Below are 72,089 nucleotides of genomic sequence, written 5' to 3'. Positions count from 1 at the left end.
CTTTAAACATCACAAAAGCTTGTAATACTGCATTAAGCTCTACCTTTTGAGCTGATTGTTTGGGTACTAAAAATGTAAAAGTTTGATCAGGAGTAACTACTGCAGCTGTACCACTGTTTGACCCATCAGTGAATATATTTGGAGCATTCATGATAGGGGTTTTCTTGTCATTTTTGGAAAAACTACAGGATGCTTAGACCAAAAAGACAACAAAGGATTAGATGGTAAGTGATTATCAAATGAAACACTAGATTTACACATGATTATTGCCCAAGTATTTAACTCATTAGCTAACTCATCAATTTGATCCATAGTATATGGAGTAATAATTTTATTGGGAGAAATCCCAAACACTCCCTTTGCTGCTTTTATTCCTTTGAGTATTAATTGTCCTACAGCCTCAGGATATCTAGTAAGAATAGTGTTAGGAGAATAAGATAAATGTATCCAGAATAATGGACCTTCTTGCCAAAATACTCCTGTAGGAATATTTTTTGTTGGTAGTACAATAAATAATAAAGGCAAACTTATATCAATTCTATCCAAATGCATATTTTCCATATATATCTCAATGATTTTTAATGCTTTTCTTGCTTCAGGCGTTAACATGCGGGGTGAATTTGGATCTGATGGACCTTTTAGAATATCAAATAAAGGTCCCAACTCTCCTGTTGGTATGCCTAGATAAGGCTTTTTCCAATTTATGTCTCCCAATAACCTTTGAAAGTCATTAAGTGATTTGAGTTGATCCACTCATATTTCAATTTTTGGTGGACGGACCATGGTTGAGGATAATAGAACTCCTAAATAATTAATTGGAAAATTTAATTGTACTTTATCTATTGCTATCTCTAGATTATAATTTTTTAATAAGTTTGTAAGTGTGGCATAACATTCTAGCAATGTGTTTTTATCTTTATGTGCCAATAACACATCATCCATATAGTGAAATATTTGTAGTTCAGGATTTTGATTTCTAAGTGGCTGGATTATTTTGTTAACATAAATTTGACACATAGTTGGACTATTAGCCATCCCTTGAGGGAGTACTTTCCATTCATATCTCTGATCAGGACCTTCATGATTTAGTGCAGGGATAGTAAATGAAAAATGTGGACTATCCTTGGGATGAATTGGAATTGAAAAAAAAAAACAATCTTTAATATCTATAGCTAAAACATACTAGGTTTTTGGTAAAGCAGACAATTGGGGAATCCCTGATTGAGCAGGCCCCATAATAACCATCTCATTATTAATGGCTCTTAAATCTTGCAATAATCTCCATTTACCAGATTTCTTTTTAATGACAAAAATGGGAGTATTATGGGGAGATACGGAAGGTTGTATATGTCCCTCTGCTAATTGTTGTTTGACCAGATCATGGGCTACTTGTATCTTTTCTTTAGTCAAGGGCCACTGAGGAACCCACACTGGTCTTTTTGATTTCCAAGTAATTTTGATTGTCTGAGTGGCCCTTTATGAAAACCCAATACATATCTATTTATTTCTTGATCTCTTTGAATTGGTGCTGTCATACCTTGTTCTTGTTCTCTTAATCTTTTTTCTTTCCTAAAGCCTTGTCTAGCCCTAGTAGTGGGTGCATTAGGATTGATGTTATTTGTTAATGTCAATCCTAATTGATCTAGGACATCTCGTCCCCATAAATTTATAGGAAGATGGTCCAATACATATGGCTGTATAGTTCCTTCACATCCTTCAGGATCCTTCCAATCTAATACCATTGCACTTCTATGGGGATTAGTTGCCACTCCTAGGCCTCGAAGTGTTTGAGTGGCTTGTTGTAATGGCCAATGTCTTGGCCATTCTTGATGAGATATGATGCTAAGGTCAGCACCTGTGTCCAGTAGCCCATTAAAGTCATGTCCTTGAATATTTAATTTTAGCATGGGGCGAGAATCTAAATTTAAAGACAGCATAGCCCAATCTACACCTGTGGAGCCTAATCCCTTGGAACCTCTTTCTACATTACAACTGGAAAATTTATCATGCAGGCTGGGTATTATTAATAACTGTGCTATTCTATCTCCTGGTGAAATTACTGATATACCTCTTGGAGAACTAGCTATAATTTTTATTTCACCCTCATAATCGGGATCAATTACCCCAGGACTTATCATAAGTCCTTTTAGTGTAGAAGAACTGCGTCCCAATAATAAGCCTACTGTTCCTTGGGGAAGAGGTCCTTTTTACTCCTGTGGGAATGATTTGAATTCCCATCTCTGGAGTTAGTACTGCTCTGGCAGAGGCGCAGATGTCCAACCCTGCGCTCCCTCTAGTTTGTCTGATGTGGGATTTAATGGATAATGCGTCCTGGGCACTACCTTGATGGTGCTGCTGGGTTCCTCCATGGTGCTGCTGGGTTCCTCCATTGCCCCGTATATTTGTGGTTTTGGGCCCCGGGGCATTGGGCCCTTCAGTCTGTTTTTTGGCAATGGAGCCTGATGCCTTTCTCCATGATATCGTGGGTAAACACTTGGTCCTTGTCCGTTTTTTGATAACAGAATACCCTCTATGGTGGTTTGAGAACGGCATTCATTAGCCCAATGTTTCCCTCTATGGCATCGTGGGCAAATACCCGGTATTCTATTCCTTTGATACCTAGCTTTGTTAAACCCTCCTCCTATGGGGCAACTCCTTTTAAAATGTCCTGTTTGATTACAATTATAGCATGTTTTTGGCCTGGCATCTAAAGCCTGTTGTACTGCTGCTAAGACTTGCCCTTGTTCATTAATGTCTCTACATAATTTAATATATGTGTTTAAATCTTCATGTCTCCAGGGTCTAATGACCTCTCTGCAGCAACGATTTGCTTGGTCATAAGCCAGTTGTTTTATAAATGGCATTGCCTCTTCTGTATCTTCAAATATTCTAGAAGCTGTCTGAATAAGCCTATCTACAAATTCAGCTTAAGGTTCATTAGTTCCTTGTATTACCTTAGATACTTGACCTTGTAAATCTCCATGCCCCTGTAAAGTTTCCCATGCCCTAACTGCATCTACAGCAATTTGTGCGTATACACCAGGATCATATTCAATTTGTTGTCTTTGACCCTCATAAGGTCCCTTTCCTAATAACATATCTAGATTTCTTTGAGGGTAACTGGCTGCTACATTTTGCCTAGCTGTCTCCATGCAAAATTCCTCATTGGCAACCTTCCATAACAAATATTGTCCTCTATTTAGCACAGATCAACACATGTTAGCCCAATCTGCTGGTGTCATGTCCAAGTTGGTAATAGATTTGATCATACTTATGGTAAAGGGTGCTTGTGGACCATAGGTTGTTACAGCCTCCTTTAATTGCTTTACTGTTTTGAAATCTAAAGCACGGTGAATTTGTTGCCCTCCTGCCTGCTCAAGTACAGGGCATGCTAATCTTTGGGGTCCTGCCTCAGGATTCCGTCCATCAAGTACGGGAGTTGAGGGCCGCTCAGCTGTAGATGGAGCTGTTGGTTGAATTACGCCCTCTGGTGATAGAACGGAGTTAGTAGCAGCCTCCTGTTGTAATTCTCCACCTGATGGCTGTTTTTCCTCTAATCTTTCTTTCTTCAAATTTTCCTCTGTCTGACTAGCTGGAGAGACCTTCTCTTTTGCTTGACCTAACATGTTTTCTACCATAGTCTGGACCTCTAACAATTTACTTAACAGTCTTTTGGTTTGTTTTTTACTAGATTCTAATCTACTATAAAGGTAACGCAACCCAATAAGATAGCATAAAACAAAGCCAAAACAGAATGAAACAAAAATGGAACAGAGAATGGTTGTATCAATTTTCTCTTTCTCAGGGCCGAATAACTTCAAACCTTGAGCCAACCATTTTTCCCAGTTTGCCTGAGAAAATTCTAGGGCTAGGGAGCTTGAAACAAAAACAAAATAAATCAAAACAAGAACACATTGTTTTTTTGAAATGGTCACCCATTCTGTCGCCTTCTCTCAGGGGCGAGCAATTTTACTCACCTCCAAGCTTCAGGCGTTCCCCGCACGGGCCACCAATTGCTGCAGTCTGGCTGGGCACAGAATCATGAGCCACTCAAGCAGGAACAAAACTTTATTTTTGAAAATGCCACCAATACCCCATACACGTCCGGGAAGAAACCAGTCCACCCACGTGGTGGTGTTCTACTGGAACCCCAGAACAACTTCCTGCCCCGGAATTCCCTCCTACTGTACTTCCCCAACCAATGGGAACTCTCCAGGAGTCCCGTGGCAGGCCGAGGTGAACAGCAGGAGTCCAATATCCATATGAATGCAAATCTTAACATAATCATAGCATCTCAATGGCTAGCTGGCATCACCTTACAACCAAAAGTGCCAAGCATCATATTACTTGGCTGTGGCTCTTAGCATGGTGGGGCTCACCTGAAATCTCAGTGACTCAGGAGGCTGAAGCAGGAGGATTGCAAGTTCAAGGCCAATCTGGGCACTTTAACTGGCTCAAGTCTCCAAATAAAATGAGGAGAGAGGGCTGTGTGACTCAGTGTTAGAGCTTTTGCCTTGTAGGCATGAGGCCCTGGATTCAGTCCCCAATACTGCAAAATACAAAAAAATAAAAGAACAAACAAACAAACAAATAAATAAATGAAAGATAACATCAAACCCATTAGTGAGTTCTGATTAGTGAGTATCAGGAGTTGCTAGGTCAGATTTCTCATCTTAGAGTTACAGTTAGATCCTGTAATTTTGGATTAGGCTTGGAGACAGTTGTTAAGACAGGAGTAGGCAAACTGAATGCTTTCCCCATGGCCTCTTGACTCTGTTTTAGTTGGGAATGATAGTTTGTATAATCAACTTTCATACAGCTGAGAAGGATATTGAAACAGCTATTCTCTAATAAAAGGCTCATCCCAGCAGCTTTATTCATAATGGCTAAAAACTGAAAATAGTCTATGTGTTTATACAAATGGATAAACAGACCACTGAGCAATAACAAAGACTGTCTGGGAGATACAACAACATAAATGGATCTTAAAAACCTTTTGCTAAGTGAAAAGAGGCAAACGTTAAAAAGTACAACATACCAGATCATTCTACTTATTTGGAACTTCCAAACAGGCAAAATTCATGATCAGATCAGTGGCTGCTTCTGGGTTGGGGGAATGAACTGAAAAGAGCACAGGAAAACTTGGAGGATGATGAAGTATTTTCTACATTGGTAGGGGTATTTCGAGTTACGAGGGGTGGATGTGTTGTAAGACTGGATCAAATTGTACAAATACTACATTTCATGGTATAACAATTCTCGTTGAAACTTTAACAGTCCAATAGAAAAAGAGCCACTTCATTTAAAAGTAAAGCAAATGGCCAGCAATGAACATGAAATGTGATCAGTATCATTAGGAATCATGAGAAAATAAAGGAGAATGATGATGAGATGGTATTTGGCACCCACCAAATTGGTGATACATTAAAATTTGCCAGTGTTTGACACCTCTTGATCACATAGTCCATTGACACAAGATAGTACACCGAGGCAATCACCCTGGGAAACATTTTGGCTTATCTGGTAATGAAGAAGTCCATTTCCTGTGCCCTGAAATGCCACTCCTAGGAATTCTTCATTAAAAGAAATTCTTGATCATCAGAGATCTTGTGGGATTGTGTTCATAACAGCACTGTTAGTGTTAGGAAGAAGAAGAAGAAGAAAAAAAACCCCTGAAAACCTGAATGTTTATTTATAGGATTATAGATATATAGTATTATAGTCAGACATGTGTTGGATACATTCACAGGAAGTAGAATTCAGTGAATTTCAGCTACATGAATTTCAAAGATGAATCTCAAGGTATCTGTACATACATCTTGAAACCATATAAAACTAAACTATATGGTGTTTAGAGGAACAAACATATGGTAACGCAACAGTGAGAAGAAAGGGATTAACACAATTCTAAAACATGGAACTTGATGAACACAAAATCAGAAAAGGCACACAATGCCAAGTTATTCTCTGTTTTAGTTTTTTAATCTTGATATATGCTCAAATAAATTCTTTATGTCCTCCTCGTATTTAACATAAAATTTAGTAAAAAAAAAGTGAACAAAAAGAATACAGAAGAGTAGATCAAAGAATGTGAGGTAAGCTCATATATATATAATTTTTAAAATGTACTGATAAAATCTTTATAAAACTTAATTATAAATCTGCCTTTTATTAATGTAGAAATTCCTCTTTTAGAATAAGTTCACCATATAATAAAGGCAGAACTGAAAGACTGTTAGTGAGTAATGTTGTTTATAAAATAATGGACCCGGATAAACGTCAAGGTATCATAAAAAGTATTACTTATTCCCAGCTCATAATTAACTCAATGCCCTGTGGAGGCAAGATGCTCTAGTATAAAGGTTTTTGGCATTTCTATAAAGATGTTCATTTGATCTACTATTTCTCCACAGTTGATTATGTGTAAGTAGAATTCATCTTCCTGGAATAATATTTCAAAGTCATCAGAAGCACACACAAAATGACTTTCCATGGGGGTAGAGGGGACAGCACATGAGGTCCCATTTTTGACAACCTAATATTCAAATTCAAAATGTTATTCTGTTCCTACTGAATACTAATGCATCCTCAGTGCATGCTTATGTTTAAACCTGCAAGCACTATTTGGAGGACTGCCTTTGAATCTCAATAATAGGTTGCCTATGAAAGCAGGTAAATTCCATTCTGACTTCCTGGTCTTTTGCAAGACCAAAGCCTTAATATGTAGATTCTACCTAGACTTAGGATTCCATGCCTCACTGAATTGCCAAATATTGACCCAAAAGGAAGAGAAAAATCATACTGTGTTCTGGTTCATCTGACACTGTTCATAAAAACACATAGTGCAGTCTCGGGAACACCTAGCCCCACAAGCCTGGGAGAGCTGCTGCCTCACTCTGGGTCTGCCAGGCAATGGTGGGCAGAACATGGGAGGTGCAGGCTGGGAGGGGAGAAGCAGCCTGCCTTGGGAAATGGCCTCAGGTTTCTGTTCTAACCTCTGCCTATTGGATAGATGTCTTTGATATTCCTATTACAATTCAAAAGCAATTTACATGAAAGCTGCTTTCAGAGTCATTCAGGATGTTTAAATACAGTATTTATCTTTTAGTAATAGGGATTCTGCTACTTCCTGTATCTTCATCTAAATAAATTCAGAGTAGCTCTCCCTAGATTTGAAATGAAGGCTTCTTTCACCCATTCCTGATCCTATCAAGTCAAGAGGGAAAGAATAAAAGCAGAACCGTGAGCCAAACCTCTTTCCCCATGATGACATCCCACCCTAGCTGCTTTGAGGCATGTTCGGAACCCCCACTCTCTTTGCTCAGCACACCCTACAAATCTTACAGTGATTTTTGAAACCATTGGATGCTTTTATTCCTTAAAATCTTAAAAATCTCATCTTGATTATGTGGTGGCCACACTATTGCAGTGGTCTCAAGTTATGCTGGAATATTTGCTATCAACAGCACATAAATAAATTTCCTTGGAACTGATCAGAAAAGGCTAGGAACCATGTCACTTAAGGTAATATCATCATCAATATAGAAACATTACGGAGGGGTAGAGGGGAGTGAAGGAAGGGGGAGGACAGCAGAATGAAGGAGGGGAAATTTGTTTTTACCAAGAATCCAAAGTAGATTTAGAAGATTTTCCCTTTCTAAAAGGTACTTCCATGTGATTAATACCAAAAGTATTGAGACAATAATGCAGGTAAACATGATAACAGGATGGGGAGCAAACACACAGCCTCCAAGGAGGCTTCACTGAGCACAGCTGGGTGTAACTCTGCTGTTGCTGCAGCTTCCAATTAGGCCAAGATTATTTTTCAGTGCCATCAAATTGCAGAGCATATCAAAGTATAGCAAAGAAGCCATAATGCACATCACAGGAGTTCTGCCTCTGAAGAAATCTGTTTATTTATTGAGAAAGTGACAGCACTGCAGGAAAACAAAAGGGAGACAGAGAAAAAAGGATTGGTATTATGGCCCCAGCCAGACCAACTCTCTCTGAAACAAAGCCTGAGAGTTCCCTATAGTGCATAAAGCTGGGGATTACAGTGGAACAGGGGCTGCAAACCGAGGTGGAAAGTTTGCGGACTTGGGCAGCAGAGGGATGAAACTTGATCAGAGGCATAGCTTATAAAAACGTTTATCGCTTTCCATCCAAATCGCAAGCTACAAACACAGCATGCCTGACCACGGAGACTGTGTTAATTAATGATCTCACAGTTCAGGAGTAGAAAGCCTGTTACAAGAAGTGACTTTGTTAAGATTCTAGAGCTTTCATTACAGAAACTAAAAATTTCTTGTGGAAATTATAGCACATACAATAAGAGAAGAACAATAATGTAATAGCTTAAATGTCAGGCTTCCATTTTTAGCTCCAGCCCCTAATTAGCTGGATCAGGAAATAGGATTTCATGAGGTAAAAGGGAGAGATTCTTTAGATTTGGAAGGAAATAACCAGTAATGGACCAGGTTCTCTGAGTTCAGATGGAGGTTTAAAATCTCCACCAAAAGGCCTGCCCCAAATGTCTGAAATCAGGAAAACCTTCGAAGAGTCTTAAAAACCATCCAACACACTTTATTTTATAAACCAGAAAAAAGAACGCTGAAGGGATTAACTGAGAGCTTAGCCTTTGGGACTTTGACTTTGATTTTCTTACTTCAAGTCCTTCAATTCTACTCTTTTAGCCCATTCCAATGCAGCAAAGCAAAGAATCTTGAGTTTACAGCCAGCTCCACTTGCTAGTGGTAGTCTTACTCAAGTTACTTCATCTCTCTTTCAGTTATTTTTTTTTCAAATCTGTAAAATGATTATACCTAAATGCACAGAGTTCTAATGAGGATTAAATGAGTAAATGTAGGGGAAGTGTTTATTAGGTGCATAGTGTTTTGCTAGAAAACATAATCTTTAATTATGGGAGCACAAAAGAAGAAAATTGCAGGAAAGTAAATTATGATTACAAACAATGCTTTCAATTTAAAAAGTAGTAGCAGAGCCTTCTCCATTAATAATGCCAATGCATAAAAATGTGAGCATACTTTAATTCTTCACAGTTGCATGGAAATCAGAAATTCTTTTCCTGTCAAAAAACCATAGACATTTATTAATAATATTTACCAAAAGTTTAAGGTCAGGGTTTGGGGGAAGGAAAGGGAAATTAATTGGCAATGTTCTGTGACATCGAAGATTGCAGTTAATTGAAGCAACAGGGGAACTTGATTCTGGGAATATGCTGGCTTTCTACAAAGATCCATAGTTGGCTAAGGATTGTCTTGGCTTTTGTTTAGAGATTACTGATGAAGGTATTTGTTAAGAAAGGGGCACACTTCAGTAGAGGTCATGAAACCTGTCAGAATGAATAGACTTCACCTATGTTAATTAGATTGACTGTGGTCATCATTTCACAACGTATGTGTACATCAAAACATCATTTGTCCTGGGTGTGGTGGCATGCCTGTCATTTCAGTGGCCAGGGAGGCTGAGCCAGGCCCTAAGCAACTGAGTGAGACCCTGTCTTAAAAACAAAAAGATGCCACCTGCTTCACTCTTCCTGCTAAGGATTGCTTTAGCTATTCTGGGTCTCTTATTTTTTCAGATGAATTTCATGACTGCTCTTTCTATTTCTATGAGGAATGTCATTGGGATTTTGATCAGAATTGCATTAAATCTGTATACTGTTTTTGGTAGTGTGGTCATTTTGATAATATTAATTCTGCCTATCCAAGAGCAAGGTAGATCTTTCCATCTTCTAAGGTCTTCTTTGATTTCTTTAGGGTTCTGTAATTTTCATTATCTAGATCTTTCACTTCTTTTGTTGATTCCCAAGTTTCTTTTCTTTTTTTTTAGGCTATTGTAAATGGGGTAGTTTTCCTTGTTTCCCTTTCTGAGTATCTGTCACTGATATACAGAAATGCATTTGATTTGTGGGTGTTGATTTATATCCTGCTACTTTACTGAATTAATTTACTAGTTCTAGAAGTTTTCTGGTAGAACTTTTAGGGTCCTCTAGGTATAGAATCATATCATCAGCAAATAGTGCCAATTTGAGTTCTTCTTTTCTTATGTGTATTCCTTTAATTTATTTCATCTAATTGCTCTGGCCATGTTTAAGAACAATGTTAAATAGAAGTGGTGAAAGAGGGCATCTCTGTCTTGTTCCAGTTTTTAGAGGGAATGCCTTCAATTTTTCTCCATTTCAGAATGATGGCTATTATGAAGACAAACAATAAGTGTTGGTGAGGATGTGGTGAAAAAGTTACACTCATAAACTGCTGGTGGGACTGCAAATTGGTGCAGCCAATATGGAAAGCAGTATGTAGATTTCTTCGAAAACTGGGAATGGAGCCAACATTTGACCCAGCTATCCCTCTCCTCGGTCTATACCCGAAGGACTTAAAAACAGCAAACTACAGGGACACAGCCACATCAACGTTTATAGCAGCACAATTCGCAATATCTAAACTGTGGAACGAACCTAGATACCCTTCAGTAGATGAATGGATAAAAAAATGTCCTATATACACAATGGAATATTATTCAGCAATAAAAGAGAATAAAATCACGGCATTTGCCGTTAAATGAACAGAGTTAGAGAAGATATGCTAAGTGAAGTTAGTCAATCCCAAAAAACAAATGCTGAATGTTTTCTCTGATATAAGGAGACTGATTCATAGTGGGGTAGGGAGAGGGAGAATGGGAGGAATAGACAAACTATATAGGGCAGAGGGGTTGGAGGGGAGGGGAGGAGGCATGGGGTTAAAAATGATGGTGGAATGTGATGGACATCATTATCCAAAGTACATGTTTGAAGACACGAATTGGTGTGAATATACTTTGTATACAACCAGAGATATGAAAAATTATGCTCTATATATGTAATAAGAATTGTAATGCATTCTTCTGTCATATATAAATAAAAAATTAATAAAAAAAGCTAGGATGTGGCTCAGTAGTAAAATATTTCTGTTTAAATTTTCACAACTACCACCTCCCTATATTGGAGCTTATTAAAACCTACTAAAATAATTTTGGAACTGTTAATGTTTAGTATATTTTGTTAGAATTCAGTACTACAGCAACTATTTATGTACAAGTCACTTATAAATCCAAAAAATAAAAAAACCCAAATAAGAATCTATGGCCTCCTTGAACCCGATTTTCTTGCTTTCCATCAACTATTAAATTGTCTTCCAACATATTCCTCTGCCTGGGAGTACAGACTTTGCAATGCTGTTATGGCATGACATAATCGCTCCTTGTGTCTTTCAAGAACAACTTCTTGGCCCTTTGCTTCTCAGCCAGTCTTGTCTTCTTCACACTGTCAGTCTGTGATCACCTAGCAAGCTATCTGAGCAGGTGCCTAGGACACCCAGCAAGGCAAGCCCCTCCCAACCCACCTACCTCCAAAATGAGAAAAATTCCACTCAATGAGTTTATGAATAACTTTATAATCAGATAAACTAGGAAAACTATTTTAATTTCAGCTTTTATGTGGGCATTGTGTTACTTTGAAAACAAAATATTTTCTAATCTTTATGCCTCATGCCTCCATCTAATTCATCACTGGCTAGGAAAAAGGAAAATGTTATTTGGAATTATACTTGAGAGGGGACACTCTTGGTACTTCCAATGGTCCAGCCATTCCGAAGGACTTATAATCCCCCAATGGAATATTCTCTCAATTTCCTTCCTCCCTCCCTCCCTCCCTCCCATCCTTCCTTCCTTCTTTCCTTCTCTCTCTCATTCTTTTTCATGCAACACGCTTAGCTTAAACACCCTCCTCCTAATTCTTCATCTAGAAAACTCCAACTCATTACAAACTAGGAATTACTCCTTAAATTCTGCCAGTGCTGCTTGCTGTCGGGTTAATAGTGCCTCATTAATGAAGTTATTGCTTCTCAATCAGAATTGTGCTCTTTACAGACCTGATTCTGATTTCATAGCTGGTCCCTGCAAATGTCTCTTTTGCCCCTTGGCATGATGTTTACCTTTGTCGGTAGAGGGTACTAGAGGGACATTGCAGGAGGAAGAGGCTTTTTTTTTTTTTTTTTTTTTTTGTTCTCTGTGTCTTTCTCCTACTTCTGGAGCATTTAGATGGAATGCTCCAGAAGTAGGAGAAACACACCCATGGGTGACTTCCTGGCAAGTTTTGTTCAGGGTATCCAGCTGCACTTCAGGGAACTTTGCCATCCAGTGGGCCTATAGTCTTACCTTCTCCACTGAGGAATGAATCTCAGCCTTGGATGGAGGGATTTCTCTCAAATTTCTTCTTGGCTTTGGGGCTCTACCGCAGCCCTAGGTGTACTGAATGCTTCCTAGATTGTGCTAGTCTTAGATTGTTTTTATACTTCCAAAATCTTATGGCTCCTTCCTCCCATGAATCAGTTAATCATTCTTTGAATCAAACATTTCCTGTTCAAATTGCTGTGTGGCTCCTGCCTCCCTCCTGGACCCTGACTAATGCAGGTATCTTGTCCCCCATTTGGCTCTAATTAAACTGTACTTGTAACTGCCAGTTTGTGCCTTGTGTCCCTGTTAAGTTTGGCAAATTTCTGCTGATCTCTCTCCTTTTCTCCTCCAGGTTGCTCTCCTTCCTGCCTCATGTTGTTTTCCACAAATATGGGCCGTTCTGGTGTCCATCAATAAGTTTTCATGGCTGATTCCCAGTGGGAACCTTGACAGAAAACCAGAGAGAGGGAGGGACGTGATGCCAGGACACCATTGTTCATTTTATGAAAAAGACCTTGGCTGAGGATCCTTTATTTTTCTCTCTCAAAGAAACATTTCCATACCAACTTCTTCCAGGTATAACAACCACATTCCCTGGTCCTTTCCCTTTGTGCCTAGGAGAGAAAATAGCTCCTCTGTTGTTGTGCATAGGGTTACTGCACTACTCTTTGAGGGCCCTTTCCAATTCAGGTGTGTAAATACACCCTCCAGTGCCTATGATGAATATTTTTTCTTCCTTTGATTTTGATCTATACAATGCATGGTCATCCACTCATTTGATTAAAAAAGACTTGTCTACTATGTTCCAGACAATATTCTAGATACCTGCTATTTTGGGAGAAAGAGTGACAGAAAAAGAGACAGATGGGGTGGTGTAGGGAGAGAGTGAGGGGCGGGGGAAGAAGGAAGAGGAGAAGGAGGAGGAGGAGGAGGAGGGGAGGAGAGAGGAGAATTGACATTTTTGACATAGTTGAGTGTCTGAGCAGACCACTGCTATTTTGAATGGATGAATATAACTTTTTAATTCGATTACAAATTAAAAGTGTTTTCTAGATGAGTGGACAAAAGATGACTAGTAACATATAATAAAGAAGTTACATTCCTAAAACCAGGGGCTGCAGACCTCATAAAAGGGAGTGGCAGCAATAAGAACTGTATTTATTTCAATGTAAAGCCACATTTTCATTGAATGAATATAAATAAACAATGTTTTACTTGAAAAAGTAAAATATTAAAAAATAAACACAGGAAGGCTTTGCAGCTTTTCCATCAGGATCAAATCACTGTTTACACCATCATTCTGGCCTTCTGCTCAAGCTCTTTCCCACATACAAATATCCTGGCTGGCTTAAAAAAATGATATTTTATGGAAAACAGTCACATTTTTTGAAGAGACAGATGGATAAGCTAAATGTCTTATTAGTAATACATCTCAAAGTTCTGAGCCATCTTTTCACATCTTATTAAAATTTTCATCAAACAGTATCCATGCCAGGATACCAGAAGAATCTATTATATCTTTTCTTCAACTTCTTATTTAATGAAAAACAAAGTCATAACTGCGGTGAGCAAGCAGATTTCACACTTAGGCCATCTCTGAGGAGGATCTCTGGAGGGCCACAGCTTGCCATCTGAGGCAGAGGATGGTTGATTGATATCAATATCAAGGAAATAAAACCAGGTTATTTCTGGATGCCAACACAGGTTTTTCCCTGCTCTTTCTCCAGGTATTCTAAATTAGAATAAATTGCACATATTCAAGGGAGCCAATGAAATTGATAATAATGATTCTTAGGTTCCAACATCTTAATGTTAAAATGTGTGTAGACTCATTTAGTGCTCACTCTGGAATACCAAGACCACTCTCACTTCTGAGAGCAGTTGCAAGTTCAAGGGTCCCCAAGGTCACCTTCAGAGTCAGTAATTCCCTGAAATGTTTCACAGTACTCATTGAAAATGGTTAAATTTGTAGTTACAATTGATTACAGTGAAAAAAATATGATTAAAATCAGGCGAGGGAAGAGGTGCACGAGGTAGCATCCAGGAAGCTTCAAGACACGGAGTTTCCCAGTGGAGTCAGGACAGTGTTCACTTTCCCAGCCATGATCATAACAATACGCATGGAGTGCAGTAGACCCCTTACCTCCGAGAGTGTGCTCCAAGACCCTCAATGGATGCTTAGAATTATGGATAGTACCCCCACCCCATACACTATGTTTTTTTCCTATACACACATACCTATGACAAAGTCCAATTCATAAATTAGGTACAGTAAGAAATTAACAACAATAATAAAAATAGAACAATTACCATGTACTATAATAAAAGTTACTGATAATTTGTGAGTTATTTATTTCTAGAACTTTCCATTCAATATTTTTGATTATTGTTGACTTCAGGAAATTGCAGAAAGTGAAATCACAGATAATGGGGGCTTCTGTATTGCCAACCAGGAAAGCTCACCTAAGCCTTGGTGTTCAGAGTTTTTATTGATGCTTAGTCACAAAAACAAGTTTGGCTGTCTATGTGGCTGGCCTCAGTCTCCAGCCCCTTCAGAGGTCAAACTGATGCTCTGTGACCATAAATCACATCGTTAGACCATCTGCTGGTCCAAGGCCCTTGGTAAGCAAAGACACTCTTATGAGGCCAGAGGATACAAGGACTTAAAATCACCTTCCAGGAGCTCAGGGAGAAGGCCAGACCTGTCTTTAGGTAAGGTTATACATCTGGGGAATTAAGAAGAGCAGAGATGATAATCAAAGTTTTCTTCAATATGATTTTTAAATGTAAAAGAGAAGTCTTAGCATCTCTTTTTTGTTAGCATGATTTCCTTTTAATTTCCAGATTTATGCTGGGTAGAATAGCTCAAAACATCTACATCTACTTTCTGGAAGCAAGACAGAGAGATCCTTAAGCCAGAGGAAAGTTCTAGGATGTTTTTAGATGTCAAGGCCTACCTCTGTTAGTAATCAATTAAACCGGAGTAGTTTTTATGTGTCCTTGGGGAATGGCAGAATGGCTGAGGGATGGAGGAAGGAGTAGACCAGCTAAAGACCATCTACTTCCCACAGTTTTTCTCAATGAATTCTCATTTCCACCAACTGGTGATTTAATTCAATAAGGGCAGAAAAGAGTTAAATAGTAGTCCAGCAAATAGAATTTTTAAAACAACAAAATAGTAAAATAGAGAGTAAATATTAACTTCTAAAATAACAGAAAGCAAAAACATCAACAAAAACAAAACAAACAAACAAAAACCCCAAACCAAAAAAACCCAGGAGAACGTTTAAGATCTTGTAATGGTTAAAAATGTCTGTTCCTTGTTTAAGTAAAAGGTATTAGCAAATGGCCAACAAATATATGAAAAAAAAATGTTCAACATCTCTAGCAATCAGGAAATGCAAAGCAAAACTACACTAAGATTTCATTTCACCCCTATCAGAATGGCAATTATCAAGAACAAACAATAATAAATACTGGAGAAAATGTGGGGGGGAAAAGGAACACTCATTCATTGCTGATGTGACTGCAGAAATAGTACAAAAACTATGAAAAATAGTGGAGACTCCTCAAAAACTGAGAATAGAAACACCATATAACCCAGCTACCCCACTCCTCAGTATTTATCCAGAAGAATTAAAATCAGCATACTACAATGATACAGCCACTTCAGTGTTTTTAGCAGCACAATTCACAATAGCCAAATTATGGAGTCAACCCAGATGCCCATCAGTAGATGAGTGGATCAATAAATTGTGGTATATATACCATGAAGTGTTAGTCATAAGAAAGCATGAAATACTGGCATTTGCCAGAAAATAGATGGAAATGGAGAAAATCATGCTAAAGTGCAATAAGCCAGACTCAGAAAATCAAGAGTGAAATGTTTTCTCTAATGTGTGGGAACTAGAGAAAAATAAGGGAAAGAAGGTGGCAGGAGAGGAGATTGGATATCACAAAGATAAAAGATAAATGAGTGGAGAGTGGAAGAAGAAGGAGAAGGAGAGAGGAAAGAAGGGAAAGGGGATAGAAATAAGGAGTGAAATAAATAACAGCTTGATATATATATATATATATATATATATATATATATATATATATATATGAATTTCACCTGTATAAATATGTAGAGAATACCAACCAAAATAAATAAATAAAGGAGGGAAAGGAAGATCAACAGACGAGAGGAGAGAGAATGAGGGAGGGAGGAGGAAAGGGAAAGGGGAAGAGAAGGGGGATTGAAATAAAATTCCTTGCATGTATTATTTTGTCAAAATGAACTGAAATCTATGTATAATCATAATGCTCTAAAAATAATAAAGTTAAATTTTAGAAATGGTACTAAGAAGATAAGGTAAAAGCTTCTTATGCTCCTTTATATGAATTAAATCTGATAAGCCAATAAAAATTGTGCTATATAAGTCTATAATAGATTATAGGTCTATATAGTTAATCTATAGTAGTGGATTTATATAGTCATATTAGTCTCTGCATTTTTTTAAATGTGTTCTTGACACACAGTCAACCTAATTCTTTAAAACTGGATGTCAACTCCTCTGTTCCTCCCATATATTCTTTCTGTTTTTGTCCTTTTTGTTATGTTTTTTTTCTTTATTCATTTGCTTTCTCTCAAGTAGGGTCATCAAGATGACCGAGCCACTTATTTCTATTATTCAGAAGCCAAGTATATGTTTGAATTTTGTGATAGGATTGTTTTCTTTCATGTTTTATTGTTACCTCTTTTGATCAGAATATTCTCTTTTGTATTAATTAAAGATGGACTTTGTGCAAACACAGTGTTAAGCACTGCTGGGATTACATGAATGGCTAAGATACACAAGGTAGCAAGTCATAATTATAAAATAAGTTATCAACTTATCAGTGATATGAGCCTTCAGATAAAGAACAACTGGTTCACACTGGAGGGTCAGGAAGAGTAGCCAATCCTCAGAAATAATTATTTAGGAGGACTGGAGGGGTATGAATGATTGACATTTCAGGAAAACCATAGTAAACAGAGAGCTCAAGGTGCTGCTCAGTAGCAGTGAGGATATTTGAGAAGAGCGGACTACTTAGGAAGGAAAGTGCTGAGATGGGAAGCCAGCAGGTGGGTGTGAGGCCAGTCAGAACCTTGGATTCCAAGGAAAGCAGAACAGGGAGATTGAGCTGGGAAAGCAGACAGATCCTATTTCCAATCCTGTCTCTGCCCCTATTAGTCTTGGGTTTCTCGTATGTAATATGGAGATAACAATAGTACCTACCTCAGAATGTTTATCTAAACATAAAATAGGAAAACTATCACAGTCTTTAGCACGTACCAAAAGATTAAAAAAAAAAGTTTGTTTCTATTTCCAAGGGGCCTGGGTCTTGTGTCTCTGTAAGGGTTCTTGGTATGGAGTGATATGATGACCACACATTTGGTAAGCAATGCCCACTGCCCACCCCATCTCATTTATGGATCTTTGAAATGCAGTTTAAACTTATTCTAAGAACATGAGTTTGAACCGGTCCCTCCTTACCCAACCACATCATTCCATTACACCCGAGGGCCTCCTGGACCAAGGCCCTACCTCTCCTAAGCTATAGGTTCCCAACAATGTTCCAGTGCTTTCTCATACACATGCTGAGCTTCACAGTACAATGGATAATGAGCATGGGCTTGCAAAACACATTAATTGGAAAAATTATTCTCAGTTGCTCCTTCTCTACCTTCTCAGAACCCCTAGAGGGTGACTGCGTGGGCCAGTGTCAGCCCTGAGGCCCAGTGTGTGGCTGACCTGAGTGCCTTGCTCTTGAGAATGACTTAGACTGACTCAGAGTCATAGTCAGAGGGAAATCTTTAGTGTTCTCTGAGAGTCATTTACTTATTATTCTGTTTTATCCTGAATGCTAGAAGCTGCCAGCCTTTGCTATGGGTACAGATAGACCCCAAGAGTTAGTGAGGTCCAAGCTTTGACCCACGTTGTGTTTCTTTTCCTGCCAGAGGAACACATTTTGGTAAAAATTCCCATTTTCTGAACACATTAAGCCATCTCTCTCTCCTGGCTTTGACCTGACAAAATTTTACAGTCTGGCTATCTGCCTCCATGGGAGCCTGAACTGCTCACAGCTACTTCCTGTACAAACCCTCACTCCTCTTCAGTCCTTCCTTCCCTACCTGTGCCAAGAGTAATTTCACTCTCCTTGACACCTGTTTTCCCCCACCACCTATTTCAATATTGCTCTGCTTGCTTTATACATTATCTGGTGGAGTCTCCCATTTTTTGGCTTTGATGGAGCATGGCATTTTCTTTTTTATTCCTATTTCTGCAGAACACTGAGGTCCTCAAATCTGCTTATTTTTCTTTGATGGCAGGTTCAGCACTTAAAGCTGGAAAATAAATTTACTTTGCTTCTGAGAGCCAAGCTCCAGTCTTTGTGTCTTTTACGTGAAGACTTGCTATTCTTGAAGTCTACTTAAATACATAGCATGTCTTAACGCACGTGTTAAAACAATGGCTGCCTCATCGAGCAGCCAAAAGCAAACCCATGGTTCACTCTTTGATGGTCCAGGTTGACATTCTGCCCTGTTAGTCTTTCAGGGACCTCCTGTGCATAAGGAGAGAGGAAGTGTGATGCATATCTTCTCCAATGCCAGAGTGAGTTGGCTCCCCTCTGTAAGTCCACATGCCTTTGCTGACCTGAGAAAGAGCTGCTGTGATCTGATTTTCCTGCTGGTTTTAGGAAATGCTGGATATTTTTTATGGGATGAACCCTTGGACTCCTTGCCTGGGTATTAGTCCTTCCTAACTTTCCCTTACATTTTCTTTGGCTGCCTCAGTAAGTGGATGGGTTACCTGCACCAATAAACTAAAATAACAGGAGTTTTCTTTGCTATTGTAACCATCAAACAAACAAACAAGAAGCCTTATCATGGATTATTACTGAAATAATGTGACAAATCATCAGTCTTTCAGAATCTGCCTCATCTCTCTTGTTATTCACATGAATTGCCACTAGCAAATTTCATTATTTAAATTTTTCTTTAATTTTAGTAGTTTATAATTTTTAGTTGTTGATAGAGCTTTATTTTTATCTATCTATCTATCTATCTATCTATCTATCTATCTATCTATCTATCTATTGTGCTGAGGATCGAACCCAGCATCTTATACATGCTAGGCAAGAGCTCTACCACTGAGCTATAACTCAGCCCAGTGTATAATTTTTTACTTTGGTCTGCTTTGAAAAATAACAATTACTTACAGTAGATATTTTCTAGCAATCAAGGATTATTCTACCTTAACATATTCAGTCATTTAGTTCCGACCACACTGAACCGTACTGTGACTAAGGGAATTACCTGGGTCCTCTGAGGCTGTTTCAATTCTGTGTAAACACAGTCAGAACATAATTTGGTGGATCTGCTTGTGTGAGCTCTGCTTTGTGACAGTATTTGGTTCTTGTCACAAACATTAGTCTATTTCAAGCTAGTTGAGAATGACTAATAGCAAATAATGAATTATATGACAACTGTGGTCTCATTAAATTCCAGGATGAAGTTGAACCTGAATTTGGTAGGCAGAGATAAAACCCATGACTACAAGAAAGAGCATGATCCACTTAGGAGACTGACTCCTGCATGTGGGGAATAACACTCCATGTTCTGCAAGTAGGTACCATTCTTAGGTAGAGATTCTGATCTTTGTAGAGTTCTCTTTGCATAAGCACAGATAACAAACTGGTTAAAAGTCAGGGCTCTGGAGTCAGATATTCCAGTTGCATGATTTATTAAATGTCAACTCCAGAGGGTTGGTGCAAGGGTTAAGTAAATTAATATATAAAAAAACACTTAGACCAATGCTTGAACATCATAATTACTCAATAAATGTGATCTATTATTGCTAATTATATAGAATATCTCCAAAATTTCTGAGAGCATTTTAATAGTCGAGATATAATTTACATACATGAAGTGCATATCTAAGTGTCTTACTAATCAGTTTTAATAAATGCATGTCAAGACCCAGGACATTTCCATTAGTTTTCTTTCCTTTATTCAGATAACACCTCCTTAGAAGCAGCCAGTGATTTCATTTCTATTACTGTAAGTTAATTGGTGTCTTGTAAAATTTTATATACAGGGAATCATACAGTGTGAATTTTTGTTCTTGACTTCTTACACTGTGCATCAGGAAAGAAGATCTACCAGTATTCCACGACTTTGCTCACCTTTTTTTGTTTATTAATGAGTAGTGTTTCATTACATGAATGTGCAATGTTGATGGTCTTCTTGTCATTCCCAATTTGAGGCTATGATAAGTGAAAGCTACCATGAAAATTCACTTATGGGCATATTTTCTCTTCTCTTGAATACTTACCTAAATGTAGGATTGTTGGGGGGCTGGGGATGTGGCTCAAGCGGTAGCGTGCTCGCGTGGCATGCGTGCGGCCTGGGTTCGATCCTCAGCACCACATACAAACAGAGATGTGGTGTCCGCCGAAAACTAAAAAATAAATATTAAAAATTCTCCTATCTCTCTCTCTCTCTCTCTCTCTCTCTCTCTCTCAAAAATGTAGGATTGTTGGGTAATAGGCAGATGCATGCTTAACTTTTTTTAAAATTTTTTTTATTTTTTTTATTGGTTGTTCAAAACATTACAAAGCTCTTGACATATCATATTTCATACATTAGATTCAATTGGGTTATGATCTCCCATTTTCACCCCAAATACAGATTGCAGAATCACATTGGTTACACATCCACATTTTTACAAAATGCCATATAAGTAACTGTTGTTATCTGCTACCTTTCCTATCCTCTACTATCCCCCCTTCCCTGCCCTCCCATCTTCTCTCTCTACCCCATCTACTGTAATTCATTTATCTCCTTGTTTATTTTCCCATTCCCCTCACAACCTCGTACATGTAATTTTGTATAACAATGTGGGTCTCCCTCCATTTCCATGCAATTTCCCTTTTCTCTCCCTTTCCCTCCCACCTCATGTCTCTGTTTAATGTTAATCTTTTCTTCCTGCTCTTCCTCCCTGCTCTGTTCTTAGTTGCTGTCATTATATCAAATAAGACATTTGGTATTTGTTTTTTAGGGATTGGCTAGCTTCACTAAGCATAATCTGCTCTAGTGCCATCCATTTCCCTGAAAATTCCATGATTTTGTCATTTTTTAGTGCTGCGTAATACTCCATGGTGTATAAATGCCACTTTTTTTTATCCATTCATCTATTGAAGGGCATCTGGGTTGGTTCCACAGTCTAGCAATTGTGAATTGTGCTGCTATGAACATTGATGTGGCAGTATCCCTGAAGTGCGCACTTTTAAGGTCTTCAGGGAATAGTCTGAGAAGGGCAATAGCTGGGTCAAATGGTGGTTCCATTCCCAGCTTTCCCAGGAATCTCCATACTGCTTTCCAAATTGGCTGCACCCGTTTGCAGTCCCACCAGCAATGTACAAGTGTACCCTTTTCCCCACATCCTCGCCAGCACTTGTTGTTGTTTGACTTCATAGTGGCTGCCAATCTTACTGGAGTGAGATGGTATCTTAGGGTGGTTTTGATTTGCATTTCTCTGACTGCTAGAGATGGTGAGCATTTTTTCATGTACTTGTTGATTGCTTGTATGTCCTCCTCTGAGAAGTGTCTGTTCAGGTCCTTGGCCCATTTGTTGATTGGGTAATTTGTTATCTTGTTGTCTAATTTTTTGAGTTCTTTGTATACTCTGGATATTAGGGGTCTATCTGAAGTGTGAGGAGTAAAAATTTGTTCCCATGATGTAGGCTCCCTATTAACCTCTCTTATTGTTTCTCTTGTGGAGAAAAAAACTTTTCAGTTTAAGTAAGTCCCATTTATTGATTCTTGTTATTAACTCTTGTGCTATGGGTGTCCTATTAAGGAATTTGGATCCCGACCCCACAATATGTAGATCGGAGCCAACTTTTTCTTCTATCAGACACAGAGTCTGTGATTTGATATCTAGCTCCTTGATCTACTTTGAGTTAACTTTTGTGCATGGCGAGAGGAGGGGATTCAGTTTCATTTTGTTGCATATGGATTTCCAGTTTTCCCAACACCATAAGTTGAAGATGCTATCCTTCCTCCATTGCATGCTTTTTGCCCCTTTGTCAAATATAGTTTGACATCTGGTATCGCTATACCGCCTGATTCACACTTCCTGCTTAGAATTGCTTTTGCTATTCTGGGTCTTTTATTTTTCCATATGAATTTCATGATTGCTTTATCTATTTCTACAAGAGATGCCATTGGGATTTTGATTGGCATTGCATTAAATCTATAGAGAACTTTTGGTAATATCGCCATTGTGATGATGTTAGTTCTGCCTATCCATGAGCAGGGTATATTTTTCCATCTTCTAAGATCTTCTTCTACTTCTCTTTTTAGGGTTCTGTAGTTTTCATTGTGTATAAATCTTTCACGTCTTTTGTTAGGTTGATTCCCAAGTATTTTATTTTTTTTGAGGATATTGTGAATGGAATGTTTTTCCTCATTTCCGTTTCAGAAGTTTTGTCGCTGATATACAGAAATGCCTTTGATTTATGCGTGTTGATTTTATATCCTGCCACTTTGCTGAATTCATTTATTAGTTCTAGTAGTTTCTTTGTAGACCCTTTTGGGTCTGCTAGGTATAGAATCATGTCACCTGCAAATAGTGATAATTTAAGTTCTTCTTTTCCTATTTTTATGCCTTTAATTTCTTTCGTCTGTCTAATTGCTCTGGCCAGTGTTTCGAGAACTATATTGAATAGAAGTGGTGATAGAGGGCATCCCTGTCTTGTTCCAGATTTTAGAGGGAATGCCTTCCATTTTCTCCATTCAGAATGATGCTAGCCTGAGGCTTAGCATAGATTGCTTTTACAATGTCGAGGTAAGTTCCTGTTATCCCTAGTTTTTCTAATGTTTTGAACATAAAGGGATGCTGTACTTTGTCAAATGCTTTCTCTGCGTCTATCAAGATGATCATATGGTTCTTATCTTTAAGTCTATTGATGTGGTGAATAACATTTATTGATTTCCATATATTGAACCAGCCTTGCATCCCAGGGATGAATCCTACTTGATCATGGTGCACAATTTTTTTGATGTGTTTTTGTATTCGATTTGCCAGAATTTTATTAAGGATTTTTGCATCTAGGTTCATTAGAGATATTGGTCTGTAGTTTTCTTTCTTTGAGGTGTCTTTGTCTGGTTTCGGAATCAGGGTGATGTTGGCCTCATAGAATGAATTTGGCAGAGCTCCCTCTTTTTCTATTTCCTGAAATAACTTGAAAAGTATTGGTATTAATTCTTCTTTAAAGGTTTTGTAAAACTCTGCTGTATACCCATTCGGTCCTGGGCTTTTCTTGGTTGGTAGTCTTTTGATGGCTTCTTTAATTTCATCCATTGATATTGGTCTGTTCAGATTGTGTGTATCCTCCTGACTCAGTCTGGGCAAATCATATGACTTAAGAAATTTATCCATGTCTTCACTATCTTCTATTTTATTGGAATATAGGTTTTCAAAATAATTTCTAATTGTCTTCTGTATTTCTGTAGCATCTGTTGTGATATTGCCTTTTTCATCCCGTATGTTAGTAATTTGAGTTCTCTCTCTTATTCTCTTTGTTAGCATGGCTAAGGGCCTGACGATCTTATTTATTTTTTCGAAGAACCAACTTTTAGTTTTGTTAATTTTTTCAATAGTTTCTTTTGTTTCAATTTCATTGATTTCCGCTCTGATTTTAATTATTTCTTGCCTTCTGCTACATTTGCTGTTGTTTTGCTCTTCCTTTTCTAGGGCTTTGAGATGAAGTGTGAGCTCATTTATTTGTTGGTTTTTCCTTTTTTTGAGGAATGACCTCCAGGCGATGAATTTCCCTCTTAAAACTGCTTTCATTGTGTCCCATAGATTCCGATATGTTGTGTCTGTATTTTCATTTATCTCTAAGAATTTTTTGATTTCCTCCTTTATGTCTTCTGTAACCCATTGATCATTCAGTAACATATTGTTCATTTTCAATGTGATGTAGGATTTTTCCTTCCTTCTTTTATCATTGATTTCCAGTTTCCTTCCATTATGATCAGATAAAACCTATGGTATTATCTCCACCCCTTTATATTTACTGAGGGTTGCCCTATGGCATAATATATGGTCTATTTTTGAGAAGGATCCATGTGCTGCTGAGAAAAAAGTATATCCACTTGATGATGGTTGATATATTCTATATATGTCAGTTAAGTCTAGGTTATTGATTGTGATATTGAGTTCTATAGTTTCTTTATTCAACTTTTGTTTGGAGGATCTGTCCAATGGTGAGAGAGGTGTGTTGAAGTCACCCATAATTATTGTGTTGTGGTCTATTTGATTCTTGAACTTGAGGAGAATTTGTTTTATGAATGTCGCAGCACCATTATTTAGTGCATAAATATTGATAATTGTTATGTCTTGTTGGTGAATGGTTCCTTTTTACAAGTATATAATGTCCTTCCTTATCCCTTTTGATTAACTTAGTCTTGAAGTTGATTTTATTCGATATGAGGATGGCCACCCCTGCTTGCTTACGAGGACCATGTGCGTGGTATATTTTTTCCCATCCTTTCACCTTGAGCCTGTTTATGTCTTTTCCAATCAGATGTGTCTCCTGGAGGCAACATATTGTTGGATTTGTTTTTTTAATCCATGATACCAGCCTATGTCGCTTTATTGGAGAGTTTAAGCCATTAACGTTTAGAGTTACTATTGATATATGGTTTGTACTGCCAGCCATGTTTTATTATTTATGTTTTTTTAAATTTTTTTTTAATTTAGTTTGTTTCTCCATGATTATCTTTCCCCCGCCCTTGTCATTTCTGAGGCACTTCCCACTGATGCTTTTGGTTATTGTTTTTCATTTCTTCCTCGTGTAGTGTTTTTCTCATGACGCTTTGCAATGCTGGTTTTCTGGCTGCAAATTCTTTTATCTTTTGTTTATCATGAAAGATTTTTATTTTGTTGTCGTACCTGAAGCTTAATTTTGCTGGATACAGAATTCTTGGTTGGCATCCATTGTCTTTCAGTGTTTGAAATACGTTGTTCCATGACCCTCTTGCTTTCAGTGTCTGTGATTAAAAATCCGTTGTTAACTTTATTGATTTACCCCTGAATGTAATCTGCCTCCTTTCTCTTGTAGCTTTTAATATTTTCTCTTTGTTCTGTATATTGGATATCTTCATAACAATGTGTCTTGGCATTGGTCTACTGTGATTTTGTGTGGTCAGTGTCCTGTATGCATCTACAATTTGTATATCTGTTTCCTTTTTTATTTCTGGAAAGTTTTCTGCAATTATTTCATTCAGCAGGTTACTCATTCCCTTGGTTTGAATCTCTATACCTTCCTCTATCCCGATGACTCGTAAATTTGGTTTTTTTATGTTATCCCATATCTCTTGGATATGTTTCTCATGATTTTTTACCAGCCTTTCTGAGTTGGCTAGACTCTTTTCAAGATGATATATTTTGTCTTCATTATCTGACGTTCTGGCTTCTACTTGCTCCACTCTGTTAGTGATACTCTCAATTGAGTTTTTAATTTGGTTTATCGTTTCCTTCATTTCCTGAATTATTGTTTGATTTTTTTTTATAATCTCTATCTCCTGATAAAGATGCTTAACTTCTTCTTTTATCTGTTTATGTAATTCATTTTCAATGTGTTCTTTCACTGTTTGGATTTGCTGTCTCGTATCCTCTTTAATGTTCCATTCCATCTGTCTAAGGTGTTCCTTGAGTTCTTTATATGACCATTTTTCTGATGACTCTAGGTCCTCCTGAATATTTAGGCTGTCCTGCATTGTTTTTACTCCTCTTCTTCCTTGCTTTTTTATGCTGCTCATGTTACTTCTTGTTCTGTTTGACTGCTGAGTTACTGTTTACTCTTATAAATTTATTTGATGCTTGGGAGGAAAGATATTAGAAGGGAAGGGAAGAAGTCACTAAAGAGAATGAGAGTAGGCAGGTAGAATTCAAGGAAGGGGGAATAAGAGAATTGAAAAGAAATGAAAAGTAAAAAGAAAAAAATAGAAAATAAAGAAAGAAAGAAAAAAATTTTTTTTAAAAAATAATAATGAGAATAAAAAATTAAAAATTTTTTAATAATAATAATAATAAAACAAAAAAATTAAAAAAAATTAAAAACATTAAAAAAAAGATTTAAAGAACAACAACAAAAAAAATGAAAACGAAAGAAAAAAAAAACCCCAAATTAAGAAAAAAAATAATAAATGCAGTCATAGAGTTAGATTAACTTCTCTTCCAGTAGGTGGAGCTGTGCCCACTGGGCCAAGCTTCTCCTCTCAATAGGTGGGAACCAATCAGTGTGCAGCAGCTCTTCCTCCCAGACTGGGCGGGTCTCCAATCCTGAGTTCCTAGGGCCTTCTCTTGTGTTTCCTCAAGCCAGGCCCCACTCACCTGTGATGCTCACCATGATACTGGCTACACGCCAGGTCTGCTGCTCCTGGGAGCACTGTTTTCATGAACGCCTGGGCACACTCTCCCTGTTTGCCTCCCTCAGACCCTACGTTTGTAGAGCTTGGGGCTGAGAACCCCCAGTGAATTTGCTTGCCCTCTGGTAGCCACGCCCCCGGTAGCTGGTGCAAGGGATCTCAGTTGTCAGCACTGGTGGGAGCTGTAGCCAGGAGTTCCGCGCGGCGAGTCCCGCACCACTTTTGATTCCCTCGGTCTGGCTATCGTGCTTACGGGAGAGCTGGGAGGGGCCCTTAAGCTTTCCCCGCTGTGTGGAGAGGGATGGCTAGGGGATTACACACCTGTTGTCGCTGGTTTCAATGAAGTTATCTTCTCTGCCCGTGACATCAGTTCTCTGCCATGGTGGTATCCCATGCAAATAGTGTCCGTTCATTCCCTTTGCCGGGTGACCAATGCAATGGGTGTGTCCTGACTGTCTCTCCCAAGCCCTGTTTCAATCCTGTGGCCATTGCCTATGAAGGCTCGGTTGGCTTTTACCTCTGTAAGTTCAAAAGTGCCGACCAGTTATTTCTGCGGGATCGTTAGTGCTGAGTCACGAGAAACAGGTGAACTGGAGCTTGAATGCAGCAGATCCGGGCTCCGTGTGTGTTCCGAGAGGCCCAGACTGTTCGCCCCAGATCCGCGTCAGCTCAGCATTGCCTAGTGATCCTGAGCAAACTGCATTTAGACAGTTTACGACTCCCTATGCCCGCGTAGCTGGAGAGGTCAGAGACTTGATCTTTCTGCGCCCGCCGCCATGTTGGATCTCCCATGCTTAACTTTTAAAGAAACTTACAAATGGTTTTATAAAGTGGTTGTACCATTTTATATTCCCATTAGTAATGTGTAAAAATTCTAGTAGCTCCAAATTCTCATCAACATTTGAAATTGTTAGTTTTCAAAATTTCAGTCAGATTGGCACTTATATAATAGTATCTCAATAATATTTTAATTTAATTTATTAAATTTAATTAATTATGATATTAATTTTGATTTCCCTAATAACCAATAATTTTTAGCACTTTTCATGTGTTTATTGGTCATTTGTTATTTTTTGTGAAGGATATTTTCTAATCTTTTGCCCATTTTTTAATTAGTTTTTTCTTTTTCATTATACAGTTACAGGAACTTTTATTTTGTTTTAAGTCCTTTGTCAAATTTATGTATTGTCTGTAGTTTCTCATCATGTATAGCTTCTCTACTTATTTTATTTGATGGATTTTTTTGAGGAGTCAATTTTTTGAATTCTGATGAAGTCTTATTTCAAATCTTTCTTTATGCTTCAGTTTTCAGTGTTTTATTTCTTAGAACACAAGTTTACAAAAATATTTTTCTGAGTTTTCTTTCATTAACTCTATTATTTTATTTTTTTACATTTAGTTACATGATCCAATTTGAGTTGATTTTCTGTGTATGCTGTGAGGTGGGAATTGAGGTTATTTTTATTTGCTTGTTTTGTTTCATTTTCAAAAATCCACTACTCCAGCATATTTGTGGTGATGCTTTTGTTGAACATCATTTGGACATTTGGGGCCTCTGTATTCTACTTGATCTATTTGTCTTTTAGCAAATATGATTTTAATTTAATTTAAATTAAATTAAAATTAACATTAAATTAAAAGTAACACATTGTATTGGATATAGTAGTATGTTAGTCAGATTTTTGTTGCAGTGATAAATAACTTAAAGGAGGAAAAGTTTGTTTTGGCTCATGGTTTCATAGGCAGCATCATCAATGTTGGGGGACTCCATTGCCCTGGGCCTGAGGTGGGGCAGAACATCATGGCAGAAGGGTGTGTTGGGGGAGAGCTGGTTAGTTCATGGAAGCCAGAAAGCAGAGAGGGGGGTTGTGGGAAGAGGATTGGAGAGAAGATAAACCCTTCCAGGGCATAGACCAATGACCTACTTCTTCCAACTAGGTTTCACCTCCTAGTAGTGTATTCAGCCATCAATGGATTAACCCACAGGTGAGGTGAGAACCCTCAGTGTTCAACCACTTTCCAAAAGTCCCTCTGGATATTGCTGACACATGAGACATTGGGAGGCATGCCAGATTCAAGCCATAACAAGTAGCTTTATGGCAAATCTTGGAGAGAGGAAGGATAAATTTTGTAACATTTTTTTCCTTTTGGAGATTGTCTTGGCTATTCTTGGTCTTTTGCATTTCCAAATATTTTAAAATAAATGTTTCATCTAGAATAGTTTTAGATTTACAGAAAAGTTACAAAGATAATAAAAATAATTCTCATAACAACCCATGCTCAGCTTCCCCTATTTTGAACATTTTATATTACTGTGGTACATTGGGCACAACTCATAGAACCAGTAGTGACAGGTTCATATTAATTAAAGCCCATACTTTATTCAGATTTTCTTAGTTTTACCTATTGTCATTTTTTGTCCTAGATACCATTTGCAATGCACTTCATTAGTTGTTATGTGTCCATGGGTTATTCTAGACTGTGATAATTTCTTAGGCTTTTCTTGACCTTGAGGGTGCAGGTTTGGTGTTATGTAGAGTTTCCCTCTGGTGTGGTTTTTCTGATGTTTTGCTCATTACTAGGCTGAATTTATGGGTTTTTGGAAGAAAAACCACAGAGATAAATACCATTTTCATCATATCACATGCAATGTAATGCTCTCTGTGCAACTGAATACTGGTGATGTCCACCTTGATCATCTGGCTGAAATAATATTTGCCTTGGGAAAGTTACTCTTCCCCTCCCCCACCTCTGTATTTCCTTAAATACTGAACCTATATTTAAGCGTTGGATACCTCCCTGTCAGGGAATATTTACAGACATTATTTGGAATACTCTAAACTGGAGATTTGTCTGTTCTCTCCTACTTATTTATGTGTGTACACACACACACCCCACATAGACACACATACACACACACATATGTATGTATTCAAACATTATTTACATAAATTATATGAAAATCTTCTGTATGGGAGTTTTGACTTTCTTCCCCCATTTATTTACTTATTCAATCCTGCATACTTACTTTATTGTGGGAGACCAACCTTACACGTGACTGGGTTACACTCCCCAGCTGAGTGCTGAGGTGCTCAGTCGCAGAAATGTGGCAAAGCTTTCCCCACCCTTCTTGGGTCCGATGGTCGGTGTCTTGTGCATGGGTGTGTCTTGCTTCAGCCCCATGGGTGAAGCTATGCTCATCTGTTCCTTTGTAACATAACCCCTTGCCCTGTTTAGGATAGAATCTTCCATGGAAGTGCCTTGTGTGTGTCCCCTTCTCTTACTGTGCCCTTGGGTGTGGCCTACCCAGGTGTCAGTCAACCTGCTGACAGTGGACATCATGAAGATACTCAGCCCCCTGAAACCTGACCCCTTGCCTCATTTGAATAGCTTCTCCTCAATAAAAGGGGTCAGAGCGTGCTCTCACTCTCTCTCTCTCTCTTTCTGCGGACCCTTAAGGTCAGAGAAACCGTCACAGCGACCCCAAAGAAAAAGGTATTTGTGTCTTGTGTGGTTATTTCTTGCAGCCCAGTTAGCCCAGTTTAACTAGAGTGACCCCTGAGCCTTTTAGTCACGAGAAAAGAAACCCAGCACTTTATACTTAGTGCTATAATCCAATACTATGCTATTAATCCAGGTGCTTGAATTGTCTCAGCATTGATTATCAGGAGCCTTATGGTTTTATTCCTGCATTCCTTTGACAATATTCCTATCATTTTTGAATATTTCCTTAATTTGGAATTAATTCTCTGGATTAATTTTGTGTATTCCCTGCCCCAGCTCTGAAATCAGTCATTTCACTAAGTTTCAACATTTACTTTTATAGAGAATGGCATTAAAAACTGAGATCTAGGCTCCAGTGTGCTCATTGCTACTAGGGTGTAATTGCTTCTCAGCTGATAGAACAAGCCAATACCAAATATAGTTGTGTATCGTAATCTTTCTCTGTGTGTGTGTGTGTGTGTTTCTTAGTATGTTTTCTGCTGCTATAACAGAATAGCTGAGACTGCATAATTTATAATGAACAAAAATGTGTTAAGTCACAAAGAACAATGGATGCTCAAAGACTAATATCAAGGTGCAAGCATCTGGTGAGGGCTTTCTTGCTACCCTTTAACATGATGGAAAGTATCATGTGACAGAAGTGTAAGAAAGAGAGAGCAAGTGCAAGAGGGAGTGAACCTACTCTTAAATAATGAAACTATTCCAACAATAACAGCATTAATCCATGTATGAGGTCAGAGTTCTTATATTCTAATCACTTCTTAAAGGTTCCATCTCTTAATTCTAGTACAATGGCAACTAAATTTCTCCACAAATTTTGGAGGAGACAAATATTCAAACCACACAATATACATATTCAACCATACGTGCCATTGAAGACAATATGTGCAATGAAAAATGGCAGTTCAGTTTCACATAGTTTGAGAGAGAGAACAGACTCTGGGAAATATCCAACAATATTGACCCACTCCCATTTTAAATATGAGAAAAATGCAGATGAGACATGTGAAATAAGAAACCTAAAGTCACAACACAGCAGGTCAGGATCGGGGTGGAACTGAATAGTAGAATCCAAGTTTCCTGACCAAAAGGAAATGCTTTTCTCCACCCTGTGTTGCTTTTCTTTGCCTGAAGCACAATTTAGGCATATCTATTCCCTAGGTCATTAACTTTCAAAGAAAAAAATTCAATCCATGTTTTTACAACATAGAGATTTTTCATAAACAAATGAGAAACATGAGTGCCTGTTTTTAATTTCAAGACATCCTATTCTTTCAGTAATTAACTTTGACCATATTTATATCTTTTACTTTTTATAAGGACTCAGCTTTTCAAAGTGTCTATTATCTAGGCACTTTCTCCTGTTGGGAAAAATAGATGATGTCTCATTAGCTCTGCTGAAAAAGTAAATTGCTATTATCAAATTAAACAATTTAAATATTTAGCCATTGTAATTGGCACATAGCTCTTAAGTCCTTTACACTCAGTCACAAAAAAAAATTTTTTTTGAAAAGTCAAATGCAAAGTAGAAAAATAAAAGTTCATGATAAAGATATAACTGTCAGATACATAACACTCCACCAATCAATAACTAAAATATATTAGTTATTCATTTGGGATAAATTATATGTGTAACCTTAGTGTATGACACAGACATTAATCCTTTCCTGTATCCAACCAAAACAGGAGGTTATGTGGTGTGTTTTATGTTAATTTCTAAAATTCCTTAAGAATCCATACTTATGCTCCCTTTAAACACTTTCCCAATACATTTGGAGGTTAAATATTTAAGAAGAAATCTCTAATGTCGGTTCCCTTATGGAAATTCTGCTTAGGGTGATTTTAAAATCAATATTCATTTTCTAACTTATATGTAAATAACAAGACCGTGCTCTGCATATATTGGAAAGATATTCAAAATTTGTACAGTCTATTTACAAGAAATCTTACTAAATGGTTATGAAGTATACCCATCTAGAGGTTAAAAATTACATTGTTTTTTTTTTGGTTTTCAAGAAAGTTATTTAATAGATAACTTGATATTCTTTATCAGTAGGGCTAGAAATATATCAAAAAAGATATTTTGAATAAGATCAACTTGGTATCAGAAACCAGAAAATACCAGAAGAAAAAATTTTTTTCAAGATACAAACAACTTATAATAAAAGTGGTATTCATAAGTTAAATAATTAAGCCCTTGGTGATGAATGAAGTGTTACTCTCTATTATTATCTAGACACTAATGAATTTTTCCTACACAATTATTATAATTCTTTTTCCATTTCTTTATGGTTTTTATTCTAAAGTTTGATTAAAAAAGGAGTGAAATAACTTATAAACAAGAGAAGGTAAGAATATATCATTTTAAAAACTTAGCACAGCAAAGACAAGGAGACCTCTATAGAAAGTGAATGGGAAAACTTCTGCACAGGTTTTGGCATAAAATAAGTCTTAGGGGAAATCCTAGCTATACCATTACTAGGTGTGTGTCCTTAGAATATTCCTCAATCACTGAAAGTCTCAGGTTTTCATCTGTAAAATAGAGTTCATTGTGGATATTGAATGCTTTACTATGTTTGAGGCACTGTGACTAATCATTTTTGTGTGCTATCTCATTTGTTCTTTTCAACAAGCATATGAATTTGGTTCAATTGCTGTTGCCATTTTATACATAAACTCAGGCATAGAGAGGTAAAAATAATATTTAAAAAAAAATCATAGTTGCAGGTTGAGGAGCAAAATCAGAATCCAGGCACTTGAGTTTGACCCTGACTTTTACCATAATGTATACTGACTACCTCGAAGGTTTTTGTTAGAATTAAAATTTTGAAAATCACTTGAGATACCTAGCACAGGTTATATGTCAAAGAATAAGACAAAGACCACTGCTACTAAAAAGAAACCAATCCAAGTTTATTTATAAGCCAGGGAGAGGAAGCATACCAGTGAAGGGATTAATTGATTAATTGACTATTTAGACGGAATAGACAAAATCAGGGATATTTAAGAGCTAGACAGTGGGAGAAGGTATATGCTTGTGTGTTTCTAGGATTGAAACCCAGTAGTATGGGCAGGAGGGAGTGAGTTCTCAGATCTGAATGTGATTGATTGAAACAAGCCCTGAAGTTCATTGATCATAATTTTTAGATGGAATCAGGAATGGCAACCTGTGGGAGGCTAACATAGCATTAGACCAGTGTTTGCTTCCTCTTCTGATCCGTGTGGCACTGTCGGTCACCCCTTGATCTCGTTGCTTTAAGTAACCCAAGATGGTAGCCCAATTTTGAGGGTAGAGAAAATGCCAATGTGTCTTCACGCATGGGTGTGCCTTCCCACATCCCCCTGGGTCAAGCTACGCTCACCTGTTCCTTTGTGATATTAACCCTTTGCCTTGTTTGGGATAGAAAGTTCCATGGAAATGCCCTTTGTGTGTCCCCTTCTCTTACTCTGCTCTTGGGTGTGGCCTTCCTAGATGTCAGTCAACCTGCTGACTTCAGACATCATGAAGCTAGACTCAGCCTCTTGAAACCTGACCCTTTGCCTCATTTGAATGGCTTCTCCTCAATAAAAGGGGTCAGTAGTGCTCTCTCTCTCTTTCCTTAAAGTCAGAGGAGCCATCATAGCACTCCCAAAGAAAAAGGTTTTTCTGTCTCTTGTGTAGTTATTTCACGCAGCCCAGTTCACCTGGAGTGACTCATGAGTGTTTAAGTCACTGAGAATGTTACAGCAACCCTAAGTCACTCAAAGTGTATGGCTTTTGTGTGTTTTTTTCCTCTTCTTTTTTAAGCTTCAGCTACTTAGAACCAGTTGGAGTGCAGCAGAACTTTCAGTTTTGCTGTCTTCCACACAAGGTCTACTGGAAGTTGAAAATCTCCTTTTATATATAAACTGGTAGTTTTATACCTGCTAGTGATCATGATAATAATTATGACTATGATGTCTGCTGCTGGGTTATAAAGCAATTTTTAAATGATTTTTATTTGCCTAATTTTGTTTTCTGTCTGTGGGACACGATGGCATTCCAGACTGTCAGTGATTTATTGTTAGTTTTCAAGCTCATAATAACACGTTATAGTGTTGACCATGTGTATTCCACAAAGAATAGGACAAGCCAGGATTCAAAAAAATTTTTTGCTGTATAATTTTAAATGATGCAAACTGGATTTTTTTACCAGGCCACTTGAGATCTGGTGTAGAATATGTTTTCTGGAAAGAAATAGTAATTTATGAACCTGTGCTTACAACATAAAGATGATGATTCTTCTATTATAATTGCCACAGCCTCTCAGCCACATTTTAATGAAAAGAAGAGATAGATGAAAATAAAGACTTTATGGAAAACTACAAGAGGAAGGAAGAAAAGAAAACTAAAAGAGGAATTAAGAATGAGAGAGAAAGAAAGAGAAAGATTGCGGGGGGTGTAAAGAAACTGCATGAACTATAAAGCAAAACAACCACAAAATAAATTCTCTAAATTTGTCCTAAATGTCCTATTTTTTAACTGAAAAAAGAAAAATCTGAGAGGTCTGAGGTCATCAACATGCAGAGGCTAAGAATTCTGAATGGTGACTGTACACCACATGGACGAACACACCTGAGACATTATCCCAAGAAACTTATGTGGCAGAAACTGAGTTGTATGCTAATCGAAAGTACCTGCTGATAATTTTCTCTTTCAACATATTTCTCTATGTCCCCAACTGAAAAGTGAATCAGTCCATACCAGCAGTTATGGAACTTTTTGCTCTCAGTTCCCTTTACATTCTTAAAAATTGTTGAGAACCCAAAAAGTATATTTTTGTGTGTGTGTCTCATATCTAGCAATATTTACCATATTGGAAAGTTAAAAAGAATTTATTGATTTCCTAAAATTGAAATAATACACCTACTACACCTTAACATAAATATTTTTATTCCAAGAAATGCATGCTTTCAAAAACAAAACAAATTTAGTGAGCTGGTAGTATTGTTTTGCAAATACTTTTAATATTGGGCATAAAAAAAGACAACTAGATTCTCATAGCTGTTTCTACATTCAATCTGTTGCAATATGTTATTTTGGTTAAAATATATGAAAAAAAAATCCATCCTTACACAGATATATAGTTGGACAAAAGGTGAGGGTTTTGTTGGCTCTTTTGGCTATTGTGAATATTTTTTCTTTACTACTATACCAAGATTGGATAAATGGTCATTTCTTGGAGACTAGTTGCAAGCCTTAGCAAAAGAACAACTCTGTTTCCTGTTATATTGGAATATTAGCTCTTTTTACCAATGAATCATATTGTTAACATCATACATGGGTCATTTATAAATTATTGATTCAATGAATTATATAGATCTCTCAAAATGATGAGCCATTTTATTATATGATGTCAAAAAATATCATATTCATTAGTATCCAATCTATGTCATCAAAAAAGACTAAGGAGTAGTAAATTTATGGTACAAACTTTTCAAAATTCTGATATTTTGCACTTGAAAGTACAATTTTTCACCTTTGACAACAATTGCCACCAGTTATTTTTTTCTGAAGTGAGAATTCACATCACTCGTTAAATATCTCCCAAATCTTAATAAAACAGAACAAAACATAGTTTATCTGCCATTCAGCCTTTCAAGTAAGAGTACTCCCTGGAAGAATCAGCCAGCTTTTGGCAACCCAGGGCCTCCCATGCTGCTTTTCTTCAGGACAGCCACCCTTCTCAGCATAAGTGCTTTACACGTAATCCCATTTCATCACACAAAATGTTTAAGGAAATTTATTCAAGGGGGCAGTTTCAATCAATAGTTTTTACTGCTTCATTGGTGACTACAGGCACCTGATGGTGAAGAAATGTAATAGGGGTCACTATTTTGATTTGGGCAAAGGGCATTTTACCCACCATTGCTTCTGCACAATCACTGCGAACATCAGTACCATGAACAAGACCATCAGCATTTTAGCACTACAATTAAAATAGTTTTGACTCTGTGGACCCATTAAAAGGATCTTGGGTGTACCCATGGTTCTTTCTGATGGACCACACTTTGACAACCAGTAGTCTATTTGTAGAAATGAAATAACTTATCATCCACTAATTGAAATTCACATGGAGAACTTTACATTGCCAAGCACCACTTCCCAATCAACATTAAGCAAAAATGATCCAAGGACATCATCAGCTAGGGACTCTACCAACTGCTATCCATAAATTAAAAGGAATTTGCTTCCTTAGCATGTGATTTATTTGGAAGAAGCTTTTAGTACTAAGTTCTGAAAGAAGCCAAGAAGCATTTTATTACAGTGATCCATTTTAATATTGAGCCTGGTTCAAGCACCAAAGCAGTTTTCAATAAGCTTTCAGAAAACCCATCAAGGTAATTTCTCCTTTACTGTATTCTCTGGGGTCTGGCTTGGAAGGAATACCAACATTCTCTTCTAATGGATAGGAAATACCAATAATGATTTTAAAAACAAACATTCTAAACCTTTCTCAGTCTCTTTAGCCTCAAATGGAATAATTTTCTGGTAATCTCTGTATTTTTATGAATCCACTGTAAAGGGAATTGAGACTCAAACTTGGATAAATCAGTTAACAAGGAACATTAAAATCAGGAGAGCTTTCTCCCGTGAGCGCGATAGCCAGCCCGAGGGAATCAGAGGTGGCGCGGGACCCGCGGCCGGAACTACCGCTCCCACCAGGGCTGACAGCTGAGGTCTCTTGCACCAGCTACCAGGGGCGTGGCTACCGGAGGGCAAGTAAAATTCGCTGAGGATTCTCAGCCCCAAGCTCTACAAACTTAGGGTCTGAGGGAATGGCAAACTGGAAGAGTGTGCCCAGTCGTTCATGAAAACAGGGCTCCCAGGAGCAGCAGACCTGGCGTGTAGCCAGTATTGTGGTGAGCGGCACCCATGAGAGGGGCCTGGCTAGAGGAAAAGTGGGAAGTGACTAGACACAAGAGGAGGCCCTAGGCACACAGGATTGGAGACTTGCCCAGTCTGGGAGGAGCTGCTGCATAGTGATTGGTTCCCGCATATTGACAGGAGAAACTTGGCCTGGTGGGCACAGCACCACCTACTGGAAGAGAAGTTAATCAAACTCAAAGACTGCATTTATTAGTTTTTTTTTTCTTTTCTCTTTTTTTTTGATTTGGGTTTTTCTTTCATTTTCATTTTTCTTTCTTGTTGTTTTTTTAATTTTTTTTTACAATTTTTTTTAAATTTTTTTCTTCTAATTTTAATTTTCATTTTTTAAATTATTTAAAAAAATTTTTTTTTATTTCCTATTTTTTCTTCTTTTGTCTTTTCATTTCTTTTCAATTATCTTATCCCCCCTTCCTTGAATTCTACCTGCTTACTCTCATTCTCTTTAGTGACTTCTTCCCTTCCCATCTAATACTTTTCCTCCCAAGCATCAAATAAATTTATAGGAGTAAACAGTAACTCAGCAGTCAAACAGAACAAGAAGTAACATGAGCAGGTTCAAAAAGCAAGGAAGAAGAGGAGTACAAACAATGCAGGACAGCCTAAATATTCAGGAGGACCTAGAGTCATCAGAAAAATGGTCATATAAAGAACTCAAGGAACACCTTAGACAGATGGAATGGAACCTTAAAGAGGATACAAGACAGCAAATTCAAGCAGTGAAAGAACACATTGAGAATGCATTACATAAACAGATAAAAGAAGAAGTTAAGCATCTTTATCAGGAGATAGAGATTATAAAAAATAATCAAACAATAATTCAGGAAATGAAGGAAACGATAAACCAAATTAAAAACTCAATTGAGAGTATCACTAACAGGGTGGAGCAAGTAGAAGCCAGAACGTCAGATAATGAAGACAAAATATATCATCTTGAAAAGAGTCTAGCCAACTCAGAAAGGCTGGTAAAAAAATCACGAGAAAAACATCCAAGAGTTATGGGATAACATAAAAAAACCAAACTTATGAGTCATTGGGATAGAAGAAGGTACAGAGATTCAAACCAAGGGAATGAGTAACCTGCTGAATGAAATAATTACAGAAAACTTTCCAGAAATAAAAAAGGAAACAGATATACAAATTGAAGATGCATACAGGACACCGAGCACACAAAATCACAGTAGACCAATGCCAAGACATTGTTATGAAGATATCCAATATACAGAACAAAGAGAAAATATGAAAAGCTACAAGAGAAAGGAGACAGATTACGTTCAGGGGTAAACCAATAAGGTTAACAACGGATTTTTATCACAGACACTGAAAGCAAGAAGGTCATGGAACAATGTATTTCAAACACTGAAAGACAATGGATGCCAACCAAGAATTCTGTATCCAGCAAAATTAAGCTTCAGGTATGACAACAAAATAAAAATCTTTCATGATAAACAAAAGATAAAAGAATTTGCAGCCAGAAAACCAGCATTGCAAAGCGTCATGAGAGAAACACTACACGAGGAAGAAATGAAAAAGAATAACCAAAACCATCAGTGGGAAGTGCCTCAGAAATGACAGAGGGCGGGGGGAAAGCAAACATTGGAGAAACTAAATTAAAAAAAATTTTAAAAAAACATAAATAATAAAACATGGCTGGCAGTACAAACCATATATCAATAGTAACTCTAAACGTTAATGGCTTAAACTCTCCAATAAAGCGACATAGGCTGGTATCATGGATTAAAAAAACAAATCCAACAATATGTTGCCTCCAGGAGACACATCTGATTGGAAAAGACATAAACAGGCTCAAGGTGAAAGGTTGGGAAAAAATATACCATGCACACGGTCCTCGTATGGAAGCAGGGGTGGCCATCTTCATATCGAATGAAATCAACTTCAAGATTAAGTTAATCAAAAGGGATAAGGAAGGACATTATATACTGTTAAAAGGAACCATTCACCAACAAGACATAACAATTATCAATATTTATGCACTAAATAATGGTGCTGCGACATTCATAAAACAAATTCTCCTCAAGTTCAAGAATCAAATAGACCACAACACAATAATTATGGGTGACTTCAACACACCTCTCTCACCATTGGACAGATCCTCCAAACAAAAGTTGAATAAAGAAACTATAGAACTCAATATCACAATCAATAACCTAGACTTAACTGACATATATAGAATATATCAACCATCATCAAGTGGATATACTTTTTTCTCAGCAGCACATGGATCCTTCTCAAAAATAGACCATATATTATGCCATAGGGCAACCCTCAGTAAATATAAAGGGGTGGAGATAATACCATAGGTTTTATCTGATCATAATGGAAGGAAACTGGAAATCAATGATAAAAGAAGGAAGGAAAAATCCTACATCACATGGAAAATGAACAATATGTTACTGACTGATCAATGGGTTACAGAAGACATAAAGGAGGAAATCAAAAAATTCTTAGAGATAAATGAAAATACAGACACAACATATCTGAATCTATGGGACACAATGAAAGCAGTTTTAAGAGGGAAATTCATCGCCTGGAGGTCATTCCTCAAAAAAAGGAAAAACCAACAAATAAATGAGCTCACACTTCATCTCAAAGCCCTAGAAAAGGAAGAGCAAAACAACAGCAAATGTAGCAGAAGGCAAGAAATAATTAAAATCAGAGCGGAAATCAATGAAATTGAAACAAAAGAAACTATTGAAAAAATTAACAAAACTAAAAGTTGGTTCTTCGAAAAAATAAATAAGATCGACAGACCCTTAGCCATGCTAACGAAGAGAAGAAGAGAGAGAACTCAAATTACTAACATATGGGATGAAAAAGGCAATATCACAACAGATGCTACAGAAATACAGAAGACAATCAGAAATTATTTTGAAAACCTATAGTCCAATAAAATACAAGATAGTGAAGACATTGATAAATTTCTTAAGTCATATGATTTGCCCAGACTGAGTCAGGAGGATACACACAATTTGAACAGACCAATATCAATGGATGAAATTGAAGAAGCCATCAAAAGACTACCAACCAAGAAAAGCCCAGGACCGGATGGGTATACAGCGGAGTTTTACAAAACCTTTAAAGAAGAATTAATACCAATACTTTTCAAGTTATTTCAGGAAATAGAAAAAGAGGGAGCTCTTCCAAATTCATTCTATGAGGCCAACATCACCCTGATTCCGAAACCAGACAAAGACACCTCAAAGAAAGAAAACTACAGACCAATATCTCTAATGAACCTAGATGCAAAAATCCTTAATAAAATTCTGGTGAATCGGATACAAAGGCACATGAAAAAAATTGTGCACCATGATCAAGTAGGATTCATTCCTGGGATGCAAGGCTGGTTCAATATACGGAAATCAATAAATGTTATTCACCACATCAATAGACTTAAAGATGAGAACCATATGATCATCTCGATAGACGCAGAGAAAGCATTCAACAAAGTACAGCATCCCTTTATGTTCAAAACATTAGAAAAACTAGGGATAACAGGAACTTACCTTGACATTGTAAAAGCTATCTATGCTAAGCCTCAGGCTAGCATCATTCTGAATGGAGAAAAATGGAAGGCATTCCCTCTAAAATCTGGAACAAGACAGGGATGCCCTCTATCACCACTTCTATTCAATATAGTTCTCGAAACACTGGCCAGAGCAATTAGACAGATGAAAGAAATTAAAGGCATAAAAATAGGAAAAGAAGAACTTAAATTATCACTATTTGCAGATGACATGATTCTATACCTAGAAGACCCAAAAGGGCTACAAAGAAACTACTAGAACTAATAAATGAATTCAGCAAAGTGGCAGGATATAAAATCAACACGCATAAATCAAAGGCATTTCTGTATATCAGTGACAAAACTTCTGAAACAGAAATGAGGAAAAACATTCCATTCACAATATCCTCAAAAAAAAAATACTTGGGAATCAACCTAAGAAAAGATGAAAGATTTATACAATGAAAACTATAGAACCCTAAAAAGAGAAGTAGGAGAAGATCTTAGAAGATGGAAAAATATACCCTGTTCATGGATCGGCAGAACTAACATCATCAAAATGGCGATATTACCAAAAGTTCTCTATAGGTTTAATGCAATGCCAATCAAAATCCCAACGGCATTTCTTGTAGAAATTGATAAAGCAATCATGAAATTCATATGGAAAAATAAAAGACCCAGAATAGCAAAAGCAATTCTAAGCAGGAAGTGTGAATCAGGCGGTATAGCGATACCAGATGTCAAACTATATTACAGAGCAATAGTAACAAAAACAGCATGGTACTGGTACCAAAACAGGTGGGTGGACCAATGGTACAGAATAGAGGACACAGAAAGTAATCCACAAAGTTACAACTATCTTATATTTGATAAATGGGCTAAAAGCATGCAATGGAGGAAGGATAGCATCTTCAACAAATGGTGTTGGGAAAACTGGAAATCCATATGCAACAAAATGAAACTGAATCCCTTTCTCTCGCCATGCACAAAAGTTAACTCAAAATGGATCAAGGAGCTTGATATCAAATCAGAGACTCTGCGTCTGATAGAAGAAAAAGTTGGCTCCGATCTACATATTGTGGGGTCGGGCTCCAAATTCCTTAATAGGACACCCATAGCACAAGAGTTAATAACAAGAATCAACAAATGGGACTTACTTAAACTAAAAAGTTTTTTTCTCAGCAAGAGAAACAATAAGAGAGGTAAATAGGGAGCCTACATCCTGGGAACAAATTTTTACTCCTCACGCTTCAGATAGAGCCCTAATATCCAGAGTATACAAAGAACTCAAAAAATAAGACAATAAGATAACAAATAACCCAGTCAACAAATGGGCCAAGGACCTAAACAGACACTTCTCAGAGGAGGACATACAAGCAATCAACAATTACATGAAAAAATGCTCTCCATCTCTAGCAGACAGAGAAATGCAAATCAAAACCACCCTAAGATACCATCTCACTCCAGTAAGATTGGCAGCCACTATGAAGTCAAACAACAAGAAGTGCTGTCGAGGATGTGGGGAAAAGGGTACACTTGTACATTGCTGGTGGGACTGCAAATTGGTTCGGCCAATTTGGAAAGCAGTTTGGAGATTCCTGGGAAAGATGGGAATGGAACCACCATTTGACCCTGCTATTGCCCTTCTCGGACTATTTCCTGAAGACATTAAAAGAGCATTCTACAGGGATACTGCCACATCGATGTTCATAGCAGCACAATTCACAATATCTAGACTGTGGAACCAACCCAGATGCCCTTCAATAGATGAATGGATAAAAAAAAATGTGGCATCTATACACAATGGAGTACTATGCAGCAATAAAAAATGACAAAATCATAGAATTTGCAGGGAAATGGATGGCACTAGAGCAGATTATGCTTAGTGAAGCTAGCCAATCCCTAAAAAACAAATACCAAATGTCTTCTTTGATATAATGAGAGCAACTATGAACAGAGCAGGGAGGAAGAGCAGGAAGAAAAGATTAACATTAAACAGAGACATGAGATGGGAGGGAAAGGGAGAGAAGAGGAAAATTGCATGGAAATGAAGGGAGACCCTCATTGCTATACAAAATTACATATAAGAGGTTGTGAGGGGAATGGGAAAATAAACAAGGAGAGAAATGAATTACAGTAGATGGGGTAGAGAGAGAAGATGGGAGGGGAGGGGAGGGGGGATTGTAGGGGATAGGAAAGGTAGCAGAATACAACAATTACTAATAGGGCATTATGTAAAATTGTGGATGTGTAACTGATGTGATTCTGCAATCTGCATTTGGGGTAAAATTGGGGGTTCATAACCCACTTCAATCTAATGTATGAAATATGATATGTCAAGAGCTTTGTAATGTTGTGAACAACCAATAAAAAAAATCAAGAGAGCTTTGTAGGACAAAATCTTGTTCTCTAATGGCACTCCCCCAAGGAACATAGACCATAATTAAGGAAACTAGCAATATCAAAGGAATACAAACTGTTTTTTAAGTTTTGCAATAGTTCTTACTATCTTTCTCTTTTCTATCAAAAAATAAGGCCATCTGGATACTCTTCCCAATAAAATATCCCTGTTATTTGCTTCTTTCTGCAATGCCTCAATGTTGCTAGGTGTGTCTGCACCACAGGCACACCAAAGTTTAGTATTGACAGTATATATATTGATAATATATATAATAAATTATATATATATGAAATAAACTATATAAAAGGTTTCCCTGCTTGGGAGCTAAAGATTAGAAAAAGATGTGAAGAAAGCTGGAGTGTATTCAGATGATAGAACCACTAGGTATAAACTGACATAAAATTGTTTTACAATACAGATGAGTTTTTAAATGACTAAATCTTGTTTGGAAGTGACTGTTCCCTTAGTTTCCAGAATTATCACCTTCTTTATTCCAAAGAGTCAAGTTGTAGCACTTGCAGCCATTGTGAGGTCTCCAGTGAAAGACCAAACAAGTTCTACAAACCATGAAGAGGAAGAATTCTATAACAACGAGGCCTTGAACACCAGCAAACAAAGACAATTCATATAAGAAAGAATAAAGAGAGTGGGAAGAAAAGAAAAGAGACTCTTACAAAAGTTAGAAATAACCTTTAAAATAAAACATTAACTTATGTCCACTTTCATAAAGCATGGTCTGAGTTAACCAAAGCAGTAAATAATGAGCACATCCTCCTTGGATATCTTATTTATTCATTAGGCTTAATTTCCATCAAAATATTTAACCTGATGAAAGTGTAGAGTTCTTAAATAATGGCTGTGAATTCTTTGATGCACCTTCCGTTGCAAAGTAGGCTGTCTATCAGTGAGCTTGTGACTGCCTCAATCAATGCAGTACAGCTGAGGTGATGTGCTGTTACATCCCAGGCTGCAGCTTCCACTTTGTTCACTGAGAATGTTTACTCTTGGAGAACTGAGCCACTGAACTCTGGATAGCCAGAAAGACCACTCAGAGGCAATCTGCTCAGCAAGTTTCTCTCAAAACTCATTCATCATTGTTAACAGTGACTTATTCTACTTAGGGTACTGTGTGTACAACATAAACTCAGACATCCATCCTAGGAGTTTGAACCAGAGTAGGAAGATTTTTGCAGTGATTTTTTCCCCTGAAGGATAAGAATGCAATGCAAGGTCTGTGGAAATGACACATTAAAGTGATACTTAAAAGACCTTCTAACCATTCCAACAGTGAAGGCCATAATATTTATATGCTTTCTTAAGCCTCCTGAATTTTAAATACCCCATGGCTTTAATTTAGTGCCCAACCTGAAACTGTTCTCTACTCCCAAACCTATCTTAATTTCTTGATTTACTTGGCTATGCAAAAGCAATTATAAGAAAGGTTTTGAAGATCCACTGAAAGTCTAACTTGTGTTCCATCCATATAGGTAGAATTTAAGCAAAAATATCACAACGACCAGCTAAGTTCCACAGGAGCAGGGCTTTGTTTTGTCGGCTATTGGATCCCCTAGTACCTAGAAGAGGGTCTAGCATTTGGTAGATGCTCAGTAAGAATTTATTGAATAAATGTCTGAACATGACAGACTCTGCAGGGTGGGCTACTGCAGAGAAGAGAAGAAATGTCAACAAATTCCACTGCCCTTAGTGTCTATTTTGGTCACTCTCCAATGAAAGTGAGACCAATTGAAATGATTTCCTGTTGGATTGACTGAGCTTTCTAATGTGAAAGGGAAACGCTGTGGGCATGAACTTAGTGTTCTGAACAGGGAGAGGAAGGAGTATACAACATGGAGCAATACAGAGCAAAGGCAGAATCAACTTCAATTTTATCTGATAGCAGGACAGAATTGTGTATCCCATACTCAGTGTTTCCACCATGTAGTAAGACTTCCATCCTTTGAGATAATGACTAAATGGACCCTAGTCCAGCCGAGTAAGAAACAGTACTCAGCAGGAAGCTATTTTTCCCCTTGTATTTGGTGACATTTAAGCAACGTTTTACATGATAGATTTTACCCTGTATCTTGTTTCAGCCTGGTACCAAATGCCCCAGGAGAAAGTTCATGTGAGATTCTTTGTCACAAACAGTTTTCAAATCTGAGCAACAACAGAATTCTCTCACAGCCTTTCTCCTAACTGGTAAAACATGGATCTACATTGTTTACAAACAGAGGCACACCTGGAATTAGGAATCATGTTGCTGCCCCTAGGGATTCTAATGGTGGTGAAGATGATGGCTACCATTTTCATGTTCTATCCATTTAGTTTTCACACCTACCTATTCTGCAGGAAGTGGTTGTTACCATCATCATCTACTATGGCTATTGGCATCATCATGATCCTCATTTTTGAGATCAGGAAGCAAGAGGCAACAGAGGTTAGGTAACTTGCCCAACTTCAAGTATTGTGGAACCAGGACTCAGATTAGGGTTCCTCTTACTGCAGAGTCAGGGTTCTCAAGGCCTAGACTATGTTGCCTCTCTACAGTTGTTTTTTTTTGTTGTTGTTGTTTACCTTGTAAATGTCCTACCTCAAAACTACAAGCATAGTTCATACAACTAATTTCATACTAAGTTCATTTCTACATTAAGAAACGACTGCTTCCCTTTTGAAGGAGGGAGAGCTATCTTCCTCTTTCGTAAGCACAACTCCTACATACCTGGCCCACTTCAGCAGTGCTGTGGCACACTGTCCAGGCAGGTTCACTCTCCAGATGAGCCACTGGTTAGAGATTACAGAAGTCTGTCATTAATCTCAATGTGTTGGCCAAAATGTCCCATCTGGAAGTATGTCAAGAAGCATGTAGCAAACGGTTCTTTTAATGAACACAAAAGCGATTCTGAGCAGCCCTTCATCCCCAAAAGTGCCACAGGGAGGCCGATCACATACACACAAATGGAAGAAAGGTCTTATCAAGTGAGGACCTGGCTGCAGGCTCTGGCCTCCAATCCCTCATGACATGGCAGATGGGAACTCGTGGGTCAGGAGTGAAACAGAGTGGGTTCTGATCTCTCACAGAGTAACTGTGCCACTCACTTTGAACTTGGTCAATGTGGGCGATGTTATTGAATTCCCTCAGATCTTCAGTTCCCATCAGATAAAATGGCAATCATATGATCTACAGGGTTGCCAGATATAGCACATAAACATGTAGGAGACTGAATTAAATTTGAATTTCAGATATGCATTGAATATTTTTAAAAATATAAATATGTCTCAAATATTGCATGTGTCCTGTGTTTTATCTGGCAACTCTACCCCAAAGGGCTATGGTGATGGTTGAGTGATATAACAGATGCAAAGCCAGCCCACTTCCTGGTACAAAAGAGATAGATAACAGATGGCCTCTTCCTTTCTCCTATGGAAGAATCTCATGCCATCAATTATCCCCTCCTGGGCCAGCTTCTTCGTCTCTCCTCTCTAGAGTTATCTTTTCTTTGACTACAAATATTCGAGTCTCCCTTATCCATTACATTTAACATAAAAAATTATAACCTGTTATCTCTGCCAGTTAGCATCCTCTTTCTCTGCAGTCTTCCTTTGCCAAATTGACTGAAAGTGTTTTGTACTCAGCCCCAGTACTTCCTCATGACCCATTCTGCATTTATTCATTGGAGAAGTAATTGAGGAGCACCTACCATTTGCCAGGCAGAGTGCTGGGAACTGGGGTACCACAGTGAGCAGAAACTGACCTGGTCCCTGCTCTCATGATGTTCTGTCTCCTTGAAATCTGACTTTCAACCCAAGATTCTGATGAGGGCACCACATTAAAAGTCACCAATGCTCTTCTAATTCCTCACTTTTCTCCTCTATCACCCTTCTCAACAAATACATGAATTCCTTTACCTTTTCCCTTGAGGGTCTCATGTTTTCCCTCAGCTTTATTTTCTCCTAAACTCTCATCCCCAGCAAATCCCTCTCTGACTTTTCTATGTCAGTAAAGAGCTTTCCCTATCCACACAGTCATTCAAGCCAGAAACCCAGGCCCCTTGGTTCTCCCTCTCCCCACATCCCTCCCATCAGCAGGTCCTTCGACTCTATGAAGAATTATACCCACAAATTGCCCATGTCCTCATCTCCATTGTTGTTACCCCATCTCAGGTCCTTTCACCTCTCACTTAACAATGTAACAAACAGGCTCCTGAGTTCTCTGCTTCACAAACCATCAAGTTGAACTTTCTTTTTTAAAAATATATGTTTTTATTAGTGCACTATAGTTTTACATAATTGTGGGGTTCATTTTGACATATGTATAACTGCATATGACATGATTTGCTCCATTTCAATCCCTAGTACTGTCTTCTTTCCTTCCCTTCTCCCTCTCCCAATCCTCTTTCTATATCCTATCGATCTTCCTTCTACTAACTTATTATTTTAATTGGTATATTATAGTTATATGTAAAAGTGAATTTCATTGTTATATATTCATACATGCACATAGCATTATTTGGTCCATGTAACCAGACTCCTTGCTTCATGCAATAACCAGATTGAACTTTCTTAAAACAAACAAAACCAAAACCAAAACCAAAAAAAAAACCAACCTAATCAGACAATCTCACTTCCATGCCATATAATAAACAAAGAAAGAAAGAAAGAAAGAAAGAAAGAAAGAATAAATTAAAAACAAAAAACAAGCAAACCAACAGATTCCCAAGTCTTCCCATCTACTTAAAATAAAACCCACACTTGTTTCCAGGGCCAAGATGGCCCTTCATTATCTGGGCCTGGTTCACCGGCTGCCTTCACCCCTCCTCCTCCCCACTTCATCAACTTAAACTCTGGAGCCTCTGACAGACACAAACAGGCTGACTGCTGTCCTCCTTCTGTCTCAGTTCAGACCTCACCTGCCTGGGGAGGCCTGCCCTGACCCAGCCAGCCAGCCCATCACTGTCCATCACATCCTGCTTTACATAGCTCTCTCATCACTCATTCATTGATTATTTATGTCTGTCTTCCTTTACTGGAAGGGGAGTTACACAGGAGCAAAAACCTTGTCTTCCTTATTCACCAGGACATCCCTGCTGCCTGGACAGTGTCTGGAAAATGGTAACCTTCAATAGACATTTGTTGATGAATAAATGAATCAGGGAATGTGAAAGAAGCAGGTAAGGAGAAGATATGCTAAGTGAAGTTAGCCAATCCCCCAAAACCAAATGCTGAATGTTTTCTCTGATATAAGGAGGCTGACCCATAGTGGGGTAGGGAGGGGGAGCATGGGAAAAATAGATGAATTCTAGATAGGACAGAGGGGAGCGAGGGAAAGGGAGGAGGCAGGGGATTAGCAAGTGTGGTGGAATGTGATGGACATCATCATCTAAAGTACATGTATGAAGACACAAATTGGGTGTCAACCTACTTTATATACAAACAGAGATATGAAAAATTGTGGTGTATATGTGTAATAAGAACTGTAATGCATTCTGCTGTCATGTATTTAAAAAAATAAAATCAAGGGCTGGGGATGTGGCTCAAGTGGTTGCGCGCTCGCCTGGCATGCGTGCGGCCCGGGTTCGATCCTCAGCACCACATACCAACAAAGATGTTGTGTCCGCCAAGTACTGAAGAATAAATATTAAAAAAAAATTTAAAAAAATAAAATCAATAAATAAAAAAGAAGAGAACAATTTAGGAAAATTGTTTTATAGATAGACTTTTAATGTTTATCAGAATACTTGCTTGCTCGTTGCTGGTGGCCTAATATGCTAGCACCTGTTGGTAACTCTGTTAATGTTCATAGCTGAGCTGAAGAAGACAGTAACAAAATCACAAAGGCATTGTAAAATTTCACACTTTAAAAGCATTTTCCTTCCTCCTCATAAACATCTCAGAGAGGTTGAGTCCCCTGGGCAACCTTCCATATTTGTGCTGTAATAATTTCATATCAAACACAAAGGACAGGGAGACCCAGGGTATGTGTGTGTGTGTATGTGTGTGTGTGTGTGTGTGTGTGTGTGTGTGTGTGTGTGTGTGTATGTGGTGGGAGTGGGGTGGCTTTCTCTCCTTCCCCAGCACACCCCAGGTGCCTGTTCTCTGGTGCCTGAGGCTCTTCCACCAGGGAAGCTGGGACATGTTTGCTCTTCTTGGAGGCTTTGCAGACCGTGGCTCATCATCTTGCTTCCAAACGATGGCATCCAGCAGGGCTTCTGCTTGCTTCCTTTAGCCACTTCTTTTTCACCTGATTTAATACAAGACAGAAATGAAGGAGAGAAAGAGGATGTGGGAGGGAGGAGAGAAGGAGAGGGAGGTCACAAAGAGCTGACTTGGAGCTTCACTTCTCTAGCCATCACAGGCTGCACTAGGTGGTGCTGGTGCTAAAATCACGGACACCCACACATACATACACACCCAGCCTAGTGCCTCTTCGCGGCCATATGGCTGGCAGGACATGAGGTCCTATGGCCACGGCTCCCATGGCAGGGGGAGTGGCAGCTGTGCAAGTCTGTTTGTCAGGGAATGCCACTTCGGATCTCTCAGTGAGGGTAGGCTGCTGTGAGGAGGGCTGGGAGTGCCCTGGCTTCTTGGGGTGCACTGATGGAGGTCCCTGACCCAAATACACAGGGATTTGGGAAAAAACAAAATCAAATCAAGCACAAGACTTGCAGTAACAAGAGTAGCCCTGCCTCAGCCCCTAGTTCTGCTCCCAGAGAGCAAACATTCTGATTTTTCCCCCTTTTATTTATTTATTTTTAGATTCTGGTCTTCATGTTTCTAAAATTATACTAAAATGTCCTGATTTTTGAATTTTAAACATTATCCTATTAACTTCCTACTAGGAAACACAGGACTTAATCCCTTTTAAGAAGAACTATCTCCACACCTCCACACCACTACCACACCTGCCCCATTCACATGAACATACACCATCATAAATAAACACACTGGTGCACAAATACACACGTATCACTCCTTCTCTTCCTGTACTTAAAATTATTTTATAAATTTTTGTTAAATCAGTATTTAGAATTCAAGTATTATGGCTGTATTTCTCTTATTTATAGGTGAACCACACACTGAACTATGAGCATATTTTCTTTTTTTTTTACATTGTTTTTTAAATTTGTTTTACTTAGCTACACAGGACAGTACAGTGACCTTGACATATCATACATTTGAATCAGATGGGATATAATATCTCATTTTTCTGAGTATACCGGTTGCAGAATCACATTGGTCTTGCAGTCACATAAATACACACAGTAATAATAATGTCTGTTTCATTCTACTGTCCTTCCTATCTCCTCAACCCCTCCCCTCCCCTCCCATCACTTCTCTCTACCTGATCTAGGGTAACGCTATTCTTTTTTTTTTCTTCACATCTTCATACATGTATTTTGTATAACAATGAGGGTCTCCTTCCACCATCCATGCAATTCCTTTTCCCTCCCACGCCTCTTCCCTATGTAGAGATAATCTTCTTCCCATGCTCTTCCTCTCTTCCTCATTTTGAGTCACCCCCCCCCTTATATCAGAGAAGACATTTGGCATTTGTATTTTTGGGATTGGCTAACTTCACTTAGCATAATCTGCTCTAGTGCCATCCATTTCCCTGCAAATGCCATGATCTTATTATTTTTATTGCTGAGTAATATTCCATTGTGCATATATGCCAGATTTTTTTTAATCCATTCATCCATTGAAGGGCATCTAGGTTGACTCCACAGTCTAGCTATTGCAAATTGTGCTACTATAAACATTGATGTGGCTGTGTCTCTGTAGTATGCTGTTTTTAGGTCCTTTGGGTATAGTCTGAGAAGGGGAATAGCTGGGTCAAATGGTGGTTCCATTCCCAGCTTTCCAAGGAATCTCCAAACTGTTTTCCAAATTGGTTGCACCATTTGCAGTCCCACCAGCAATGTATGAGTGTATCTTTTCCCCCGCATCCTCGCCAGAACTTGTTGTTGTTGGTCTTCATCATGGCTGTCATTCTTACTGGAGTGAGATGATAATTTAGAGTAATTTTAATTTGCATTTCTCTGATTGCTAGAGATGATGAGCATTTTTTCGTATATTTGTTGACTGATTGTATGAGAAGTGTCTTTTCAGGTCCTTGGCCCATTTGTTGATTGGGTTATTTGTTTTTTTGGCATATAGCTTTCTGAGTTCTTTGTATACCCGAGAGATTAGAGCTCTATCTGATGTGTGAGGTGTAAAAATTTGTTCCCAGGATGTAGGCTCCTCATTCACCTCACATATTATTTCTCTTGCTGAGAAAAAACTTTTTGGTTTGAATTCATCCCATTTGTTGATTCTTGGTTTTAAATCTGGTGCTATAGGTGTCTTATTAAGTAAATTGAGGCCTAACCCCACATGATGGAGATTAGGGCCTACTTTTTCTCCTATTAGATGCAGAGTCTCTGGTTTAATTCCTAGGTCCTTGATCCATTTTTTGAGTTAACTTTGTGCATGGTGAGAGATAGGGATTCAATTTCATTTTGTTGCATAGGGATTTCCAGTTTTTCCTGCACTATTTGTTGAAGATCTTATCCTTTCTCCAGTGCATGCTTTTAACACCTTTGTCTAATATAAGGTAGTTGTAGTTTTGTGGGTTAGTCTCTGTGTTCTCTATCCTGTACCATTGGTCCACCAGCCTGTTTTGGTGCCAATACCATGCTGTTTTTGTTACTATTGCTCTGTAATATAGTTTAAGACCTGGTATAGCAATACCACCTGTTTCACTCTTCCTGCTTAGAATTGCTTTAGATATTCTGGGTCTCTTATTTTTCCAGATGAATTAATAATTGCTTTTTCTATTTCTGTGAGGAATGCCATTGGGATTTTGATTGGAAGTGCATTGAATCTGTAAAGTGCTTTTGGTAATATGGCCATTTTAATAATATTAATTCTGCCTATCTATTTCTCTCTTTAGGGTTCTATAGTTTTCATTGTATAGATCATTCACCTCTTTTGTTAAGTTGATTCCCAAGTATTTTATTTTATTTATTTTTTTTGAGTATATTGTGAATGGGATAGTTTTCCTCATTTCCTTTTCAGAGGATTTGTCACTGATATACAGAAATGCCTTTGATTAATGCATGTTGATTTTATATCTTGTCACTTTGATGAATTCATTTTCTAGTTCTAGAAGTTTCTTTGTAGAGTTTTTTTGGGTCTTCTAGGTATAGAATCATATCTTCGGCAAATAGTGCTAGTTTAAGTTCTTCTTTTCCTATAGTTATTCCTTTAATTTCTTTCGTCTAATTTCTCTGGCCAGTGTTTGAAGAACTATGTTGAATAGAATTGCTGAGAGAGGGCATCCCTGTCTTGTTCCAGATTTTAGAGGGAATGCCTTCAGTTTTTCATCATTTAGAATGATACTGGCCTGAGGCTTAGCATAGATAGCTTTTACAATGTTGAGGTAAGTCCTGTTATCCCTAGTTTTTCTAGTGTTTTAAACATAAAGGCATGCTATATTTTGTCAAATGCTTTTTCTGCATCTATCAAGATGATCATATGGTTCTTATCTTTAAGTCTATTGATGCGGTGAATAACATTTATTGATTTCTGTATGTTGAACCAATCTTGCATCCCAGGGATGAATCCCACTTGATCATGGTGCATGATCTTTTTGACATGCTTTTGTATCCGATTTGACAGAATTTTATTGAGGATTTTTGCATCTACATTCTTAGAGATGTTGGTCTGAAGTTTTCTTTCTATGAAGTGTCTTTGTCTGGTTTTGGAATCAGGGTAATATTGGCCTCGTAGAATGAATTTGGAAGTACTTCCTCTTTTTCTATTTCCTGAAATAGATTGGAGAGTATTGTTGTTAGTTCTTCTTTAAAGGTCTTATAAAACTTGGCTATATATCCATCTGGTCCTGGGCTTTTCTTGGTTGGTAATCTTTTGATGGCTTCTTCTATTTCCTCACTTGATATTGGTCTGTTTAAGTTTTGTGTATCCTCCTGACTCAATCTTGGTAGATCATATGACTTAAGGAATTTATTGATGCCTTCACTATCTTGTATTTCATTGGAGTATAAGGTTTCAAAATAATTTCTAATTATCTCTGTATTTCTGTAGTGTCTGTTATGATATTGCCTTTTTCATCCCATATGCTAGTAATTTGGGTTCTCTCTCTTCTTCTCTTCATTAGCATGGCTAAGTGTCTGTCAATCTTATTTATTTTTTCAAAGAACCAACTTTTAGTTTTGTCAAGTTTTTCAATTGTTTCTTTTGTTTCAATTTCATTGATTTCAGCTCTGATTTTAATTATTTCTTGCCTTCTACTGCATTTGCTGTTGATTTGTTCTTCCTTTTCTAGGGCTTTGAGATGTAGTGTGAGGTCATTTATTTGTTGGCTTTTCCTTCTTTTAAGGAATGAACTCCATGAAATGAATTTTCCTCTTAGTACTGATTTCATAGTGTCCCAGAGATTTCTATATGTTGTGTCTGTGTTTTCATTTACCTCTAAGAATTTTTAAATTTCCTCCTTGATGTCTTCATTGTTCATTCAGTAGCATATTGTTCATTCTCCATGTGATGTAGGAGTCTTTTTTCCTTATTTTATCATTGATTTCCAATTTCATTCCATTATGATCGGATAAAATGCATGGTAATATATCTACTCCTTTGTATTTGCTAAGAGTAGCCCTATGGCATAATATATGGGTCTATTTTTGAGAAGGATCCATGTGCTGCTGAGAAAAAAGTATATCTGCTTGATGTTGGTTGATATATTCTATATATGTCAATTAAGTCTAAGTTATTAATTGTGTTATTGAGTTCTATAGTTTGTTTATTCAACTTTTGTTTGGAAGATCTGTCCAGTGGTGAGAGAGGTGTGTTAAAATCACCCATGATTATTGCATTGTGGTCTATTTGTCTCTTGAACTTGAGAAGAGTTTGCTTGATGAACATAGCTGCACCATTGTTTGGGGCATATATTTTAATGATTGTTATGTCTTGTTGGTGAATGGTTCCCTTTAGCGTATGTAGTGTCCTTCTTTATCCCTTTTGATTAACTTTGGCTTGAAGTCTACTTTATTTGTTATGATTATGGACACCCCTGTTTGCTTCCGAGGTCCATGTAGGTAGTATGATTTTTCCCAACCTTTCACCTTCAGCCTGTGTATGTCTTTTCAGATGAGTCTCCTATAGGCAGCATATTGTTGGATCTTTTTTTTTAAATCCAGGCTGCTAGCCTATGTCTTTTGATTGGTGAGTTTAAGCCATTAATATTTAGGGTTACTATTGAGATATGGTTTGTACTTCTAGCCATGTTTGTTTATTTTTGTTATTTAACTTGATTTGTTTTTCCTCTTTGATTAGTTTTTCCTTCACTGTATTACCTCCCACTGTTGATTTTCATTGTTATGTTTTAATTTCCCCTTCATGTAATGTTTTGCCAATGATGCTTTGAAGTGCCAGTTTTCTAGCTGCAAAGTCTTTTAACTTTTGCTTATTGTGGAAGACTTTTATTTCATCTTCAAACTTGAAGCTTAATTTTGCTGGATACTAAATTCTTGGTTGGAACCCATTATCTTTCAGCTTTTGAAATATGGTGTTCCAGGATCTTCCAGCTTTCAGAATCTGTGTTGAAATATCTGCTGTTAACCTAATTGATTTACACCTAAATGTAATCTGCTTCCTTTCTCTTGTGGCTTTTAAATTTTCTTCTGGGCATTTTCATTATAATGTGTATTGGTGTGGGTCTCTTGTGGTTTTGTACATTCAGCGTCCTGTAGGCTTCTAGGATTTGGATTTTCCATTTCCTTCTTCATGTCTAGAATGTTTTCTAAAATTATTTATTGAAGAGGTAGCTCATTCCTCTGGTTTGGACCTCTATACCTTCCTCTATACCAATAACTCTTAAATTTGATCTCTTTATGTTATCCCATATTTCCTGGATGTTCTGCTCATGGTTTCTTATCAACCTTTCTGAGCTGTCTACAATCTTTTTGAGATGGTATACTTTGTCTTTGTTGTCTGATGTTCTGACTTCTAAGTGTTCTACTCTGCTGGTGATACTGTCATTTGAGTTTTTAATTTGTTTTATTATTTCCTTCATTTCCAGGATTTCTGTTTTTTGTGTTTTTTTTTTGTTTGTTTTTGTTTTTTTGTATAACCTCTATCTCCCTGTAGAGTTGGTCTTTTGCTTCTTGGATTTGTTTATGTAATTCATTGTCAAAGTGGTCTTTCATTGTCTGCATTTGCTGTCTAAAGTCCTCCTTAAGACTCCAGATCATCTGAACCATGTATATCTTGAAATCTTCTTCTGACATTTTTTCTGCTCTTTTTGAGTTGTCCAACATTGTTTGTGGCCCTTTCTTTCCATGTTTTTTTCATGTTGCTCACATTTCTTTCCAGCTCCGTGTGACTGTTGTGTTATTATTTTTCTTCTATAAATTAGTATTGCTCTTGAATAGTTCTGAGACCTCTCCTTTGTGATGGGAGACAAGTCTGTTCAGTTGCCAATCTCGCTGTCTGCTACACCCACCAAAAGCTGATTCGGTAGATTTTTCCAAGATCACACATTTTCTTTGTGAACCCTTCTGAGAATCAACTTTTTATCTATCAAGTTATTGAAAGTTCAAAGATCTGAAGTTTTGTTGAGGATATAGAACAGGGTGACTGAATTGCCAGACCATTCAGAAAAGCAATTTCTCTGGAAATTTCTGGTGCAGAGGAAGTGGCTTTCCAAGAGTCTCAGCAGCTCCACCTGTGGGTGCGTGCCTTAGAGAAACCCTTATCTCATAGACATGGGCTCTAGGCACTCCTGGAGCATAGATTGTAGTAGCAAAAATATGAAACTAACCTCATGACTCATAGGAGAATGGATAAACCAATGACAATTAAACATTATATAGGAGTTAAAAATTATTGAACTTTGCCTTCATGTAGCAACATGGGTAAATCATAAAACCTAACGTTGAGTAGGAAACAAAGTTACACAATAACAAATCTACTGATAATGTTTATTATTTTTAATTGACATATATTTGTACTGATTTATTGGGCATGGTATTATATAATTCAATACAAATGAGAACATTTATTCAAATTTAAAATAAATCAATGTCATTTGTTATTGATGATTTTCTATAGCACTTACAAAGTAATAGAAATAAGGTATACTAGGATAGGAATGATGTACACTAAATTTCAGGATCATGGTTATTTTTAGGAAACAGGAGATTGGAATGGAAAGTGGCAGAAGAGATTTCAAATGTATTTTTATTTATTTTTTTAATGAGGTGAATGTGGTACTATGTCAACATTTGATAGAATTGGGTAGTGGAAGCAGGTATTCATTTTGTTTTCTCTGTACTTTATGTTAGGCATTTTTCATCATTAAAAAACAATCAGAGTGAGGGGGGGAGAGAGAGAGAGAGAGAGAGAGAGAGAGAGAGAAAGAGAGAGAGAGAGAGAGAGAATATGAAAGAAAAAGAAGTTTCTGTTAAAAGTTCCACTCAATTCTTGACGCCTGAATTTAATTTAGGAAATTTCACTCATGGAAGGGCATCTAGTGTTTATTTTTGATAGTTTTGTTGATTTATTTATTTTTTTGTGGACTGAATCTTAAACTAAAGGCTTCTGAAATTGTCAAGGGGCCAGATACTTTCTCTAGAATCAGTGGATAAATTCAGAGGGAGGGACACACACACACACACACACACACACACACACACTACTCTAGGAAGAGGTCCATTGCTTCCATCAGATTCTCAAAATTAGTAGGATAAAATGCCAAGCACTTCATTAGGCCATGACACTGGGTCAGGAATTGGGACAGACACAGAGGGATGACTCCTATCTGAAGAGTGATGATGAGGACATCTGCTAGAATGGTTCACATAGCTGCACATGCTTGGTGCCTTAGTTTTGGCTGTTGACTTGTTTCTTCAGCTTTACTCCTTGTTGAGCTCGTGGGACTGGAGTGACCAAGATGATTTTTCTATTTATTCCTGGTGCCTCGACTGCGAGGCTGCTACAGGTAAGGCAGGCTGAATGTCTTTCTCCGCTCAGCTTCTTTGCCTGCCTTGCTTGAGCTTCCTCATGGCACAGCTGTTTCAAGATGGTGGGCTTCTTACCTTGTAGTTGGCTCCACTCAGAATAAGAGTTCCAAAAGACAGGCAGTAGAGGACTTTATTCTCTTAAGGCCAGAATTCGGAAACTAATGCGACGAAACTTTGGTCATGTTGCATTGGTCAAATCAGTCACAGAGGCTGCCTAAATTCAGGGGGAAGAAGCATGGTCACAGTTGTCTGTGATGGAGTATCTAAGTTTGTGGCTACCTCATCCCTTCCATAGGGCTCATGACTCCTCAAACACTAAGAACCCTTGACTTAGCATACGTTCCATGATAGCCTTGGCAGAAGATGTGCTCAGTCTCTTGAGCCTGGTCCTATGCTTTTTCCATGGGGCAGGGGTGAACACAGGTTCATGACATAACCTTTCACAACTTAGGTCCAAACTCTAACTACATCCCATATTGGCTGTTTTACTCTTGCTGGTTATTCTTTAAGCCTCTACAAAATGAACATAGCCAAGAGCAATTGTGAGGATTGGCTGGAGCATGCTCAGCATTGAAAAAAACACCACTTGTTATTATCCAGTCTCCCTGTTACATACTTTCATGGCAACCCAAGCTTTTCCTTCATAGCAATATCATAATTATGAGTAATACCACTATCCATCAGTTATACTGTTACTCTATGTAGTATCTGTCTCTCCCATCAGATATAAGTTCTTTTAAGGATAAGAATCCTTAAAAAGTTCCTGTTTTGTTTTTCAGTTTATTCTTAATACCCAACAGAGTGCAGACACAGAATACAAGTTGAATGAGAGAATGAACAAATGAATGTTTCCAAGTAGAGTTTCTGGGTGTAAAGAGTTAAGTGTTTTGAAAGTCCAAGAATCAATAAGTGGGATGCCATCAAACTAAAAACTTCTGCACAGCAAACAAAATGATTAAGAGCATAAACAGAGAGCCTACAGAATGGGAGAAAATCTTGGCCAGCTATTACTATCCATGTTATGGTTTAGATGTGGTGTCCCCCCAAAAGCTCACATGTGAGACAATGCAAGAAGGTTTGGAGGATAAATAATTGGGTTGTAGCCTTGAATCAATTCCTAATGGGATTAACTGAATGGTAACTGGTGGCAGTGGGGTGTGGCTGGAGGAAGTAGTTCACTGGGGCGTGGCTATGGGGTATATATTTTGTATCTGGAGAGTGGAGACTCCCTGCTTTCTCTGCTTTCTTATCATCATGTGAGTTGCTTCCCTCTGCCACACTCTTGTGCCATGATGTTCTGCCTCACTTCTAGCCTCAAGGAATGGAGGTGGCTGTCTATGGACTGAGATCTCTGAAACTTTGAGCCCTTAAATAAACTTTTCCTCTTTCACAATTGTGCAGGTTGGGTCTCTCAGTTGCATCAGTGGAAAAGCTGACTGGAACAATCCAGAATCTACAAAGAACTAAGAAAACTTAACATCAAAAAAACAAATAAATAATCAGTAAACGGGGAACAAAAGTAAACAAAAACTTCTCAAAAGAAGAAACACAAATGGCCAACAAATATATGCAAAAAATTATAAACATCTCCAGCAATCAGGGAAATTCAAATCAAAACTACACTAAGATTTCATCCCACTACAGTCAGAATGGCAGTGATCAAGAATATGAATAACAATAAATTCTGTAAATGTTGTGGGGTAAAAGATACACTTGTATATTGTTGATAGGATTGCAGATTAGTACAACCACTTTGGAAATCAGAATGGATATTCCTCAAAAGACTAGGGATGGAACCAGCTCTCCCACACCTGGGTATTTTCCCCAAAGATCTAAAATTGGCACACTCCAGTAACATAGCCACTTCAATGTTCATAGCAGCATAATCCACATTAGATAAATTATGAAATCAACCCAGATGCCTGTCAATAGTTGACTGTATTAAGAAATTGTGGGATATGCACACACACACACACACACACACACACACACACATGCACACAGAGTTATACTCAACCATTAAAAGGAATAAAATATGGTATTTGCCAATAAATGGATGGAAATGGAGAATGTCATGCTAAGTGAAATAAGCCAAACTCAGAAACTCAAAGGTTGAATGTTTTCTCTCATATGTGGAAGCTAGAATAAAATAAAGGAAATGGGGAGGGAAGGATAGGATAAATAAAGAGCCAATCAAATATAAATTAATAGATGAGTAAAAGGAAGTCCAGTAGAGTAGAGGAAGGAGAATGGGAGAGGGGAGGGGGACAGGAAGGAAAGGGGAGGTCAAGGGGGATCGTGAACTGAAATGGATTTCCATGCATGTGAGTTTGTCGGGATAAACCCAACTACTATGTTTAACTATAAAACTTTAATAAAAAAATAAGAAGTAAAGTGTTTTAAAAGCACAACATTTGGAGCTATGAGTTATGGGACTTCTAAGCTTTGTGACAACAGTATTATTTCTTCTATGGGACTTCTGCTAGTTTATTATAGATAAGGTCAAGAAGGATTATTTGGAGAATAAAAGAACCAATTATCCCCTTTGTGAAAAGCCAAAAGTGACAGGGTGAAGAGAGAAAGGTGTGCAGGCAACAGTGGACTGAAGGGTCCCAGACAAAAGGAGGCATGACTTCAATGATGGCATTCAAATAACTCTGGACAGGACCACGTGGACAGTACACCTGCAGGCAGTGGCATACTTTCCACTGTCAGTGAGGCCAAGTGGAAAGAAGTTAGGAAGCAGAGATGAGGTGATGCAAGAGGCAAGTAGGAAGCAAGAGGGAGTTACAGGCTGATCCCTGAAAAGTCAGGCAGGCAAAGTAAGTCTTGTCTTGGTTGAGAGGAAGGAGAGGAAAGTACCAACTGAGCTTCCCGTATATGGTGTGTGGGATTCTAATAGACTAATTACGAGTGAGTCATGGGGATGTTCCTGGGCCCACAGTCTTCAGGGTACTTTTGGATCTCTGAGTAACATCCACACTTGATGTGAACTTATGTCAAAGTGACAATGAGGCTCCTTGCCTGGTTTCATGCACTAGGTTTACAGGAAGCCGACAGAGAGCCAGTGCTGGCTCGGATTCCCCCTGGCCCCCGGGGCTTGGTACCGGCCCTGGTTTCTTGTGTGCACGCCAAAGAGGCCAGCTCCCAAGGCCTTGAAAGATTTGTGGTTTCTGTTTTCATATTCAGCCTATAACAGTCATGTGGGAACGTCCTGACCTGCTTGGGTCTGATAAGGTTCCTGGTTGAAGGCTTAGTATGAGTCGACAAGAACCACTTGTCCCCCTCCGTCCTTGCTCTCGCCTACCAGTAACTTTCCATTCTATCTGCAAGAAATATATAAGTATGAGCTAAGATAATAAAGTCAGTCTCCCCCTGGATGAAGAACCTTGGTGTCCTGTGAACTCTTTTAATCCCGACGTCTCCCGCCGGACTTGGTCCATTTTGCCGGACGCGGCAAGCCAGCCTATGAGGATCACATGCTCAGGCAGGAAGGTGATCAGAATGTCCAAACACCTCCTAGCTTTTGCCACTCAATAGTGCATCTGTCAGATTCATGCCAAGAACAATAAAGACATAGGAAATTTTTGAAAACACCAATAAAACTTCATTTAAAAAAGATAAAATGTTTTCTTTCATCTGACAAGGCAGAGAATAAATCAATCACAGAAAGTAGAAGTTCAAAAGAGGTAAGGCCTTGTAATGACTGCCATTGAAAACTTGAGTCTATATGTCAAATGGCTGCTATTTGTGCATTTAATAGAGGAAGAAAATCTCTCTGTGTGTTTAAACTTCTAATATGCCTCAGTTATTCTTAATATTAAGGATCTTCAGTTAAAAATGCATATGCTTAAATTTTTTTCATGGAAATTGGGTTGCTAAAATAAAACTGTTCCTTCATTTGAATATAATATGTAACTCAAAATACCAACTGATCTGCCTGTGTCATTTGTGCAATTCTGATAGACTTAGTTACAGGTGTCACCAATTCCAATAAGCTTAGTGACAGGTGTCTTGAACACCAACAACATTGTGCCTCATTGTCTTTTTTTTTTTTTTTTGGACAGGAAATTGAACCCAAGGGCACTTTACCAAAGTTTATTTTGATACAGGGTCTCACTGAGTTGCTTAGGGCCTCACAAAGTTTCTGAGGCTGGCTTTGAACTCATGATTTCCTGCCTCCTGAGCCACTGGGATTATAGGCATGTGCCACTGTTCCCAGCTCCTCATTGTCTCTTGATCATACCAAAAGTACCTATCCAGGAACCCCACAAAGGGAGGGAGTAGGAAGGTTTAAGAAAGCTGTGAAGGACATATAGGCCTGCTTTCAAGATGGTGCCAGGGTCTGGGGTTGAGGAAAAAGAGCTTAATGCAGAGATGTGTGATATGTTCTCATCAGTACATCTGCAGCTGAAAGGTTATCTGTGTGATGATAGCATGTGATAAACTCAAGAGCTTTCTTTCTGCCAATTTTTTCCTAAAAATCAAATCACAGAGGGTACAAGATACATCTTTGAAAGATATCTTTACATCTAATTATTATGCAGAGTTACTATCAAAGCAGGTCTTGGGGCAGCATCTACTTTGGGGAACCAACATCCGTTGTCTGGGTAGTCTTGGGATGTCAACCTCACTCACCTCACTTGATCCCAAATCACTGCTCCAATCAATGGGACCAACTCTGGATTTTCTTTCCCACCACCTTTCTCTTTCCTCCTCTCTATTTCTGCCTCGTGCAACCTACCTGTTTCCAACAATACCTGGACCCAGGCAAGGCTCTCTGGCAACCACTCTCAGGAGGCTGAGCTCTCAGCAGTTTTAGGGAGAGCTCATAAAGAGAGTCAAACAGGCCCTGAGCCTGCCACCACAAATAAACCCTCAGCAAGCTGCAGGAGCAACCATGAGGGGCCAAATGAACGCAGGTCTCAAAACTCATGACAGATCCACTTGCACAGGGCTGTGGTCTAAGGATATTTGGAAGGGAGGTATTGGGGAGGTAATTAGGATTATATGATATAATCAGGGTGGGGACCACATGATACCATGAGAGGATTTTTAAGAAGAGGAAGAGAGATCTGAGCTAACTAACATGCTTTCTCTCTCACTTCTTGTGATGCCCTCTTCCATTTTGTGATGCAGCCAGAAGGCCCTCACCAGACACAGAGGAGATAACACCATGCTTTTGGACTTGCCAGCCTCCAGAAATGTGAGCCAAATAAACTTTTATTTATAAAATTACAGGATATAAAATCAACACGCATAAATCAAAGGCATTCCTGTATATCAGCGACAAATCCTCTGAAATGGAAATGAGGACAACCACTCCATTCACAATATCCTAAAAAAAATTAAAATACTTGGGAATCAACCTAACAAAAGAGGTGAAAGACTTATACAATGAAAACTACAGAACCCTAAAGAGAGAGATAGAAGAAGATCTTAGAAGATGGAAAAATATACCCTGTTCATGGATAGGCAGAACTAACATCATCAAAATGGCGATATTACCAAAAGTTCTCTATAGGTTTAATGCAATGCCAATCAAAATCCCAATGGCATTTCTTGTAGAAATAGATAAAGCAATCAAGAAATTCATATGGAAAAATAAAAGACCCAGAATAGCAAAAACAACTCTAAGCAGGAAGTGTGAATCAGGAGGTATAGAGATACCAGACCTCAAACTATACTACAGAGCAATAGTAACAAAAACAGCATGGTACTGGTACCAAAACAGGTGGGTGGACCAATGGTACAGAATAGAGGATATAGAAACCAATCCACAAAACTACAACTATCTTATATTTGATAAAGGGGCTAAAAGCATGCAATGGAGGAAGGATAGCATCTTCAACAAATGGTGCTGGGAAAACTGGAAATCCATATGCAACAAAATGAAGCTGAATCCCTTTCTCTCGCCATGCACAAAAGTTAACTCAAAATGGATCAAGGAGCTTGATATCAAATCAGAGACACGGCGTCTGATAGAAGAAAGAGTTGGCTATGATCTACATACTGTGGGGTCGGGCTCCAAATTCCTCAATAGGACACCCATAGCACAAGAGTTAGTAAGTAGAATCAATAAATGGGACTTACTCAAACTAAAATTTTTTTCTCAGCAAAAGAAACAACAAGAGAGGTAGATAGGGAGCCTACATCCTGGGAACAAATCTTTACTCCTCACACTTCAGATAGAGCCCTAATATCCAGAGTATACAAAGAACTCAAAAAATTAAACAATAAGAAAACAAATAACCCAATCAACAAATGGGCCAAGGACCTGAACAGACACTTCTCAGAGGAGGACATACAATCAATCAACAATTACATGAAAAAATGCTCACCATTTCTAGCAGTCAGAGAAATGCAAATCAAAACCACCCTAAGATACCATCTCACTCCAGTAAGATTGGCAGCCATTATGAAGTTAAACAACAACAAGTGCTGGCGAAGATGTGGGGAAAAGGGTACACTTGTACATTGCTGGTGGGACTGCAAATTGGTACAGCCAATTTGGAAAGCAGTATGGAGATTTCTTGGAAAGCTGGGAATGGAACCACCATTTGACCCAGCTATTCCCCTTCTCGGTCTATTCCCTAAAGACCTAAAAAGAGCATGCTACAGGGACACTGCTACATCTATGTTCATAGCAGCACAATTCACAATAGCAAGACTGTGGAACCAACCTAGATGCCCTTCAACAGACGAATGGATAAAAAAATGTGGCATTTATACACAATGGAGTATTACTCTGCATTAAAAAATGACAAAATCATAGAATTTGCAGGGAAATGGATGGCATTAGAGCAGATTATGCTAAGTGAAGCTAGCCAATCCCTAAAAAACAAATGCCAAACGTTTTCTTTGATATAAGGAGAGGAACTAAGAACAAAGTAGGGACGAAGAGCATGAGAAGAAGATTAACATTAAACAAGGACGAGAGGTTGGAGGGAAAGGGAGAGAGAAGGGAAATTGCATGGAAATGGAAGGAGACCCTCATGGTTATACACAATTACATACGAGAGGAAGTGAGGGGAAAGGGGGAAAAAAACAAGGGGGAGAAATGAATTCCAGTAGATGGGGCAGAGAGAGAAGATAGGAGGGGAGGGGAGGGGAGGGGGGATAGTAGAGGATAGGGAAGGCAGTAGAATACAACAGACACTAGTATGGCACTATGTAAAAACATGAATGTGTAACCGATGTGATGCTGCAATCTGTATACAGGGTAAAAATGGGAGTTCATAACCCACTTGAATCAAAGTGTGAAATATGATATGTCAAGAACTAACTATGTAATGTTTTGAACAACCAACAATAAAAATTAAAAAAAGAAATAAAAAAATAAAACATCCAAAAAAAGATATAATGTCTGAATGACACAATTAATAATCTTGGACAATTATCATGATGATGTGTTTTACATTTACAATCAGAGAATTTTCTTTTCAAGCAAATACCGTCCAATTAAAGATTAGACCATGTACTACATAAAAAAGAGAAAACTATCCCATTCACAATAGATATAAAGAAAATAAAATATTTTGGAATCAATCTAACAAAAGAGGTGAAAGACTTGTACAATGAAAACTACAGAACACTAAAGAAAGAATCTGAAGAAGGCCTTAGAAGATGGAAAGATCTTCCATGCTCCTGGATAGGCAGAATTAATATTGTCAAAATGGCCATACTACCCAAAGCACTATACAGATTTAATGCAATTCCCATTAAAATCCCCATTACATTATTTAGACAAATAGAAAAAGCAATCATGAAATTCATTTGGAAAAATAGAGACCAAGAATAGCCACAGCAATTCTTAGCAAGAAAAGTGAAGTAGGAGACATCACAATACCAGACCTTAAATTATACTTCAGAGTCCTAGAAACAAAAATGGCAGGGTACTGGCACCAAAACAGACATGAAGACCAGTGTTACAGAAGAGAAGACACAGAGACAAATCCACAAAAGTACAGTTATCTCATACCAGACAAAGGCACCAAGAACATACATGGGAGAAAAGACAGCCTCTTCAACAAATGGTGCTGGGGAAACTGGAAATCCATAAGCAGGAAAACAAAATTAAACCCTTCTCACCCTGCACAAAACTCAAATCAAAGTGGATTAAGGACCTAAGCATTAGACTACTAGAAGCAAAAGTAGGCCCAAATCTCTATCATGTAAGCTTAGAAACCAAATTCCCCAACAAGACTCCCAAAGTGCAAGAAGTAAAATCAAGAATCAATAAATGGGATGGTATCAAACTATCACAGCAAAGAAAATAATCAAGTACCTGAAGAGAGCCTACAGAGCCTACAGAATGGGAGAAAATCTTCACCACCTGCACCTCAGATACAGCATAAATCTCCAGGATATATAAAGAACTTAAAAAACATAAAACAAATAACTCAATCAATAAATAGGCTAAGGAACTGAACAGACACTTCACAAAAGTAGAAATATGATCCATCAACAAACATATGAAAAAAATGTTCAATGTCACTAGCAGTTAGAGAATACAATTCAAACCATGCTGAGATTTCATCTCACTCTAGTCAGAATGGCAATTATAAAAAATACAATAATACGTGTTGATGAGAATGCACTCATACATTGCTACAAATTGGTGCAACCACTATGGAAAGCAATATGGAGATTCCTCAGAAAACATGGAATGCAAGTACCATTTGACACAGTTATCCCACCCCTCAGTATATACCCAAAGGACTTAAAATCAGCATACTATAGTGATACAGCTACATCAATGTCCATAGCAGCTCAACTTAGAGTAGCTCATCTACAGTGTCCGTCAGTAGGTGAATAAAGAAAACATGGTATACACAATGGATTACTACAGACCATAAAGAATAAAATGATGACATTTGATGGCATATGGATGGAACTGGAGGCTATCATGCTAAGTGAAATAATCCAATCCCAAAAAATGAAAGGCTGAATGTTCTGATATGTGAATACTGACTGATTCACAATAGCCAGGGGTGGTAGGGTGGGGCGTGTGCAGAGTGGAGGTTCACCATATTGGAGAGGGGGGAATGGGAGGAAGTGAGGGGGAATTGGAAAGACAGTAGAATAAGTTATACATAACCTTTCTATATTCTTGTATGAATACATGACGCATGTAACTCCATATCGTGTACAACCACAAGAATGGGAAGTTATACTCCATGTATGTATGATATGTCAAAATACATTCACTGTCATGTATAACTAAAAAGAATTAAAACGGAGTAGCTAAAAAAGGAAACTTAGTTTATTAGTACTCTGAATAGAAGATATAATTTACTTGAGGTCTTAATTTTAACTTTTTTTTTTTCAAATATGAAACCTAACAGGAGCTGGTTCCAAAGTAAATCTATGAAGAAATGTCTCACAAGAAGGTTTTCAGATCTGTGAATTCAGATGGAACAGTGTTGTTAATGATGAACTGGGCTGTAAAATCAGCTATAAACAATATGAAACTGATATGCCTGATTTCATTGTTCAGTCAAGCAACTGGTAAAGGTGTTCACACAGAGAGAAGAAAAGTGTGATGCAGGATGCTAAGTTGTGCTCTGTAGCAGACTTGCTAAATGAGAAAATGAGAGACTTTCAGGTCCTTGGGGCTTTTTATGTAGTGCAAGGTGTTTCTAAATGTAACAATGTTATTCATTGCCTCATACTTTTTAAACCATTTTATTGAGGCATGATTGACATAAAAACCTACAGATATTCAATGTATACATCTTGGTAAGTTTGGGAACAGGTGTACACTGGCAAAATGATCATCACCATCAAGGCAATAAACATGTCCGTGGCTTCCCCAAGTTTCTTCCTCCCCCCTTTATTATTGTTGGCAGTGGTATTTGTACATGCATATAATAAAAATTTAACATAAGATCCAATCTAGTGAATTCTAAGAATGCATTACAGTTTTGTTAGCTATAGACACCATGCTGCATAATAGATCTACAGAACATATTTATGTTGCAAAATTGAAACTTCCTATTAAAAAGCCATAAGTTTTGCTGACTAATGTCTTAAAAAACGGCTGCTCCTTGAGGAAGCTGCTCTTTGTCCTCAGCTGTGCTGCAAGAGAACATTCATCCCTACCTGATGACTCATAATGTGTCCATCTCTCTCTGCTCACTGTCTGAAGTTTTTCCTCATTCCCCATCACATCATTCTGTGGGTGATTCTGATTCTTCGTATAGCTTGGATGTGAGAATTTAATGAAATAAGGTTTGTGAGGTGCCTGTGGAGTTCAGAGGTGCCATTTTCACTCTGCTCAGAAGATAGAGGTCATGTGGAATGAGTGCCCTTAACTCTCTATTTCACAAGTTCTATTTCACCTGCATTTTCTCCCTTTCCTCTTATGAAACAGAAAGAATTCATGTCTATTATGAAGTATAAAATGTCACTTGATAATTTCTAAAAAGGCAGCTGTTATCATTCATACAGATAAAGGACAAAAATTAATTCATAAGTGGAAATTATGAAGAATAAAGTTTTATCAGTCTTTGTAGTCACAGGTGCCTCCATCAACTCCTGGGGATGCTCTTACCAGCTGCAAGTGGAAGGAGATTTTGATTCAACAAACTTCAGATAAGAAAAAAGTTCTTAACCACTGAACTTTTCTATGTCAAACAGTTACACCACGTCAAAACTCCTCGGAACTTTTGTTGGTCTACTTTACACTGAGTATGTATTAATGGCAAGTAACAGAAACTGGCTTTAGATAATTTAAACAAAAAGGTGAATATACTGCAGGGTGGGGCAGCCCCGCAGAACTGAAATGAACACTGAGGACACTGGCTTGTAGTAAAGAAGAAATGGGGGATGTTAGAAGCTGAACCATGTCCTCTGGAATTCATATGTTGAAGCCCAAAGCCCCTCAAAATGTGACTGTATTTGGAAATGCAGCATTTAAACATGTGATTAAGTTAAAATAAAGATGGAGTCCCAAATCTGATCTGACTAGTGTCCTTATGAAGAAAAGAAATTTGAAACGGAGAGGTGACATTAGGTGTATGCATACTCAGGAAAAAACCTTGTGAGGACACAGCAAGAAGGAGGCCACCTGCCAATCACTTTGATCCTGGACTTCCAGTCTCCAAACCGGGAAAAAGTCAGTTTCTATAGGTTGAGCCATCCAGCCTGCAGTGCTATATTATGGCTTTGTGATGAGTCTGTTATGGTTTTGTTATGACAGCCTTAGCAAACGACTTGAGGTGCTGACTACTGTAGGTGGCTTGAGCTCAGAAAACCACAACTGGAACAAACAAGTATGCTCTCACCACTTCTGTCTGTTTTTATATCAAAGTTCTAGAAGAGAGAATCCTGGGAGCTGAGGTTGAATTTAGGCTACCTGTCGTGCTGTGTGTGAGCTATGTGCATTTGAGCCTATGAGGAGACTGGTCTGGCGTTGTGTGTTCACTGGGCTGTGTGACACAAGAGGGCCTTTCCCCTCGCTCTGCCTGTGATCCCACACAGCACCTGAGATGGGTGCAACTTGCCAAGATGTCCATTCAATCTGCTGACCACAAGACATCACCAAGCAAGACTCCACCTTTCAAAACCCTGTCCCTTGCCTTATTTGGGTGAAATATTCTATCAAATGTTTTCCCTCCAATAAATAGGGTTCCGGGTGCACTTGCTCCTTCTAGCACTGCCCAGCATGGAGCTGACCCTTGGGGTCACAGAGCAGTCCCACCCTCACAACTCACATTCATGTTTTGTGTGGTTTCTTCACCGTTTTCTGAGTTTATTGCTGCAGGCAGCTCCTTTGAACCTAGATCATCTCACATGGTAAAGCAACATAAGCTCTTGGGCCAGCCAGGCCAGCTGGCAGGAGCTACCCACCCTCAACCCCATCAGGTTAGAGTTCATGATGGACACAGCAGGGAACCTTCAGGCTCACAGAGACTGTACACAGTAGGCAGAAAAGTAACCTTCCAGTATCTAGGATCTAGGAGTGGCTAGCAAGGAGGATACCGAAACAATGACCTTCTCTATATTCTGATTCTAATAAATCATGTTTAAATAAATTTATCTGATTTAAACCTTAATATTATTTTTTGATAGAAAATTAAAATCTACTTTGGAATGTATGGTTTTCATTTTTGAACACATTGGGTACTAAATAGGGACATTTGAAATTAGCCTTTGCTTTTGAGTTTTATTCAGTCTCACCATATAAATCTACCTTCTACACAACATCATTCAGTAAGGTGACTTCCACTTCTTTGTCTATGAGATAGGTAGTGTGAGAATGAAATAAGACAAAACTCCAACTATCAGCAACTGATAAAGCAATGTAAGGTATTGGGTCATTACTATGAGATACAATGACCATGAGACCTGGTCCCTGCTCTAGAGGGACGGCTGGCAGCATGGGACAGACCCTGAACACACTGAAGTTGGCACAGGGACTGTACAGGCAGAGTACAAAGCCAAGTCTTCAAAGCTTTTTCTCCCTAGAGCCTGTAGGAAGCTTCAAAGAAGGAGAAATTTCCAAATCAGCCATCATGGGCAAAATCCAAGGGCTTGCTCTACTGAGATGTGTTAGTAATTTCATTCCCTTGCATGTTAAAGGCCTTACTGCCAATTTCTTCATGAGTTGCTCCAGAAAAGTAACAGAAACATCAACAGTTTGGGTGAAGATAATACTTGGCAGAGGCCTGCTTTGGTTTTCTCCTCTGTTCCAAACTATAAACCCACTCAGCCGATGCTGGGACATATGGCTCTACCAAGGCCCCTCTAATTACGTGGGTGGGTTCGCTTGGAAATAGGAGAAGCAATCCTACAGAACACCTTAGCATAGGCCTCTGTCTTGGAGAAAGTCCAAATTTTGGTCAAGTTCCAGCCTCCTACAAGTGAGCTTCTTTGCACAAAAGAGATTCCACTGTCTGATCCATTTTTAGGAAAGACGGCTGACAGGCCCCCATGGGTTCCACTGGCAAGAATCTTACACACAAGAAGCACAAGCATTCATGTCTCATCAGGTTTCAAAATACTACTAATGAGGGCTCCCATTTATGGGGATGCTGTGCACAGTGGTCTACACACTTTAATTCAATCTTTATAATCCCATTTTACACATGAGGAATCAGAGGCTCAGCAAGAGTAAGTGGTCCACCCAAATTGCCATTGCTAGTAATAAGAAGAGCCAGGATTGGAGCATACATCACATTTAATAGCCAAAGGATACATAATCTTTTGCTTTTATATTTGCCAGCCTAAGCTAAATCCAGTATAAACAAAGAGGAATGTTCATAATCATGATCAGCTGCAAGGAATTTCCTTTAATTTTTATTTACAAGAAACCTTCTTATGTCCCAATCTGGGATGATGGTGACTACACACACTCACCTGGGTATAGTTAGGGCCCATGCTCCCTTAAATTTGGATAAAGACAGTTGCCGAAATGACATAATTTGGTCAATTTTACCTCTACTGTCTTCAAAATACCAAGAAAGTAAACTCCTTTTTTAAATATCCAGTTCCTGGATTCTCTGAAACTTAGAGACCACAGGAGAAGAACTGGTGGTCTTCATCAAGGGTAGAGACTAGGATTGAAGGAGATATGCCCTGACACCAAGGGTACCCAGTTAGTTATCCATTCACTGGGGAAAAGTTGATGAGCTCCTGTGGGAGTTGACCTTGTTATAATTTAAATACAAATAATAATAATAATGCTTTAGACCAGAAGTTGGCAAACTACAGCCTTTGGGTCAAATCCAGCCCTCCATCTATTTTTGTAAGTAAAGTTTATGGGAATAGGACCATGCCCATTTGCCCATGTGTTTTCTGTGGCTGCTTTCATGCTACAATGGCAGGGTCAGCAACAGAGGACATATGGCCTGCAGAGCCCGAAACATTTACTGTCTGGCCCTTGGAGAAAGTTTTCTACCCTGTGACCTGAGTTATCCTCTACCTCTGCAAAAAGCACATTCCTTTCTGCATTCTCCTCTGAATTGCAAAGCCAGAGCCAGCAGCAGACATCCTACTGCAAAATGAAGATGAACTCCATGATAGCAAAATCCTAATGTTACTGGTTTCCCTGGGGTGCTCTTTGGTTTTACATCACATGTTGGCTCAAGCTCAGGACTGATTTTGATCATGTATAGGATATAGTTAAAGGCTCAGAATTTGAAGCTTTGTTCATTTTCCTGCTCTGCTACTTTCTAGCTTTGTGACCTTGGAAAAAACACTTCACCTTTCTGTGCTTCTGATTCTTCATCTTTAAAATAGAGATGACAACAATAATATCCACCTGATAGAGTTGTTAATAGGATTAAATGAGTGAATTCAAGGGATGTTGTATTTAACTCAGAGGTTGATTAGAACTTGCTCTTATAGGTTAGCCATTGTCAAAACTAGGGACCAAGTCAAGAGAGAGTTCAAAATCAGAAGAAAACAAATTTTCCTCTTCTCCTATCAGCTTCTGGATAAATGCTACTTTTTAAAAAAAATTCTGATTGCCTTCTCACCTGGAATTTGAAGATGTCCTCTTGACCTACTGTCTAGTAATGTCAAAAGAATAATATTTTTGATACTTGAGGGCACAAATGATAAGATTTGTTTTTCTATCCCTTTTACAGTTCTATAACAAAGTGGTGCAAAAAAATGGGAATTAAGATTCTAAGTTGAAAGGAATGTTTTAATTATAATCTTGACTTGCTGTAATTATAATGATTTTGGATCTACCAAAATAATTTATGACCCTTACATTTCCTTGTGGAGAAAACATGTCAATAATTGCATATTTCAATTAAGACTCTTAGAAGTACTAACCCAAGGCATTGTGAAAGCTAACAGAGCCAACTCTGAGAGATGTAACCTTGGAAGTTACAGATAAATGAATATTTTCCTTTTATCCCCTTTTAATTTCCTTGTTCAAAAAGTGCTCATTGTTAAGTGGAACACATGAAATGCACAGGGGAAAAATGAATTTCTACTTACAGTAGAATACAATGGGGGCAACCAATGTGACCCTGGGAGTGTGCCTCCTCCCCCAGTTCTTCCTGGCTATTGTAATTCTG

The sequence above is a fragment of the Spermophilus citellus genome, assembly GCF_964194105.1.
Source record: "Spermophilus citellus genome assembly, chromosome: 10".
Taxonomy (NCBI): Eukaryota; Metazoa; Chordata; class Mammalia; order Rodentia; family Sciuridae; genus Spermophilus; species Spermophilus citellus.
Note: the sequence above shows the minus strand (reverse complement) of the source record.